This window comes from Salmo salar, chromosome 23, assembly GCF_965601325.2.
Source record: "Salmo salar chromosome 23, fSalSal1, whole genome shotgun sequence".
Taxonomy (NCBI): domain Eukaryota; kingdom Metazoa; phylum Chordata; class Actinopteri; order Salmoniformes; family Salmonidae; genus Salmo; species Salmo salar.
The window spans coordinates 53,515,356-53,573,766 of record NC_138313.1 but is presented as its reverse complement, the minus strand read 5'-3'; the positions used below and the strand labels follow the sequence as shown (position 1 = coordinate 53,573,766).

Here is a 58,411-nt window from a genome sequence, read left to right as displayed (position 1 = left end):
GGGTGTAGTGCTAGCCTGTAGAGGGTAGGGGTCTGTAGAGGGTAGGGGTCTGTAGAGGGTAGGGGTGTAGTGCTAGCCTGTAGAGGGTAGGGGTCTGTAGTGCTAGCCTGTAGAGGGTAGGGGTCTGTAGAGGGTAGGGGTCTGTAGAGGGTAGGGATGTAGTGCTAGCCTGTAGAGGGTAGGGGTCTGTAGAGGGTAGGGGTCTGTAGTGCTAGCCTGTAGAGGGTAGGGGTCTGTAGAGGGTAGGGGTCTGTAGTGCTAGCCTGTAGAGGGTAGGGGTCTGTAGTGCTAGCCTGTAGAGGGTAGGGGTCTGTAGTGCTAGCCTGTAGAGGGTAGGGGTCTGTAGAGGGTAGGGGTCTGTAGAGGGTAGGGGTGTAGTGCTAGCCTGTAGAGGGTAGGGGTCTGTAGAGGGTAGGGGTCTGTAGAGGGTAGGGGTCTGTAGAGGGTAGGGGTCTGTAGTGCTAGCCTGTAGAGGGTAGGGGTGTAGTGCTAGCCTGTAGAGGGTAGGGGTGTAGTGCTAGCCTGTAGAGGGTAGGGGTGTAGTGCTAGCCTGTAGAGGGTAGGGGTCTGTAGAGGGTAGGGGTGTAGTGCTAGCCTGTAGAGGGTAGGGGTCTGTAGAGGGTAGGGGTCTGTAGTGCTAGCCTGTAGAGGGTAGGGGTCTGTAGAGGGTAGGGGTGTAGTGCTAGCCTGTAGAGGGTAGGGGTGTAGTGCTAGCCTGTAGAGGGTAGGGGTCTGTAGTGCTAGCCTGTAGAGGGTAGGGGTCTGTAGAGGGTAGGGGTGTAGTGCTAGCCTGTAGAGGGTAGGGGTCTGTAGTGCTAGCCTGTAGAGGGTAGGGGTCTGTAGTGCTAGCCTGTAGAGGGTAGGGGTCTGTAGAGGGTAGGGGTGTAGTGCTAGCCTGTAGAGGGTAGGGGTCTGTAGAGGGTAGGGGTCTGTAGTGCTAGCCTGTAGAGGGTAGGGGTCTGTAGTGCTAGCCTGTAGAGGGTAGGGGTCTGTAGAGGGTAGGGGTGTAGTGCTAGCCTGTAGAGGGTAGGGGTCTGTAGTGCTAGCCTGTAGAGGGTAGGGGTCTGTAGAGGGTAGGGGTGTAGTGCTAGCCTGTAGAGGGTAGGGGTCTGTAGAGGGTAGGGGTGTAGTGCTAGCCTGTAGAGGGTAGGGGTCTGTACAGGGTAGGGGTGTAGTGCTAGCCTGTACCCTCTGTAGGTAAACTCTTAGAAAAAAGGGTTTCAAAAAAATCCCCATAGGAGAACCCTGTTGATTCCAGGTAGAATCCTATTGGTTCCAGGTAGAACCCTATTGGTTCCAGGTAGAATCCTATTGGTTCCAGGTAAAACCCTATTGGTTCCAGGTAGAACCCTATTGGTTCCAGGTAAAACCTTCTGTGGAAAGGGTTCTACCTGGAACCAATAGGGTTCTACCTGGAACCAATAGGGTTTTACCTGGAACCAATAGGGTTCTACCTGGAACCAATAGGGTTCTACCTGGAACCAATAGGGTTCTACTATGGGGACAGCCGGTTGTAGATACCACCTTTTTTTCTAAGAGTGTAGTATTGGCTAGACTCAATGGGGTAGGAGGCTTTTCATTGGCTAGACTAGACCCAATGGGATAGGAGGCTTTACATTGGCTAGACTAGACTAGACTCAAGGGGGTAGGAGGCTTTTCATTGGCTAGACTAGACCCAATGGGATAGGAGGCTTTACATTGGCTAGACTAGACTAGACTCGACTCAAGGGGGTAGGAGGCTTTTCATTGGCTAGACTAGACCCAATGGGGTAGGAGGCTTTTCATTGGCTAGACTAGACTAGACTCAATGGGGTAGGAGGCTTTTCATTGGCTAGACTAGACTAGACTCAATGGGGTAGGAGGCTTTTCATTGGCTAGACTAGACCCAAGGGGGTAGGAGGCTTTTCATTGGCTAGACTAGACTAGACCCAAGGGGGTAGGAGGCTTTTCATTGGCTAGACTAGACTAGACCCAAGGGGGTAGGAGGCTTTACATTGGCTAGACTAGACCCAAGGGGGTAGGAGGCTTTACATTGGCTAGACTAGACCCAAGGGGGTAGGAGGCTTTTCATTGGCTAGACTAGACCCAAGGGGGTAGGAGGCTTTTCATTGGCTAGACTAGACCCAAGGGTAGTTATGTCTCCTCTAGGTGTCACTATGCAGCACTGTCTGCAACGTGACGCTGAGCACGGCAAGGTTCTGGCACTGGGTCACGCATTCGGATATAAAAACAACATCATTTAATACAAATACATGAAGCCATGACATCGTTTCATGTAAGTAACACATATCACACAAACACACTTCACAATCAATGTTGCCTGTTGTAAATGGCATTTTTAAACAGAGTACTGCTTCGGTGCACATTTTTAAACAGAGTACTGCTTCGGTGCACATTTTTAAACAGAGTACTGCTTCGGTGCACATTTTTAAACAGAGTACTGCTTCGGTGCACATTTTTAAACAGAGTACTGCTTCGGTGCACATTTTTAAACAGAGTACTGCTTTGGCTGGTTCTTGAGGCTCAGAGATCTCTCTGTCTGTGAGATGACATGTGTTGCTCTGTTGTTCAGCAGTCTGCATTCATGAAGGACGTCTGTAGGGAGATTAACAACAACAAACAAAAAAAAAAATCTGTCGTTAAGTTACATTTTCTCCAAGATTGTCAAACCCTAAAAATCAGGCATTAGAAAAATGGGAAGCGAGTCAAATTTACAGTATTGTATTAGTCCACATTACAGTCCATTTAAAGGGATACTTCAGGATGTTGGCAATGAGGCCGTTCGTCTATAGAGGCAGATGAACTGGTGAAGTAGTTTAGCGAGCCAATGCTAGTTAGCTACTTCCTTCGAACTGCAAGCAGAGACATACAAATGGTTTCCATGAGTTCATTTGACTCTGGGGAAGTAGACAAAAAGGGCCTCATTGACAAAAATCCTGAAGTATCCATTAAAACATTGACATTTTATTCATTTAGCAGACACTCTTATCCAGAGTGAGTGCATACATTTTCATAATAACAATAGTATGGATGAATTCTTACCATTGAACTGTTTGTAGGCCTCGTCTAGAATGGCGTTATTGGATCGCTTGATCTCCCAGAAGTCGTTGTCGACCCAGGGCTTACAGCCAGGCAGCTCTGGTAACTGGCCATTCCTATAGAAACCAGCTGAACAGGGACAAACACTATTTTACCGTTTTCAAATATACAGGGCCTTCAGAAAGGATTCACACCCCCTTGACTTTTTCCACGTTTTGTTGTGTTACAGCCTGATTTTTTTTTAAATATGTTTAATATGATTTATGAATGACTACCTCATCTCTGTACCCCACACACACACAATTATCTGTTAAGGTCCCTCAGTCGAGCAGTGAATTACAAACACAAAATACCAGGGAGGTTTTCCAATGCCTCGCAAATAAGGGCTCCTATTGGTAGATGGGTAAAAAAAAAAAAAAGCAGACTTGAATATCCCTTTGAGCATGGTGAAGTTATTAATTACACTTTGGATGGTGTATCAATACACCCAGTCACTACAAAGATACAGGAGTCCTTCCTAACTCAGTTGCCAGAGAGGAAGGAAACTGCTCAGGGATTTCACCATGAGGCCAATGGAGATTTTAAAACAGTTACAGAGTTTAACGACTGTGATAGGAGAAAACTGAGGATGGATCAACAACATTGTAGTTACTCCACAATACTAACCTAAATGACAGAGTGAAAAGAAGGAAGCCTGTACAGAATAAAAAATATTCCAAAACATGCTTCCTGTTTGCAACAAGGCACTAAAGTAATACTGCAAAAAATGTGTCAAAGCAATTTACTTTTTGTTCTGAATACAGTGTTATGTTTGGGGCAAATCCAATAGTTTACTGAGTACCACTCCTCATATTTCCAAGCATAGTGGTGGCTAAATCATGTTATGGGTATGCTTGTCATCATTAAGAACTGGGGAGTTTTTCAGGATAAGAAAGAAACTGAATAGAGCTAAGCACAGGCAAAATACTAGAGTAAAACCTTGTTCAGCATGTCCCAGACACTGGGAGATTAATTCACATTTCAGCAGGACAATAACCTAAAACACAAGGCCAAATATACACTGGAGTTGCTTCCCAAGAAGACAGTGAATGTTCCTGAGTGGCCGAGTTACAGTTTTGACTTCAATCTGCTTGAAAATCTATAGCAAGACTTGACAGAGCTTGAAGAATTGTCAAAAATATTGTACAATCCAGGTGTGCAATGCTCTTAGAGACTTACCCAGAAACACTCACAGCTGTAATCGCTCTTAGAGACTTACCCAGAAACACTCACAGCTGTAATCGCTCTTAGAGACTTACCCAGAAACACTCACAGCTGTAATCGCTCTTAGAGACTTACCCAGAAACACTCACAGCTGTAATCGCTCTTAGAGACTTACCCAGAAACACTCACAGCTGTAATCGCTCTTAGAGACTTACCCAGAAACACTCACAGCTGTAATCGCTCTTAGAGACTTACCCAGAAACACTCACAGCTGTAATCGCTCTTAGAGACTTACCCAGAAACACTCACAGCTGTAATCGCTCTTAGAGACTTACCCAGAAACACTCACAGCTGTAATCGCTCTTAGAGACTTACCCAGAAACACTCACAGCTGTAATCGCTCTTAGAGACTTACCCAGAAACACTCACAGCTGTAATCGCTCTTAGAGACTTACCCAGAAACACTCACAGCTGTAATCACTGCCAAAGGTGATTCTAACATGTATTGACACAAGGGTGTGAATACTTACGTAAATGAGATATTTAATGTATTTTATTTTCAATACATTTGCTAAAATTGTATTCTGTGAAGATGGGTGAGAAAAAAAAGTATATTTAAATAAACTTTGAATTCAGGCTGTAACAACAAAATGTGGAATAAGTCGAGGGGTACGAGTACTTCCTGAATGCAGCGTAACTTCAGCAAGGAGCATATGTTCAAATCAAATCAAATGTATTTATATAGCCCTTCGTACATCAGCTGATATTCTCAAAGTGCTGTACAGAAATCCAGCCTAAAACCCCCAAACAGCAAGCAAAGCATGTGAAAGAAGCACGGTGGCTAGGAAAAACTCCCTAGGAAAAACTCCCTAGAAAGGCCAAAAACTCCATTTCAATATTTTAGTTGTTTTATTACTTTAACCTTTATTTAACTAGGCAAGTCAGTTTTAAGAACAAATTGTTATTTACAATGACGGCCTACCAAAAGGCAAAAAGGCCTCCTGCGGGGACGGGGATTAAACATAAAAATATAGGACAAAACACACATTACGACGAGACACCACAACACTACATAAAGAGAGACCTAAGACAACAACACAGCATGGTAGCAACACAACATGACAACACAGCATGGTAGAAACACAACATGACAACACAGCATGGTAGAAACACAACATGACAACACAGCATGGCAGCAACACAACATGACAACACAGCATGGTAGAAACACAACATGACAACACAGCGTGGTAGAAGCACAACATGACAACACAGCATGGTAGAAACACAACATGACAACACAGCATGGTAGAAACACAACATGACAACACAGCGTGGTAGGAGCACAACATGACAACACAGCATGGTAGCAGCACAACATGACAACACAGCATGGTAGAAACACAACATGACAACACAGCATGGTAGAAACACAACATGACAACACAGCATGGTAGAAACACAACATGACAACACAGCGTGGTAGTAGCACAACATGACAACACAGCATGGTAGCAACACAACATGACAACACAGCATGGTAGCAGCACAACATGACAACACAGCATGGCAGCAGCACAACATGACAACACAGCATGGTAGGAGCACAACATGACAACATAGCGTGGTAGCAGCACAACATGACAACACAGCATGGTAGGAGCACAACATGACAACACAGCATGGTAGCAGAACAACATGACAACACAGCATGGCAGCAACACAACATGACAACACAGCATGGTAGCAACACAACAACACAGCATGGTAGCAACACAACATGACAACACAGCATGGCAGCAACACAACATGACAACACAGCATGGTAGCAACACAACATGACAACACAGCATGGTAGGAGCACAACATGACAACACAGCATGGTAGGAGCACAACATGACAACACAGCATGGTAGCAGCACAACATGACAACACAGCATGGCAGCAACACATGACAACATGACAACACAGCATGGCAGCAACACAACATGACAACACAGCATGGGAGCAACACAACAACACAGCATGGTAGCAACACAACATGACAACACAGCATGGCAGCAACACAACATGGTAGCAACACAACATGACAACACAGCATGGTAGCAACACAACATGACAACACAACATGGTAGCAACACAACATGACAACACAGCATGGTAGCAACACAACATGACAACACAACATGGTAGCAACACAACATGACAACACAGCATGGTAGCAACACAACACATGGTACAAACATTATTGGGCAAAGACAACAGCACAAAAGGCAAGAAGGTAGAGACAACAATACATTTGGCTTCTCAAAAGTGTAATCTCAGATCGAGTCAAAGAGATGCAAATATACAATGACCTTCTTCTCTGTTCTGAAAATGTCTAATAGTTTCAAGCTCATTGAAATAAATACCTTTGATAGTTTCATCAATGTCTTTGCATAATTTATATAAGTCACTCCCACGTCCAACCACTCTTTCACCTAAAACAGAGCATTGGACAGGATAGATCATTGTTACTTGACAAACAATATACTATAAAACCTCTAATGAAACCTGGAATGAATAGAAAACGTCTCACCGTCCAAAACTCTGATGTTTGGGAACATCTCCAGAAGAATGTTTCTGTAGGACGAGTTCTTACAAACTGAAAACCCAATCAGATGTCAGTATATAAACAGAACCAGATGATCAGTCTATAAACAGAACCAGATGATCAGTCTATAAACAGAACCAGATGATGTCAGTCTATAAACAGAACCAGATGATCAGTCTATAAACAGAACCAGATGATGCAGTCTATAAACAGAACCAGATGATGCAGTCTATAAACAGAACCAGATGATGCAGTCTATAAACAGAACCAGATGATCAGTCTATAAACAGAACCAGATGATGTCAGTCTATAAACAGAACCAGATGATCCGTCTATAAACAGAACCAGATGATGTCAGTCTATAAACAGAACCAGATGATGTCAGTCTATAAACAGAACCAGATGATGTCAGTCTATAAACAGAACCAGATGATGTCAGTCTATAAACAGAACCAGATGATCCGTCTATAAACAGAACCAGATGATGTCAGTCTAGAACCAGACGATGTCAGTCTATAAACAGAACCAGATAATGTTGTAGTAGTGCACTAGTTAATAGTTTCTAAAAAACATAAATGTAATGTAATGTAATGTAATGGGGCTCACCTGGGTTGGTGTAGTTATAGGTGTTGTCTTTCAGGCGAATATTCTCCAGCTTCCTCAACGACTGAAGGCAGTGGATGTTGTCGATACTTTTGATGAATAAAAACAAACAAAGTTTAATTTCCCCAAAAACCTCCAGACTGATCATTCTAAAGCGAGACCATTCACCATGCCATTCACCATCCCATTCACCATCCCATTCACCATGCCATTCACCATGCCATTCACCATGCCATTCACCATCCCATTCACCATGCCATTCACCATGCCATTCACCATCCCATTCACCATCCCATTCACCATCCCATTCACCATGCCATTCACCATCCCATTCACCATCCCATTCACCATCCCATTCACCATGCCATTCACCATCCCATTCACCATCCCATTCACCATGCCATTCACCATGCCATTCACCATCCCATTCACCATGCCATTCACCATCCCATTCACCATCCCATTCACCATGCCATTCACCATCCCATTCACCATGCCATTCACCATCCCATTCACCATGCCATTCACCATGCCATTCACCATGCCATTCACCATGCCATTCACCATGCCATTCACCATCCCATTCACCATGCCATTCACCATGCCATTCACCATGCCATTCACCATGCCATTCACCATCCCATTCACCATCCCATTCACCATGCCATTCACCATGCCATTCACCATCCCATTCACCATGCCATTCACCATCCCATTCACCATGCCATTCACCATGCCATTCACCATCCCATTCACCATCCCATTCACCATCCCATTCACCATCCCATTCACCATGCCATTCACCATCCCATTCACCATGCCATTCACCATGCCATTCACCATGCCATTCACCATCCCATTCACCATCCCATTCACCATGCCATTCACCATGCCATTCACCATCCCATTCACCATGCCATTCACCATGCCATTCACCATCCCATTCACCATGCCATTCACCATGCCATTCACCATCCCATTCACCATCCCATTCACCATGCCATTCACCATCCCATTCACCATCCCATTCACCATGCCATTCACCATGCCATTCACCATCCCATTCACCATGCCATTCACCATGCCATTCACCATGCCATTCACCATCCCATTCACCATCCCATTCACCATCCCATTCACCATGCCATTCACCATCCCATTCACCATCCCATTCACCATCCCATTCACCATGCCATTCACCATCCCATTCACCATCCCATTCACCATCCCATTCACCATCCCATTCACCATGCCATTCACCATCCCATTCACCATGCCATTCACCATCCCATTCACCATCCCATTCACCATCCCATTCACCATGCCATTCACCATGCCATTCACCATCCCATTCACCATCCCATTCACCATGCCATTCACCATGCCATTCACCATCCCATTCACCATGCCATTCACCATGCCATTCACCATGCCATTCACCATGCCATTCACCATCCCATTCACCATCCCATTCACCATGCCATTCACCATGCCATTCACCATCCCATTCACCATGCCATTCACCATGCCATTCACCATGCCATTCACCATCCCATTCACCATGCCATTCACCATCCCATTCACCATGCCATTGGACCTGTTATTAGACCTGTTATTGGACCTGTTATTAGACCTGTTATTAGACCTGTTATTATGTTATTAGACCTGTTATTAGACCTGTTATTAGACCTGTTATTAGACCTGTTATTAGACCTGTTATTGGACCTGTTATTGGACCTGTTATTATGTTATTAGACCTGTTATTGGACCTGTTATTAGACCTGTTATTAGACCTGTTATTAGACCTGTTATTAGACCTGTTATTAGACCTGTTATTGGACCTGTTATTGGACCTGTTATTGGACCTGTTATTAGACCTGTTATTGGACCTGTTATTAGACCTGTTATTGGACCTGTTATTAGACCTGTTATTAGACCTGTTATTGGACCTGTTATTGGACCTGTTATTGGACCTGTTATTGGACCTGTTATTAGACCTGTTATTGGACCTGTTATGGACCTGTTATTGGACCTGTTATTAGACCTGTTATTGGACCTGTTATTAGACCTGTTATTGGACCTGTTATTGGACCTGTTATTGGACCTGTTATTGGACCTGTTATTAGACCTGTTATTGGACCTGTTATTAGACCTGTTATTGGACCTGTTATTAGACCTGTTATTGGACCTGTTATTGGACCTGTTATTAGACCTGTTATTGGACCTGTTATTAGACCTGTTATTGGACCTGTTATTGGACCTGTTATTATGTTATTAGACCTGTTATTGGACCTGTTATTGGACCTGTTATTGGACCTGTTATTGGACCTGTTATTAGACCTGTTATTAGACCTGTTATTAGACCTGTTATTAGACCTGTTATTTGACCTGTTATTGGACCTGTTATTGGACCTGTTATTGGACCTGTTATTGGACCTGTTATTAGACCTGTTATTAGACCTGTTATTGGACCTGTTATTGGACCTGTTATTAGACCTGTTATTGGACCTGTTATTAGACCTGTTATTAGACCTGTTATTATGTTATTAGACCTGTTATTAGACCTGTTATTGGACCTGTTATTAGACCTGTTATTAGACCTGTTATTGGACCTGTTATTAGACCTGTTATTAGACCTGTTATTATGTTATTAGACCTGTTATTAGACCTGTTATTGGACCTGTTATTAGACCTGTTATTAGACCTGTTATTGGACCTGTTATTAGACCTGTTATTGGACCTGTTATTGGACCTGTTATTGGACCTGTTATTGGACCTGTTATTGGACCTGTTATTAGACCTGTTATTGGACCTGTTATTGGACCTGTTATTAGACCTGTTATTGGACCTGTTATTAGACCTGTTATTAGACCTGTTATTAGACCTGTTATTAGACCTGTTATTATGTTATTAGACCTGTTATTGGACCTGTTATGGACCTGTTATTGGACCTGTTATTAGACCTGTTATTAGACCTGTTATTAGACCTGTTATTATGTTATTAGACCTGTTATTGGACCTGTTATTGGACCTGTTATTAGACCTGTTATTGGACCTGTTATTATGTTATTAGACCTGTTATTAGACCTGTTATTAGACCTGTTATTAGACCTGTTATTATGTTATTAGACCTGTTATTGGACCTGTTATTAGACCTGTTATTAGACCTGTTATTATGTTATTAGACCTGTTATTAGACCTGTTATTGGACCTGTTATTAGACCTGTTATTAGACCTGTTATTAGACTTGTTATTATGTTATTAGACCTGTTATTAGACCTGTTATTAGACCTGTTATTAGACCTGTTATTGGACCTGTTATTGGACCTGTTATTGGACCTGTTATTGGACCTGTTATTAGACCTGTTATTGGACCTGTTATTAGACCTGTTATTATGTTATTAGACCTGTTATTAGACCTGTTATTGGACCTGTTATTAGACCTGTTATTAGACCTGTTATTAGACCTGTTATTATGTTATTAGACCTGTTATTAGACCTGTTATTAGACCTGTTATTAGACCTGTTATTAGACCTGTTATTAGACCTGTTATTAGACCTGTTATTATGTTATTAGACCTGTTATTGGACCTGTTATTAGACCTGTTATTAGACCTGTTATTGGACCTGTTATTGGACCTGTTATTGGACCTGTTATTATGTTATTGGACCTGTTATTAGACCTGTTATTAGACCTGTTATTGGACCTGTTATTGGACCTGTTATTGGACCTGTTATTGGACCTGTTATTAGACCTGTTATTATGTTATTAGACCTGTTATTGGACCTGTTATTAGACCTGTTATTAGACCTGTTATTAGACCTGTTATTGGACCTGTTATTAGACCTGTTATTAGACCTGTTATTAGACCTGTTATTAGACCTGTTATTAGACCTGTTATTAGACCTGTTATTATGTTATTAGACCTGTTATTGGACCTGTTATTAGACCTGTTATTGGACCTGTTATTGGACCTGTTATTGGACCTGTTATTAGACCTGTTATTGGACCTGTTATTGGACCTGTTATTGGACCTGTTATTAGACCTGTTATTAGACCTGTTATTAGACCTGTTATTGGACCTGTTATTGGACCTGTTATTGGACCTGTTATTAGACCTGTTATTAGACCTGTTATTGGACCTGTTATTAGACCTGTTATTGGACCTGTTATTAGACCTGTTATTGGACCTGTTATTGGACCTGTTATTGGACCTGTTATTAGACCTGTTATTAGACCTGTTATTGGACCTGTTATTAGACCTGTTATTAGACCTGTTATTAGACCTGTTATTGGACCTGTTATTATGTTATTAGACCTGTTATTAGACCTGTTATTGGACCTGTTATTAGACCTGTTATTGGACCTGTTATTGGACCTGTTATTAGACCTGTTATTGGACCTGTTATTAGACCTGTTATTGGACCTGTTATTAGACCTGTTATTATGTTATTAGACCTGTTATTAGACCTGTTATTGGACCTGTTATTAGACCTGTTATTGGACCTGTTATTAGACCTGTTATTGGACCTGTTATTGGACCTGTTATTAGACCTGTTATTGGACCTGTTATTGGACCTGTTATTATGTTATTAGACCTGTTATTGGACCTGTTATTGGACCTGTTATTGGACCTGTTATTAGACCTGTTATTAGACCTGTTATTAGACCTGTTATTGGACCTGTTATTGGACCTGTTATTGGACCTGTTATTATGTTATTAGACCTGTTATTGGACCTGTTATTAGACCTGTTATTGGACCTGTTATTGGACCTGTTATTGGACCTGTTATTGGACCTGTTATTGGACCTGTTATTGGACCTGTTATTAGACCTGTTATTGGACCTGTTATTAGACCTGTTATTGGACCTGTTATTAGACCTGTTATTGGACCTGTTATTGGACCTGTTATTGGACCTGTTATTGGACCTGTTATTGGACCTGTTATTGGACCTGTTATTAGACCTGTTATTGGACCTGTTATTAGACCTGTTATTGGACCTGTTATTGGACCTGTTATTAGACCTGTTATTGGACCTGTTATTGGACCTGTTATTGGACCTGTTATTATGTTATTAGACCTGTTATTGGACCTGTTATTGGACCTGTTATTAGACCTGTTATTAGACCTGTTATTGGACCTGTTATTGGACCTGTTATTGGACCTGTTATTAGACCTGTTATTGGACCTGTTATTAGACCTGTTATTGGACCTGGACCTGTTATTATGTTATTAGACCTGTTATTAGACCTGTTATTGGACCTGTTATTAGACCTGTTATTGGACCTGTTATTGGACCTGTTATTAGACCTGTTATTAGACCTGTTATTAGACCTGTTATTGGACCTGTTATTAGACCTGTTATTGGACCTGTTATTGGACCTGTTATTAGACCTGTTATTGGACCTGTTATTGGACCTGTTATTAGACCTGTTATTGGACCTGTTATTGGACCTGTTATTGGACCTGTTATCAGTACCTACACTGTTATCACAGTACTGTAACTAGTAAATACATATTTACCTGGATATGAGGTTCCCAGCCACATTTAGACTCTGTAAACTATCACAGCTGGAAATGTCTTCTGGAAGCAGACAGAACATAAAAACATTTAAAGCTGTAATCGTTAATGGAGAAACTGCCATGTTCGTTTGGGATATTACAACACCTCAGTTCGTCAACAAAAACAAAAACAAGAAAGGCGTTAGGACGACCAGTGGCTCCGTTTCCCCTAATGTGGATTTCATCTTTTAAAAGATGACCATCGTAGCGGACCACCAATCTCCACACCGTCACACTTGACTTGTACTACATCTGTATTATAATAGCACAATGGAAACAGTGAACGAATGGATCCCATGACAGTTTCACATGCAGTTGAGTCTTGTAATATTCTGTACCTAAGTTCGAGATCCTGTTGGCTGAAACATTGAGTATCTGTAGTAGTCTCAGAGAAGAGAGCGGAGCCAGGTTAGTGATCTTGTTACCGGACAGATCCAGTCTCTCCAGATTTATACAGTCCCCGATACAGCCTAGATCATAGATCCCTGGAGAACAGACAATCATAGGACACGCTCTCTTGTTACAAAACCTTCACAACCAGCCGATCCTGGAAAACACACCACCACCACACGTTAAACGAAAGGGCTTTACAATGAAGCTACAATATCAAGTTGGCAACAAACTCATGATGTGAAGCAGCCAAGATGAAGCTAGAGAGTCGAGACTTGTGTTATTCTAGAGAGAAAGAAGTACGACGACAACAAACTCTTCTAGCTAGATTACAAGGTGACAATGATGTAATCTGATTTTACCGAGACCTCGGAGCTTCAGGAACAGAATAGATTCTAGATCAAACTCTCCCGTCCGGGACTTCAGCAGCACAGCCGTCACCTTGGAGACCCTTTCGGTTTCTGGGGTATAAAGGAAGAGAAGAAGAACACTAGTTAACCCGTCTATTGTAGTCACGAGTGGAGGATATCAAATCAAATCCTATTTGTGACATGCCCCGAATACAACAGGTGTAGACCTTACAGTGAAATGCTTACTTTCAAGCCCTTAACTCTTATTTTTCTTAAAATTGCATTGTTGGTTAAGTAAAAAATTTGAAAATAAAAGTAAGAAATTATTCAACTGCAGCAGTAAAATAACAATAGCAAGGCTATATACAGGGGGTACCGGTACAGAGTCAATGTGGAGGCTATATACAGGGGGTACCGGTACAGAGTCAATGTGGAGGCTATATACAGGGGGTACCGGTACAGAGTCAATGTGGAGGCTATATACAGGGGGTACCGGTACAGAGTCAATGTGGAGACTATATACAGGGGGTACCGGTACAGAGTCAATGTGGAGGCTATATACAGGGGGTACCGGTACAAAGTCAATGTGGAGGCTATATACAGGGGGTACCGGTACAGAGTCAATGTGGAGGCTATATACAGGGGGTACCGGTACAGAGTCAATGTGGAGGCTATATACAGGGGGTACCGGTACAGAGTCAATGTGGAGACTATAAACAGGGGGCACCGGTACAGAGTCAATGTGGAGGCTATATACAGGGGGTACCGGTACAGAGTCAATGTGGAGGCTATATACAGGGGGTACCGGTACAGAGTCAATGTGGAGGCTATATGCAGGGGGTACCGGTACAGAGTCAATGTGGAGGCTATATACAGGGGGATACAGGGGGTACCGGTACAGAGTCAATGTGGAGGCTATATACAGGGGGTACCGGTACAGAGTCAATGTGGAGGCTATATACAGGGGGTACCGGTACAGAGTTAATGTGGAGGCTATATACAGGGGGTACCGGTACAGAGTCAATGTGGAGGCTATATACAGGGGGTACCGGTACAGAGTCAATGTGGAGGCTATATACAGGGGGTACCGGTACAGAGTCAATGTGGAGGCTATATACAGGGGGTACCGGTACAAAGTCAATGTGGAGGCTATATACAGGGGGTACCAGTACAGAGTCAATGTGGAGGCTATATACAGGGGGTACCGGTACAGAGTCAATGTGGAGGCTATATACAGGGGGTACCAGTACAGAGTCAATGTGGAGGCTATATACAGGGGGTACCGGTACAGAGTCAATGTGGAGGCTATATACAGGGGGTACCGGTACAGAGTCAATGTGGAGGCTATATACAGGGGGTACCGGTACAGAGTCAATGTGGAGGCTATATACAGGGGGTACCAGTACAGAGTCAATGTGGAGGCTATATACAGGGGGTACCAGTACAGAGTCAATGTGGAGGCTATATACAGGGGGGTACCGGTACAGAGTCAATGTGGAGGCTATATACAGGGGGTACCGGTACAGAGTCAATGTGGAGGCTATATACAGGGGGTACCAGTACAGAGTCAATGTGGAGGCTATATACAGGGGGTACCAGTACAGAGTCAATGTGGAGGCTATATACAGGGGGGTACCGGTACAGAGTCAATGTGGAGGCTATATACAGGGGGTACCGGTACAGAGTCAATGTGGAGGCTATATACAGGGGGTACCAGTACAGAGTCAATGTGGAGGCTATATACAGGGGGTACCGGTACAAAGTCAATGTGCTTGGGCACCGGTTAGTCGAGGTAATATGTACATGAAGGTAGAGTTATTAAAGTGACTATGCATAGATAATAAACAGAGTAGCAGCAGCGTCAAATATGAGGGAGGGGATGGGGCAATGCAAATACTCTGGGTAGCCATTTGATTAGCTGTTCAGGAGTCTTATGGATTGCAGGTAGAAGCTGTTTAGAAGCATCTTTAGACTTGGTGCTCCGGTACCGCTTGCCGTGCGGTAGCAGAGAGAACAGTCTGTGACTGGGGTGGTTCGAGTCTGACCATTTTTGTCCCTTCCTCTGACACCGCCTGGTATAGAGGTCCTGGATGGCAGGAAGCTTGGCCCCAGTGATGTACTGGGCCGTACGCACTACCCTCTGTAGTGCCTTGCGCTCGGAGGCCGAGCAGTTGCCGTACCAGGTAGTGATGCAACCAGTCAGGATGCTCTCGATGGTGCAGCTGTAAAACCTTTTGAGGATCTGAGGACCCATGCCAAATCTTTTTAGTTTCCTGTGGGGGAATAGGTTTTGTTGTACCCTCTTCACGACTGTCATTGTGTGCTTGGACCATGATAGTTTGTTGGTGATGTGGACACCAAGGAACTTGAAGCTCTCAACCCGCTCCACTACAGCCCCCGTCGATGAGAATGGGGGCGTGCTCGGTCCTCCTTTTCCTGTAGTCCGCAATCATCCCCTTTGTCTTGATCACGTAGAGAGAGAGGTTGTTGTCCTGACACCACACAGCCAGGTCTCTCTTGATGATGGTGTTGGGGTTGTGCCTGGCCATGCAGTCATGACTGAACAGGGAGTACAGGAGGGGACTGAGCACGCGCCACTGAGGGGCCCCGTGTTGAGGATCAGCATGGCGGATGTATTACCTACCCTCACCACCTGGGGGCCGGCCCCCAGCTGCAAAGGGAGTTGTTTAGTGCCAGGGTCCTTAGCTTACTGATGAGCTTTGAGGGCACTATGGTGTTTAACGCTGAGCTGTAGTCAATGAATAGCATTCTCACATAGGTGTTCCTTTTGTCCAGGTGGGAAAGGGCAGTGTGGAGTGCAATAGAGATTGCATCATCTGTGGATCTGTTAAGGAGGTATGCAAATTGGAGTGGGTCTAGGGTTTCTGGAAGAATGGTGTTGTGAGTCATGACCAGCCTTTCAAAGCACTTCATGGCTACAGATGTGAGTGCTACGGGTCTGTAGTCATTTAGACAGGTTACCTTAGTGTTCTTGGGCACAGGGACTATGGTGGACTGGATGTATCCAAATAAATGTCACTAGAAAACAGCTTAAACAAATGCAACTACTTTGCTGTTATTCTGGCTGCACTTTTTTGACGTGACTAAGTTAGCCATAGTTGGCTAGCTAGCAAGCAAGGGATAAGAATGTTGCCAGCGAGTATGGAACATTTAGAATGAACGACCTTCCGGCTTGTGTAGCAACCCTAGATTTGCGTCTGAACTATATCTTGTGGAAGGATGAAATAGTATAAATTAATTAATCAAATTAATGTTGAATGAAAATATGTAAATTATTATTGTAATATGTTGGTAACCCGTTGTATAAAAGTGATAATGCCCTCAAAGCCGAGGTTTGGAGGATATATAAGGACCATAAGGTGAATGCACCAATTTGTAAGTCGCTCTGGATAAGAGTGTCTGCTAAATGGCGTAAATGTAATATTGGCATGGTTTGCTGGCCCTCGACTTCGGCCTAATAACACCCGTGCCAATACATCTGCCAAACACCGGCTTCTTCAGCATTATCACTTAAGTAGAATACAGTACAATACAATACAGGAAAGGAAAGTACAGTATGTGCTGTAGTAAACTATACTCTATTGTAGTCTGCTCTGTACTGAACTGCACTATGATGTCCAAACTCGTGAAACATGAGGACAATGACATTCAAACTCATATTTATGCATTTTTGTGCAGTACAGATCAGGGACCCATGATGTAATTACATTACCAGGTGCAAATCCACTTCACTCAATAACCAAAAGAGATTTGTTCAAAACTCAAGGTGGCATGTCATAGCTGACACTCCATTCTTTCTGCAGACATCTTTCAATCTTAATTCAAAGCAGTTTTGGAAAACGTGTTGGCATAAAAACCTGGGGATTTTACCATAATTCTGTTATCAAAGTCTACATTTGCACAGTCCTTCCACTAAATTCGTTTTTGTAACGTTTTCAGTGGAAATGTTAAAGTAGTCCTTATGAATAGAGTTGTATGAAATCAATGGTTGTAAAACGTAATGTCGTTTCCAGCTCCAAATCAGTCCTGACTACTATTCTGTCTGGGGGAAAATAATTACATGATTTCATTGTAGCTTGCTGGTTACATGGCTAAGACTTAGCCTACACGGCTACCAAGCAAATACAGAGCAATTCATGAATTATGAATGAGTGACTGGACGAATAATGATACTGTATCAATGATGGCATAATAATCAACTAACCTTAAGGAAGAAAACGTTGTTTGCTATCCGTTATGGTTAAAAATAACGTTAATTGAGCTGGGTTTAATCAGGTGCAGTAGTATAACGTTAGCAAGTGGATGTCCAGGCAGCAGGCTACTGTTGCTCTGTTATTGTTAGCTAGTTAGCTAGCAACAAGCCATCCATCCATCTAGCTATGAACTTACCTTGATCTTTCATGTCTCTCTTTGAATCCATCCTTATATAGTTAGGTTAGTTAGTTCATGTACTGAACATAGAACTGGATAGTGATTTCTTTGGGAATTGTGAGTGAAATGGTCATCTGTTCTTGATTTTGCAGGACAGCTGACGACGGTAATGCTAGCCAGTGCAGGATTAGCTAGCTAGCACGGTGGCTAACATAATGCCTAGTTACACACTTGTTGGAAGAAAATGTTTTCCGCAAACGTTGCTACTCAGTTAAAACCGAAGCGAGCCACAATATACTATATTACTGTTATATTACCCTGACTCCCTCTGGTTATCCACTCCGACCAGAGCACAGGATAACTGTTGCATTTACGAATGCGCAACGCCCGTTCAATATGACCGGTGTCAGTAAACGTCGGCAAAAAAAATAAATATATATAAATAATTGCCTGCAGCACAAATACAGTCACCAATGCTCTACAAACCTAACTAACTCTGCTGGGTGAGTGAAATGGTCAGCGGGTTCAGAAGTATTCTGTCACTTGCAGTCCTGAAGCTCAGTTGGTAGCGCATGGTGTGTGCAACGCCAGGGTTGTTGGTTCGATTCCCACGGGGGGCCAGTACATAAAAAATTGTATGAAATCTATGTATTCACTACTGTAAGTCGCTCTGGATAAGAGCGTCTGCTAAACGACTAAAATGTAGAAATTTTAGACAATTAGCGTTAACTTGGACGCTGGGACCAAGCCTACTCCTCGGCCTGAACCCCGAGAGAAGAAACGCAGTGAATTTCCGAACGCACCTTTAAAGACGACACCCGGAAGTCACGCACAGTTTGTGTTTTCATATTTCTATGGCAACGTAGCTATCATATAAACAAATGTTTTGTTCAAAGCTGTCAATTCAAACGAGGCTACGTATCCTCTTTGAAATCTACTAATACTCGGGGAAAATACGATTTAGCCTTTCTGCAGATGAAACGGGAACAATATTTAGGTCTGAAAAAGGTATTCTTTGCAATCCAATGTTTGCGTGGGTGTTTGACAGAGGCGCCTGGTGGTAGCTACAAGTTATCGTTGGTGGACAGCAGCCGGTGCTGAGACTCTCTGGAGGCTTTTTAAAATTTGTTTTATTTCACCTTTATTTGACCAGGTAGGCCAGTTGAGAACAAGTTCTCATTTACAACTTCGACCTGGCCAAGTTAAAGCAAAGCAGTGCGACAAAAACAACAACACAGAAATACAAATAAACAAACGTACAGTCAATAACACAAAATAAAAGAAAAATATATTTACAGTGTGTGCAAATGTAGAAAAGTAGGGAGGTAGGAAATAAATAGGCCCTAGAGGCGAAATAATTACAATGTAGCATTAATACTGGAGTGATAGATGTGCAGATGATGATGTGCAAGTAGAGATACTGGGGTGCAAAAGAGCAAGAACGAAAATAACAATATGGGGATGAGGTAGTTGGGTGTGCTATTTACAGATGGGCTGTGTGCAGGTACAGTGATCAGTAAGCTGCTCAGACAGCTGATGCTTAAAGTTAGAGAGGGAGATATAAGACTCCAACTTCAGTGATTTTTGCAATTCGTTCCAGTCATTGGCAGCAGAGAACTGGAAGGAAAGGCGGCCAAAGGAAGTGTTGGCTTTGGGGATGACCAGTGCAAAGTACCTGCTGGAGCGCATGCTACAGGTGGGTGTTGTTATGGTGACCAGTGAACTGAGAAAAGGAGCAAGTGGGTTTGGCGACAGATATGTAGCGAGGGCCAGCCATCGAGAGCGTACAGGTCGCAATGGTGGGTAGTATATGGGGCTTTGGTGATAAAACAGATGGTACTGTGATAGACTACATCCAGTTTGCTGAGTAGAGTGTTGGAGGCTATTTTGTAAATGACATCGCCGAAGTCAAGAATGGGTAGGATAGTCAGTTTTACGAGGGTATGTTTGGCTGCATGAGTGAAGGAGGCTTTGTCGCGAAATAGGAAGCTGATTCTAGATTTAATTTTGGATTGGAGATGCTTAATGTGAGTCTGGATGGAGAGTTTACAGTCTAACCAGACACCTAGGTATTTGTAGTTGTCCACATATTCTAAGTCAGAATCGTCCAGAGTACTGATGCTGGACGGGCGGGTGGGTGCGGGCAGCAATCGTTTGAAGAGCATGCATTTAGTTTTACTAGCATTTAAAATCAGTTGGAGGCCACGGAAGGAGTGTTGTATGGCATTGAAGCTCGTTTGGAGGTTTGTTAACAAAGAAGGGCCAGATGTACACAGAATGGTGCCATCTGCTTAGAGGTGGATCAGAGAATCACCAGCAGCAAGAGTGACATCATTAATATATACAGAGAAAAAAGTCGGCCCGAGAATTGAACCCTGTGGCAACCCCATAGAGACTGCCAGAGGTCCGGACAACAGGCCCTCCGATTTGACACACTGAATTCTATCTGAGAGGTAGTTGGTGAACCAGGCGAGGCAGTCATTTGAGAAACCAAGGCTGTTGAGTCTGCCGATAAGAATGCTGTGATTGACAGAGTCGAAAGCCTTGGCCAGGTCGATGAATACAGCTGCACAGTACTGTCTTTTATCAATGGTGGTTATGATATCGTTTAGGACCTTGAGCGTGGCTGAGGTGCACCCATGACCAGCTCGAAAACCAGATTGCATAGTGGAGAAGGTACGGTGGGATTCGAAATGGTCGGTGATCTGTTTGTTAACATGGCTTTCGAAGATTTTAGAAAGGCAGGGCAAGATGGATATAGGTCTATAACAGTTTGGGTCTAGAGTGTCTCCAACTTTGAAGAGGGGGATGACCACGGCAGCTTTCCAATCTTTGTGGATCTCAGACAATACGAAAGAGATCCACAAAGATTGGAAAGCTGCTAGTAATAGGGGTTGCAATAATTTCGGCAAATCATTTTAGAAAGAGAGGGTCCAGATTGTCTAACCCAGCTGATTTGTAGGGGTCCAGATTTTGCAGCTCTTTCAGAACATCAGCTGACTGAATTTGGGTGAAGGAGAAATGGGGGAGGCTTGGGCAAGTTTCTGTGGGGAGTGCAGAGCTGTTGCCCGGAGTAGGGGTAGCCAGGTGGAAAGCATGGCCAGCCGTAGAAAAATGCTTGTTGAAATTAGCAATTATTGTAGATTTATCAGTGGTGAAAGTGTTTCCTAGCCTCAGTGCAGTGGGCAGCTGGGAGGAGGTGCTCTTATTCTCCATGGACTTTACAGTGTTCCAAAACTTTTTGGAATTAGTGCTACAAGATGCAAATTACTGTTTAAAAAAGATAGCCTTAGCTTTCCTAACTGACTGAGTATATTGGTTCCTGACTTCCCTGAAAAGTTGCATATCACGGGGGCTATTCGATGCTAATGCACAACACCACAGGATGTTTTGTGCTGGTCAAGGGCAGACAAGTCTGAGGTGAACCAACGACTACATCTGTTCTTAGTTCTACATTTTTTGAAAGGGGCATGCTTATTTAAGATGAGGAAAGCACTTATAAAGTGCAACCAGGCATCCTCTACTGACGGGATGAGGTCAACATCCTTCCAGGATACCCGGGCCAGGTCGATTAGAAAGGCCTGCTCGCTGAAGTGTTTTAGGGAACTTTTGTCAGTGATGAGAGGTGGTCGTTTGACCACGGACCCATTACGGACGTAGGCAATGAGGCAGTGATCGCTGAGATCCTGGTTGAAGAGAGCAGAGGTGTATTTAGAGGGCAAGTTGGTCAGTATGATATCTAAGAGGGTGCCCATGGTTACAGATTTAGGGTTGTACCTGGTAGGTTCCTTGATCATTTGTGTGAGATTGAGGGCATCTAGTTTAGATTGTAGGACGGCCGGGGTGTTAAGCATATCCCAGTTTAGGTCACCTAACTGTACAAATTCTGAAGCTAGATGCGGGGCAATCAATTCACATATGGTGTCCAGGGCACAGCTGGGGGCTGAGGGGGGTCTATAGCAGGCGGCAACGGTGAGAGACTTATTTCTGGAAAGGTGGATTTTTAAAAGTAGAAGCTCGAACTGTTTGGGCACAGACCTGGTTAGCATGACAGAACTCTGCAGGCTGTCTCTGCAGTAGATTGCAACTCCGCCCCCTTTGGCAGTTCTGTCTTGTCGGAAAATGTTGTAGTTGGGGATGGAAATTTCCTAAACCAGTATTCAAACACGGCTAGGACATCCGGGTTGGTGGAGTGTGCTAAAGCAGTGAATGAAATGCTTAGTTGGACTATCACTTGTTTTTCAACAGGACAATGACCCAACACACCTCCAGGCTGTGTAAGGGCTATTTGACCAAGATGGTGAGTGATGGAGTGCTGCGTCAGATGACCTGGCCTCCACAATAACCTGACCTCATCCCAATTATTCCAGGTGAAGCTGGTTGAGAGAATGCCAAGAGTGTGCAAAGCTGTCATCAAGGCAAAGGATGGCTACTTTGAGGATTCTCAAATATAAAATATATTTCGATTTGTTTAGCAATTTTTTTGGTTACTACATGATTCCATATGTGTTATTTTGTAGTTTTTTACAATGTAGAGAATAGTAATAATAAAGGTTAATGTGTAATTCAATCATTAAATGCTTAGTATATGACGTAATGGATCTATGCTCCCCCTTAATAAACAGGTTTTGATTCAACTCATAAATTATATCTGAATGTATCTATTTCCCCCCTTTATATCTGAATGTATCTATTTCCCCCCTTTATATCTGAATGTATCTATTTCCCCCCTTTATATCTGAATGTATCTATGTTCCCCCTTTATATCTGAATGTATCTATTTCCCACCTTTATATCTGAATGTATCTATTTCCCCCCTTTATATCTGAATGTATCTATGTTCCCCCCTTTATATCTGAATGTATCTATTTCCCCCCTTTATATCTGAATGTATCTATTTCCCCCCCTTTATATCTGAATGTATCTATGTTCCCCTTTATATCTGAATGTATCTATTTCCCCCCTTTATATCTGAATGTATCTATGCCCCCCCCTTTATATCTGAATGTATCTATTTCCCCCCTTTATATCTGAATGTATCTATTTCCCCCCTTTATATCTGAATGTATCTATGTGCCCCCCTTTATATCTGAATGTATCTATTTCCCCACTTTATATCTGAATGTATCTATTTCCCCCCTTTATATCTGAATGTATCTATGTTCCCCTTTATATCTGAATGTATCTATTTCCCCCCCTTTATATCTGAATGTATCTATTTCCCCCCCTTTATATCTGAATGTATCTATTTCCCCCCTTTATATCTGAATGTATCTATGTTCCCCCTTTATATCTGAATGTATATATTCCCCCCTTTATATCTGAATGTATCTATGTTCCCCCTTTATATCTGAATGTATCTATTTCCCCACTTTATATCTGAATGTATCTATGTTCCCCCCTTTATATCTGAATGTATCTATTTCCCCCCTTTATATCTGAATGTATCTATGTTCCCCCTTTATATCTGAATGTATCTATGTTCCCCCCTTTATATCTGAATGTATCTATGTTCCCCCCTTTATATCTGAATGTATCTATGTCCCCCCTTTATATCTGAATGTATCTATTCCCCCCTTTATATGTGAATGTATCTATTTCCCCCCTTTATATCTGAATGTATCTATTTCCCCCCTTTATATCTGAATGTATCTATTTCCCCCCTTTATATCTGAATGTATCTATGTTCCCCCCTTTATATCTGAATGTATCTATGTTCCCCCCTTTATATCTGAATGTATCTATGTTCCCCCCTTTATATCTGAATGTATCTATTTCCCCCCTTTATATCTGAATGTATCTATGTTCCCCCTTTATATCTGAATGTATCTATTTCCCCCCTTTATATCTTAATGTATCTATGTCCCCCCCTTTATATCTGAATGTATCTATTTCCCCCCTTTATATCTGAATGTATCTATGTTCCCCCCTTTATATCTGAATGTATCTATTCCCCCCTTTATATCTGAATGTATCTATTTCCCCCCCTTTATATCTGAATGTATCTATTTCCCCCCTTTATATCTGAATGTATCTATGTTCCCCCTTTATATCTGAATGTATATATTCCCCCCTTTATATCTGAATGTATCTATGTTCCCCCTTTATATCTGAATGTATCTATGTTCCCCCCTTTATATCTGAATGTATCTATGTTCCCCCCTTTATATCTGAATGTATCTATGTCCCCCCTTTATATCTGAATGTATCTATTCCCCCCTTTATATCTGAATGTATCTATTTCCCCCCTTCATATCTGAATGTATCTATTTCCCCCCTTTATATCTGAATGTATCTATTTCCCCCCTTTATATCTGAATGTATCTATGTTCCCCCCTTTATATCTGAATGTATCTATTTCCCCCCTTTATATCTGAATGTATCTATTTCCCCCCTTTATATCTGAATGTATCTATTTCCCCCCTTTATATCTTAATGTATCTATGTCCCCCCCTTTATATCTGAATGTATCTATTTCCCCCCCTTTATATCTGAATGTATCTATTTCCCCCCTTTATATCTGAATGTATCTATTTCCCCCCTTTATATCTTAATGTATCTATGTCCCCCCCTTTATATCTGAATGTATTCACATGAAAACAAAGGCAAATTATTATTCATTACTTTGTAGTTTATAAAAAGACCCAGCCACATTCGTGCAAAAGATAGAGTAGAGAAAATACATATTTTTAAATAAATAACATAAAAATAACTTTGATGTTTTCAACCTGCGTAGTGCCCAGCACTTTGATTGATTGTGAGACAGCGCATAAATGGCTCAAAGTTCAGTTTGAATGACACCCTGCAAAAGTATTCAGAAATACAATAATGTGTATAGTGTCCAGTGGTGTTGGGTTGATGGGATAGTTCACTGTCCAGTGGTGTTGGGTTGATGGGATAGTTCACTGTCCAGTGGTGTTGGGTTGATGGGATAGTTCACTGTCCAGTGGTGTTGGGTTGATGGGATAGTTCACTGTCCAGTGGTGTTGGGTTGATGGGATAGTTCACTGTCCAGTAGTGTTGGGTTGATGGGATAGTTCACTGTCCAGTGGTGTTGGGTTGATGGGATAGTTCACTGTGGTGTCCAGTGGTGTTGGGTTGATGGGATAGTTCACTGTGGTGTCCAGTGGTGTTGGGCTGATGGGATAGTTCACTGTGGTGTCCAGTGGTGTTGGGATGATGGGATAGTTCACTGTCCAGTGGTGTTGGGTTGATGAGATAGTTCACTGTGGTGTCCAGTAGTGTTGGGTTGATGGGATAGTTCACTGTCCAGTGGTGTTGGGTTGATGGGATCGTTCACTGTCCAGTAGTGTTGGGTTGATGGGATAGTTCACTGTGGTGTCCAGTGGTGTTGGGTTGATGGGATAGTTCACTGTGGTGTCCAGTGGTGTTGGGATGATGGGATAGTTCACTGTCCAGTAGTGTTGGGTTGATGGGATAGTTCACTGTGGTGTCCAGTGGTGTTGGGTTGATGGGATAGTTCACTGTCCAGTGGTGTTGGGTTGATGAGATAGTTCACTGTGGTGTCCAGTAGTGTTGGGTTGATGGGATAGTTCACTGTGGTGTCCAGTGGTGTTGGGTTGATGGGATAGTTCACTGTCCAGTGGTGTTGGGTTGATGGGATAGTTCACTGTCCAGTGGTGTTGGGTTGATGGGATAGTTCACTGTCCAGTGGTGTTGGGTTGATGGGATAGTTCACTGTCCAGTGGTGTTGGGTTGATGGGATCGTTCACTGTCCAGTGGTGTTGGGTTGATGGGATAGTTCACTGTCCAGTGGTGTTGGGTTGATGGGATAGTTCACTGTCCAGTGGTGTTGGGTTGATGGGATAGTTCACTGTCCAGTGGTGTTGGGTTGATGAGATAGTTCACTGTGGTGTCCAGTAGTGTTGGGTTGATGGGATAGTTCACTGTGGTGTCCAGTGGTGTTGGGTTGATGGGATAGTTCACTGTGGTGTCCAGTGGTGTTGGGTTGATGGGATAGTTCACTGTGGTGTCCAGTGGTGTTGGGTTGATGGGATAGTTCACTGTGGTGTCCAGTGGTGTTGGGTTGATGGGATAGTTCACTGTCCAGTGGTGTTGGGTTGATGGGATAGTTCACTGTCCAGTGGTGTTGGGTTGATGGGATAGTTCACTGTCCAGTGGTGTTGGGTTGATGGGATAGTTCACTGTCCAGTGGTGTTGGGTTGATGGGATAGTTCACTGTCCAGTAGTGTTGGGTTGATGGGATAGTTCACTGTCCAGTGGTGTTGGGTTGATGGGATAGTTCACTGTGGTGTCCAGTGGTGTTGGGTTGATGGGTTGCTTTTCTATTATTTCTTCTGTCTCTCAGGGAACAGCCATCTCCATTTCTGATTATACAGAAAGCAAAACAGTAAGTCATTATACAGCTGGAGGAACAGCCAGTCATTATACAGCTGGAGGAACAGCCAGTCATTATACAGTTGGAGGAACAGTCAGTCATTATACAGCTGGAGGAACAGCCAGTCATTATGCAGCTGGAGGAACAGTCAGTCATTATGCAGCTGGAGGAACAGCCAGTCATTATACAGCTGGAGGAACAGCCAGTCATTATACAGCTGGAGGAACAGTCAGTCATTATACAGCTGGAGGAACAGCCAGTCATTATGCAGCTGGAGGAACAGCCAGTTATTATGCAGCTGGAGGAACAGTCAGTCATTATGCAGCTGGAGGAACAGTCAGTTATTATGCAGCTGAGGAACAGTCAGTCATTATACAGCTGAAGGAACAGCCAGTCATTATACAGCTGGAGGAACAGTCAGTCATTATACAGCTGAGGAACAGTCAGTCATTATGCAGCTGGAGGAACAGCCAGTCATTATACAGCTGAGGAACAGTCAGTCATTATACAGCTGGAGGAACAGCCAGTCATTATACAGCTGGAGGAACAGCCAGTCCTTATGCAGCTGGAGGAACAGTCAGTCATTATGCAGCTGGAGGAACAGCCAGTCATTATACAGCTGAGGAACAGTCAGTCATTATGCAGCTGGAGGAACAGCCAGTCATTATACAGCTGGAGGAACAGTCAGTCATTATACAGCTGAGGAACAGTCAGTCAGTCAGTCATTATACAGCTGAGGAAAAGTCAGTCATTATGCAGCTGGAGGAAAAGTCAGTCATTATGCAGCTGGAGGAACAGCCAGTCATTATACAGTTGGAGGAACAGTCAGTCATTATACAGCTGGAGGAACAGCCAGTCATTATGCAGCTGGAGGAACAGTCAGTCATTATACAGCTGGAGGAACAGCCAGTCATTATGCAGCTGAGGAACAGCCAGTCATTATGCAGCTGGAGGAACAGTCAGTCATTATGCAGCTGGAGGAACAGCCAGTCATTATACAGCTGGAACATCAGACATCACATTCGAATCAGGTCCAGCAGTATATGACTGTCACTACCATGCTACCATTACCATGGACACGTCTGGATGCCGTACCCACCTTTATACCCCAAGAAGAGGTGATGTGTTTGGACTTCAGCTCCTCCACTGATTCGTAGGTATGGTTGTTAGCAGGGCTGGCTGATCCTTTCAGTCCTAACTCTGGTATCTGTTCATAAGGTCTGGCTGATCCTTTCAGTCCTAACTCTGGTATCTGTTCATAAGGTCTGGCTGATCCTTTCAGTCCTAACTCTGGTATGTGTTCATAAGGTCTGGCTGATCCTTTCAGTCCTAACTCTGGTATGTGTTCATAAGGTCTGGCTGATCCTTTCAGTCCTAACTCTGGTATCTGTTCATAAGGTCTGGCTGATCCTTTCAGTCCTAACTCTGGTATGTGTTCATAAGGTCTGGCTGATCCTTTCAGTCCTAACTCTGGTATGTGTTCATAAGGTCTGGCTGATCCTTTCAGTCCTAACTCTGGTATGTGTTCATAAGGTCTGGCTGATCCTTTCAGTCCTAACTCTGGTATGTGTTCATAAGGTCTGGCTGATCCTTTCAGTCCTAACTCTGGTATGTGTTCATAAGGTCTGGCTGATCCTTTCAGTCCTAACTCTGGTATGTGTTCATAAGGTCTGGCTGATCCTTTCAGTCCTAACTCTGGTATGTGTTCATAAGGTCTGGCTGATCCTTTCAGTCCTAACTCTGGTATGTGTTCATAAGGTCTGGCTGATCCTTTCAGTCCTAACTCTGGTATGTGTTCATAAGGTCTGGCTGATCCTTTCAGTCCTAACTCTGGTATGTGTTCATAAGGTCTGGCTGATCCTTTCAGTCCTAACTCTGGTATGTGTTCATAAGGTCTGGCTGATCCTTTCAGTCCTAACTCTGGTATGTGTTCATAAGGTCTGGCTGATCCTTTCAGTCCTAACTCTGGTATGTGTTCATAAGGTCTGGCTGATCCTTTCAGTCCTAACTCTGGTATGTGTTCATAAGGTCTGGCTGATCCTTTCAGTCCTAACTCTGGTATGTGTTCATAAGGTCTGGCTGATCCTTTCAGTCCTAACTCTGGTATGTGTTCATAAGGTCTGGCTGATCCTTTCAGTCCTAACTCTGGTATCTGTTCATAAGGTCTGGCTGATCCTTTCAGTCCTAACTCTGGTATGTGTTCATAAGGTCTGGCTGATCCTTTCAGTCCTAACTCTGGTATGTGTTCATAAGGTCTGGCTGATCCTTTCAGTCCTAACTCTGGTATCTGTTCATAAGGTCTGGCTGATCCTTTCAGTCCTAACTCTGGTATGTGTTCGTAGGTGTCGTCCAGTAGGAGCCGGAGGACCGGCTCACAAGGGACCTCGGCGTACAGACTGTTAGCTACCTCTTCCTCTTCCTGTGGTGATGATGTCATGGGTCCTTCCTGGTCCCTGGGTCTTCCTGCCAGTTGATACACGAGGGCAGGTATGGGGCTGTTACATAGATGTTCCAGACTGTGGCTGATTATGGGAGGTCTCTTGGAAGTATCCTTGTGGTACCTCTGGTCCAGAAGGGAAGGTCCGGATGGGTACCTCTGGTCCAGAAGGGAAGGTCCGGATGGGTAGCTCTGGTCCAGAAGGGAGGGGCTAGTGGTCCGTTTGGTGGGGTTGGGAGAGAGTCTTGGGGGGGTGAAAGAAGGTGGACTCAGCCTGTAGGAGTTATTGTCCCCCTCCTCTGAGTCAAGATCCAGGTCCAGGAGAGGCAGAGACTTGCTCTTGCAGTCCAGCAGGCTGAGTAGCTCTGAGTAGACTGTGCCTGGGCCTGGTCCAGGGGCTGAGGCAGGGCCTGGGGCTCCAGGTCTACCACTGGGGATGTCCCCCCTCTGAGAAGGAGTCTGATGTTGGGCTACAGGACCCAGGCCTTCAACCCTTCCTTCTGGAGCTTTGGGTAGACCCTCCAGGCTCCTGGGTTGGGGATTCATGGCCTTGTGCTTCTCCAGCTGAGCATACAACACCCTTCTCTGATCGCTACCCTGTTGGTCATCCAGTGAACTGCACTTCAAAGGACCGGCCCTTCTAGGCACAGGTGGTACTCTAGGTACAGTTGGCACTTCCTGGTTAGAGAGACATGAGGAAGTGATTTGGTTACACTCTGGTCAACTTTGAATCTTTATTTGCAATTGCCAGCAAGTAACCAAAACAAATCGTAACGCCTGAGTTTTACAAAGAGGCCCTTTGACTTGACATCTGTTAGTTGAATGTTCTACCAACCCTCTCTATAAAGCTGTAGTGTTGTACATTACAAGAAACCAGATGAAATAGGCAAACTCACAATCCTATTACAGCGGGTTGCCTTACAATCGTTTCGTCGAATAAGCGTATTATTTGTACACGTACCTCTGGTTTCCTGCTGCTTTTGGGAGGCAGTGTGGGAGGAAGAGGAAGAGGAGGATGCTCGCCGGCGTTGTCACTAGAACTAGCCCTGGTCCAGTCACCCTGCCGGTCACTCTGTGAATCCCACAGGCTCCTCACAGCTCTCACACTGACCACCGGCTTCTCTCTGAGGTCAACTTTGATGATGTCATAGACTTCTCCTCTGGAAGACTGAATGAGTATGACATCATCAGTTTTACTAACAGGCACAGTGCACACCACCATTATAGCTGACAAGATGTATTTTACTGATATACTGTATTCTGTAAACACCACCATTATAGCTGACAAGATGTATTTGACTGATATACTGTATTCTGTAAACACCACCATTATAACTGACAAGATGTATTTACTGATATACTGTATTCTGTAAACACCACCATTATAACTGACAAGATGTATTTACTGATATACTGTATTCTGTAAACACCACCATTATAACTGACAAGACACCTATTTGAACCAGTTAGACACACACTATCTTACAAAATGCCTTCTTGAATACCTTCTTGAATTCAAATGATAACATAACGATTGTGTAGCTTGGTCCCAGATCTGTGAAGTTGGCAAGACAGCACAAATAGACCAGGCTAGAGACAAAGTCTCTCTTCACCTCTAGACAGAAGCAGATCAGGTACTCTCTGAAGGTTTAGGGTTAAACAATTGGTCTGGGCCAGTCTCTCTTCACCTCTAGACAGGAGCAGGTCAGGTACTCTCTGAAGGTTTAGGGTTAAACAATTGGTCTGGGCCAGTCTCTCCTCACCTCTAGACAGGAGCAGGTCAGGTACTCTCTGAAGGTTTAGGGTTAAACAATTGGTCTGGGCCAGTCTCTCCTCACCTCTAGACAGGAGCAGGTCAGGTACTCTCTGAAGGTTTAGGGTTAAACAATTGGTCTGGGCCAGTCTCTCCTCACCTCTAGACAGGAGCAGGTCAGGTACTCTCTGAAGGGCTCTATAGGGCTGATCTTGTAGTGTTCAATCAGTTCTCCCAGGGTCTCATGCTCCTCTGTGTCTCCAGACACTATGAACTGGCCTGCCTTACTCTGGTTGATTACAAAGTGTCTGCATCGATCACGTCCTCTGGAAGACAATAATAACACTGGTAAGTCCAGGGTATGCTGCTGTGTTCTACTGTGGTCCACTGTTATCTCCATTGTTATCTCTGCTGTTATCTATGTTATCTCCACTGTTTTCTACGTTATCTCCATTGTTATCTCCACTGTTATATGTGTTATCACCATTGTTATCTCTGCTGTTATCTATGTTATTGCCACAGTTATCTCCACTGTTATCTATGTTATCTCCACTGTTTTCTACGTTATCTCCACTGTTATATATGTTATCGTCACTGTTATCTCCACTCTTATCTATGTTATCTCCACAGCTATCTATGTTATCTCCACTGTTATCTATGTTATCTCCACTGTTATCTATGTTATCTCCACTGTTTTCTACGTTATCTCCACTGTTATCTATGTTATCTCCACTGTTATCTATGTTATCTCCACTGTTTTCTACGTTATCTCCACTGTTATATATGTTATCGTCACTGTTATCTCCACTCTTATCTATGTTATCTCCACAGCTATCTATGTTACCTTGACTGTTATCTATGTTATCTCCACTGTTATCTATACTGTATATCTCCCTCACTAACTTCAAGCATCGGCTGTCAGAGCAGCTTACCGATCTCTACAGCTGTACACAGCCCATCTGTAAACAGCCCATCCAATCAACTACCTACCTCATCCCCATATTTTAATTTTTTATTGTTTTTCCGCTCTTTTGCACACCAGTATTTCTACTTCCACATCCTCATCTGCACATCTATCACTCCAGTGTTAATTGCTAAATTGTAATTACTTCGACACTACGGCCAATCAAATCAAATCAAATCAAATGTATTTATATAGCCCTTCGTACATCAGCTGATATCTCAAAGTGCTGTACAGAAACCCAGCCTAACCTCCCTAATCTTACTTCATTTGCACACACTGTATATAGACTTTTCTATTGTGTTATTGACTGTATGTTTGTTAATCCCATGTGTAACTCTGTGTTGTTGTTTTTGTCGCACTGCTTTGCTTTATTCTTGGCCAGGTTTCAGTTGTAAATGAGAACTTGTTCTCAACTGGCCTACCTCGTTAAATAAAATGTAAAACAAATGTCTCCACTGTTATCTCTACTGTTATCTATGGTATCTACACGGTTATCTCCACTGTTATCACCACTTTTATCTATGTTATCTCTGCTGTTATATCCACAGTTATCTATGTTATCTCCTCTGTTGTCTATGTTATCTCCACAGTTATCTATGTTATCTCCTCTGTTGTCTATGTTATATCCACAGTTATCTATGTTATCTCCTCTGTTGTCTATGTTATCTCCTCTGTTGTCTATGTTATCTCCTCTGTTGTCTATGTTATCTCCTCTGTTGTCTATGTTATCTCCTCTGTTGTCTATGTTATCTCCTCTGTTGTCTATGTTATATCCACAGTTATCTATGTTATCTCCTCTGTTGTCTATGTTATCTCCTCTGTTGTCTATGTTATCTCCTCTGTTGTCTATGTTATCTCCACAGTTATCTATGCTATTTTACATTTACATTTACGTCATTTAGCAGACGCTCTTATCCAGAGCGACTTACAAATTGGTGCATTCACCTTATGATATCCAGTGGAACAACCACTTTACAATAGTGCATCTATATCTTTTAAGGGGGGGAGGGGGGGGGGGGTTAGAAGGATTACTTTATCCTATCCCAGGTATTCCTTAAAGAGGTGGGGTTTCAGGTGTCTCCGGAAGGTGGTGATTGACTCCGCTGTCCTGGCGTCGTGAGGGAGCTTGTTCCACCATAGGGGTGCCAGAGCAGCGAACAGTTTTGACTGGGCTGAGCGGGAACTGTGCTTCCGCAGAGGTAGGGAGGCCAGCAGGCCAGAGGTGGATGACAGTGGATATATGACAGTGGATATATCTCCACTGTTATATCCACTGTTATCGCCACTGTTATCTATGTCATCTCCACTGTTATCCATGCTATCTCCACTCTTATCTCCACTCTTATCTATTATCTCCACAGCTATCTGTTATCTCAACTGTTATATATGTTATCTTCACTGTTATCTATATTGTTATCTATGTTATCTCCACTGTCATATATTTTATCTCCACCATTATCTCTACTGTTAACTACGTTATCTCCACTGTTATCTATATTATCTCCACTGGTGTGCGACTTTCCAAAGTTATCTATGTTATCTCCTCTGTTATCTATATTATCTCCACTGTTATCTCCACTGTTATCTATGTTATCTCTACTGTTATATATTTTATCTCCACTGTTATCTCTACTGTTATCTCAACTGTTATCTCCACTGTTATCTATGTTATCTCCACTGTTATATATGTTATCTCCACTGTTATCTATACTGTTATATATGTCATCTCCACTGGTATCTATGTTATCGTCACTGTTATCTCCACAGCTATCTATGTTATCTTGACTGTTATCTATGTTATCTCCACTGTCATATATTTTATCTCCACTGTTATCTCCACTATTACCTATGCTATCTCCAGTGTTATGTCCACTTTTTATATGTTTTCTCCATTGTTATCTCTACTGTTATCTATGGTATCTCCACGGTTATCTCCACTGTTATTCCACATTTTATATATGTTATCTCCACTATTATCTATGTTATCTCCACTGTTATATCCACTGTTAACTACATTATCTCCACTGTTATCTATGTTATCTCCACAGGTGTGCTATCTCAACTCTTATCTATGTTATCTCCTCTGTTATCTATGTTATCTGCACTGTTATATGTATTATCTCCACTGGTATCTCCACTATTATCTATGCTATCTCCACTGTTATCACCCCTTTATCTCCACTGTTATCTATATTATCTCCACTGGTATCGATGTTATCGCCACTTGTATGTTATCTCCACTGTTATCTATACTGTTATCTATGTTATCTCCCCTAATATCTATGTTATCTCCACTGTTATCTCCACTGTTGTCTCTACGGTTATATATTTCTCTCCACTGTTACCTATGTTATCTCCACTGGTATGTTATAGCCACTGTTTTCTATGTTATATTCACTGTTATTTGTGTTATCTCCGATGTTATCTATGTTATCTCAACAGTTATCTATGTTATCTCTACAGTTATCTATGTTATCTCCACTTGTATCTCCACTGTTATCACCACTATTATCTCCACTGTTGTCTCCACTGTATCTATGTTATCTATGTTATCACCACAGTTATCTATGTTATCGCCACAGTTATCTATGTAATATCCACTGTTATCTCCACTGTTATCTATGTTATCTCCACTGTTATCTATGTTATCTCCACTGTTAAATAAAGGTTAAATAAATATATTTAAAAAATATCTCCACTGTTATCTTTACTGTTATCTATATTATTTCCACTGTTATCTATGTTATCTCCACTGTTATCTCCGCTTTAATTTATTTTCATCTCCGCTGTTATCTATGTTGTCTTCACTGTTATCTATTTTATCTCCACTGGTACCTTTGTTATCTCCATTTTTATCTCCACTGTTATCTATGTTATCTCCACTGTTATCTCCATTGTTATTGCCACTGTTATCTCCACTGTTATCTTCACTGTTATCGCCACTGTTATCTCTGTTATCTAGGATAGAAGAACAACAACCAGAACGGACCTGTATGACAGGATGTATCCCGTGGCTTTGTCACTCAGTCGGATCAGGAAACAGCCCAGTTCCTTGTCTCTCAGCATCTCCTCAGCATCTCTACAGAACCATTAAAAAGCATTAAAAAGCAATATCAACCAATGCAAAAAATACCCCTCAACCCTCATAAAGGTATTGTTGATATGTTATATGGAGGTGTTATTGATATGGGAGGAGTTATTGATATGGGAGGTATTATTGATATGGGAGGTATTATTGATATGGGAGGTATTATTGATATGGGAGGTATTATTGATATGTTATAGGGAGGTATTATTGATATGGAAGGTGTTATTGATATGTTATAGGGAGGTATTATTGATATGGGAGGTATTATTGATATGGGAGGTATTATTGATATGGGAGGTATTATTGATATGGGAGGTGTTATTGATATGTTATAGGGAGGTATTATTGATATGGGAGGTATTATTGATATGGGAGGTGTTATTGATATGTTATATGGAGGTATTATTGATATGGGAGGTATTATTGATATGGGAGGTATTATTGATATGGGAGGTATTGTTGATATGGGAGGTATTATTGATATGGGAGGTATTATTGATATGGGAGGTATTATTGATATGGGAGGTATTATTGATATGGGAGGTAATATTGATATGGGAGGTATTATTGATATGGGAGGCATTATTGATATGGGAGGTAATATTGATATGTTATAGGGAGGTAATATTGATATGGGAGGTATTATTGATATGTTATAGGGAGGTATTATTGATATGGGAGGTATTATTGATATGGGTGGTATTAATGATATGGGAGGTATTATTGATATGGGAGGTATTATTGATATGGGAGGTATTATTGATATGGGAGGTATTATTGATATGTTATAGGGAGGTATTATTGATATGGGAGGTATTATTGATATGGGAGGTATTATTGATATGGGAGGTATTATTGATATGTTATTGGGAGGTATTATTGATATGTTTTTGGGAGGTATTATTGATATGGGAGGTATATTGATATGGGAGGTATTATTGATATGGGAGGTATTATTGATATGGGAGGTATTATTGATATGTTATAGGGAGGTATTATTGATATGTTATAGGGAGGTATTATTGATATAGGGAGGTATTATTGATATGGGAGGTATTATTGATATGAGAGGTATTATTGATATGGGAGGTATTATTGATATGTTATAGGGAGGTATTATTGATATGGGAGGTATTATTGATATGTTATAGGGAGGTATTATTGATATGGGAGGTATTATTGATATGGGAGGTATTATTGATATGGGAGGTATTATTGATATGGGAGGTATTATTGATATGTTTGATATTATTGATATGTTATAGGGAGGTATTATTGATATGGGAGGTATTATTGATATGGGAGGTGTTATTGATATGTTATATGGAGGTATTATTGATATGGGAGGTATTATTGATATGGGAGGTATTATTGATATGGGAGTGTTATTGATATGGGAGGTATTATTGATATGGGAGGTATTATTGATATGGGAGGTATTATTGATATGGGAGATATTGTTGATATGGGAGGTATTATTGATATGGGAGGTATTATTGATATGGGAGGTATTATTGATATGGGAGGTATTATTGATATGGGAGGTAATATTGATATGGGAGGTATTATTGATATGGGAGGCATTATTGATATGGGAGGTAATATTGATATGTTATAGGGAGGTAATATTGATATGGGAGGTATTATTGATATGTTATAGGGAGGTATTATTGATATGGGAGGTAATATTGATATGGGAGGTATTATTGATATGGGAGGTATTATTGATATGGGAGGTATTATTGATATGTTATAGGGAGGTATTATTGATATGGGAGGTATTATTGATATGGGAGGTGTTATTGATATGGGAGGTATTATTGATATGTTATAGGGAGGTATTATTGATATGGGAGGTATTATTGATATGGGAGGTATTATTGATATGGGAGGTATTATTGATATGGGAGGTATTATTGATATGGGAGGTATTATTGATATGGGAGGTGTTATTGATATGGGAGGTATTATTGATATGTTATAGGGAGGTATTATTGATATGGGAGGTATTATTGATATGGGAGGTATTATTGATATGGGAGGTATTATTGATATGGGAGGTATTATTGATATGGGAGGTATTATTTATATGGGAGGTATTATTGATATGGGAGGTGTTATTGATATGGGAGGTATTATTGATATGGGAGGTATTATTGATATGGGAGGTATTATTGATATGTTATAGGGAGGTATTATTGATATGGGAGGTATTATTGATATGGGAGGTATTGTTGATATGTTATAGGGAGGTATTATTGATATGGGAGGTATTATTGATATGGGAGGTATTATTGATATGTTATAGGGAGGTATTATTGATATGGGAGGTATTATTGATATGGGAGGTATTATTGATATGTTATAGGGAGGTATTATTGATATGGGAGGTATTATTGATATGGGAGGTATTATTGATATGGGAGGTATTATTGATATGGGAGATGTTATTGATATGGGAGGTATTATTGATATGTTATATGGAGGTATTATTGATATGGGAGGTATTATTGATATGGGAGGTGTTATTGATATGGGAGGTATTATTGATATGTTATAGGGAGGTGTTATTGATATGGGAGGTATTATTGATATGGGAGGTATTATTGATATGGGAGGTATTATTGATATGGGAGATATTATTGATATGGGAGGTGTTATTGATATGGGAGGTATTGTTGATATGGGAGGTATTATTGATATGTTATTGGGAGGTATTATTGATATGGGAGGTATTATTGATATGGGAGGTATTATTGATATGTTATAGGGAGGTATTATTGATATGTTATATGGAGGTATTATTGATATGGGAGGTATTATTGATATGTTATAGGGAGGTATTATTGATATGTTATATGGAGGTATTATTGATATGGGAGGTATTATTGATATGTTATAGGGAGGTAATATTGATATGGGAGGTATTATTGATATGTTATAGGGAGGTATTATTGATATGGGAGTTATTATTGATATGGGAGGTATTATTGATATGGGAGGTATTATTGATATGTTATTGGGAGGTATTATTGATATGGGAGGTATTATTGATATGGGAGGTGTTATTGATATGGGAGGTATTATTGATATGTTATAGGGAGGTATTATTGATATGGGAGGTATTATTGATATGGGAGGTATTATTGATATGGGAGGTATTATTGATATGGGAGGTATTATTGATATGGGAGGTATTATTTATATGGGAGGTATTATTGATATGGGAGGTGTTATTGATATGGGAGGTATTATTGATATGGGAGGTATTATTGATATGGGAGGTATTATTGATATGTTATAGGGAGGTATTATTGATATGGGAGGTATTATTGATATGGGAGGTATTGTTGATATGTTATAGGGAGGTATTATTGATATGGGAGGTATTATTGATATGGGAGGTATTATTGATATGTTATAGGGAGGTATTATTGATATGGGAGGTATTATTGATATGGGAGGTATTATTGATATGTTATAGGGAGGTATTATTGATATGGGAGGTATTATTGATATGGGAGGTATTATTGATATGGGAGGTATTATTGATATGGGAGATGTTATTGATATGGGAGGTATTATTGATATGTTATATGGAGGTATTATTGATATGGGAGGTATTATTGATATGGGAGGTGTTATTGATATGGGAGGTATTATTGATATGTTATAGGGAGGTGTTATTGATATGGGAGGTATTATTGATATGGGAGGTATTATTGATATGGGAGGTATTATTGATATGGGAGATATTATTGATATGGGAGGTGTTATTGATATGGGAGGTATTGTTGATATGGGAGGTATTATTGATATGTTATTGGGAGGTATTATTGATATGGGAGGTATTATTGATATGGGAGGTATTATTGATATGTTATAGGGAGGTATTATTGATATGTTATATGGAGGTATTATTGATATGGGAGGTATTATTGATATGTTATAGGGAGGTATTATTGATATGTTATATGGAGGTATTATTGATATGGGAGGTATTATTGATATGTTATAGGGAGGTAATATTGATATGGGAGGTATTATTGATATGTTATAGGGAGGTATTATTGATATGGGAGTTATTATTGATATGGGAGGTATTATTGATATGGGAGGTATTATTGATATGTTATTGGGAGGTATTATTGATATGGGAGGTATTATTGATATGGGAGGTGTTATTGATATGGGAGGTATTATTGATATGGGAGGTATTATTGATATGGGAGGTATTGTTGATATGGGAGGTATTATTGATATGGGAGGTATTATTGATATGGGAGGTAATATTGATATGGGAGGTATTATTGATATGTTATAGGGAGGTATTATTGATATGGGAGGTATTATTGATATGGGAGGTATTATTGATATGGGAGGTATTATTGATATGGGAGGTATTATTGATATGTTATAGGGAGGTATTATTGATATGGGAGGTGTTATTGATATGGGAGGTATTATTGATATGGGAGGTGTTATTGATATGGGAGGTATTATTGATATGGGAGGTATTATTGATATGGGAGGTATTGTTGATATGGGAGGTATTATTGATATGGGCGGTATTATTGATATGGGAGGTATTATTGATATGGGAGGTATTGTTGATATGGGAGGTATTATTGATATGGGAGGTATTATTGATATGGGAGGTATTATTGATATGGGAGGTATTATTGATATGGGAGGTATTATTGATATGTTATTGGGAGGTATTATTGATATGGGAGGTATTATTGATATGGGAGGTGTTATTGATATGGGAGGTATTATTGATATGGGAGGTGTTATTGATATGGGAGGTATTATTGATATGGGAGGTATTATTGATATGGGAGGTATTGTTGATATGGGAGGTATTATTGATATGGGAGGTATTGTTGATATGGGAGGTAATATTGATATGTTATAGGGAGGTATTATTGATATGGGAGGTATTATTGATATGGGAGGTATTATTGATATGTTATAGGGAGGTATTATTGATATGGGAGGTATTATTGATATGGGAGGTATTATCAATATCTACATTTCACAAACACAATTACTAAAATAATCACAAACAGAAGGTAGCGATAATTCCAGAAAAACACTGGAAAGGAAATTAATGCACCTTGGCTCATTTAATAGAGTTCAAAGTTCGTTATTCCAAATTAAAATATAAATCATAAATCCTTGCAGGTGCTTGAAAAGGAATCATTCTGTGAGTCACCACCCTAAAAACACCTATCGTCGTGCTGGCATGCATTACACTGCACTGCACAAAACAGACATGATTTGCCAATCAATCTCCAATCCAATCAATCTCTCAATAGACCTGTATGTAGAAGTACTTACCTTCTGGTGATGAATCCTTGGAACCAGGAGGGGAAATTTCCTTCATGGAGGATGAGAGAAGCTTGAGTCTCCTCGAACCACTTCAGGGCCATCTCTCTGTGCCTGCACCCTGTCCCCAGACTCCCCTCTGTCCCCTGGTCCTGGTGGGACAGCACCGCCGGCAGGCTCTGGTCCATCCTGACCCGGTCCTGTCCACACCAAACCAAGCAGGACAGCAGTCAGCACAGATGAGAACAATGAGCAGAGATAACCTAATCCTAACCCAAGCATAGACCTAATGTTAACCTAATCCTAACCCAAGCATAGACCTAATGTTAACCTAATCCTAACCCAAGCATAGACCTAATGTTAACCTAATCCTAACCCAAGCATAGACCTAATGTTAACCTAATCCTAACCCAAGCATAGACCTAATGTTAACCTAATCCTAAACCAAGCATAGACCTAATGTTAACCTAATCCTAAACCAAGCATAGACCTAATGTTAGCCTAATCCTAACCCAAGCATAGACCTAATGTTAACCTAATCCTAACCCAAGCATAGACCTAATGTTAACCTAATCCTAACCCAAGCATAGACCTAATGTTAACCTAATCCTAACCCAAGCATAGACCTAATGTTAACCTAATCCTAACCCAAGCATAGACCTAATGTTAGCCTAATCCTAACCCAAGCATAGACCTAATGTTAACCTAATCCTAACCCAAGCATAGACCTAATGTTAACCTAATCCTAACCCAAGCATAGACCTAATGTTAACCTAATCCTAACCCAAGCATAGACCTAATGTTAGCCTAATCCTAACCCAAGCATAGACCTAATGTTAACCTAATCCTAACCCAAGCATAGACCTAATGTTAACCTAATCCTAACCCAAGCATAGACCTAATGTTAACCTAATCCTAACCCAAGCATAGACCTAATGTTAACCTAATCCTAACCCAAGCATAGACCTAATGTTAGCCTAATCCTAACCCAAGCATAGACCTAATGTTAACCTAATCCTAACCCAAGCATAGACCTAATGTTAACCTAATCCTAACCCAAGCATAGACCTAATGTTAACCTAATCCTAACCCAAGCATAGACCTAATGTTAGCCTAATCCTAACCCAAGCATAGACCTAATGTTAACCTAATCCTAACCCAAGCATAGACCTAATGTTAACCTAATCCTAACCCAAGCATAGACCTAATGTTAGCCTAATCCTAACCCAAGCATAGACCTAATGTTAACCTAATCCTAACCCAAGCATAGACCTAATGTTAACCTAATCCTAACCCAAGCATAGACCTAATGTTAACCTAATCCTAACCCAAGCATAGACCTAATGTTAACCTAATCCTAACCCAAGCATAGACCTAATGTTAGCCTAATCCTAACCCAAGCATAGACCTAATGTTAACCTAATCCTAACCCAAGCATAGACCTAATGTTAACCTAATCCTAACCCAAGCATAGACCTAATGTTAACCTAATCCTAACCCAAGCATAGACCTAATGTTAGCCTAATCCTAACCCAAGCATAGACCTAATGTTAACCTAATCCTAACCCAAGCATAGACGTAATGTTAGCCTAATCCTAACCCAAGCATAGACCTAATGTTAACCTAATCCTAACCCAAGCATAGACCTAATGTTAACCTAATCCTAACCCAAGCATAGACCTAATGTTAACCTAATCCTAACCCAAGCATAGACCTAATGTTAACCTAATCCTAACCCAAGCATAGACCTAATGTTAGCCTAATCCTAACCCAAGCATAGACCTAATGTTAACCTAATCCTAACCCAAGCATAGACCTAATGTTAACCTAATCCTAACCCAAGCATAGACCTAATGTTAACCTAATCCTAACCCAAGCATAGACCTAATGTTAGCCTAATCCTAACCCAAGCATAGACCTAATGTTAACCTAATCCTAACCCAAGCATAGACCTAATGTTAACCTAATCCTAACCCAAGCATAGACCTAATGTTAACCTAATCCTAACCCAAGCATAGACCTAATGTTAGCCTAATCCTAACCCAAGCATAGACCTAATGTTAGCCTAATCCTAACCCAAGCATAGACCTAATGTTAACCTAATCCTAACCAGTGGAAGTGTCAGTGCAGTGAGGCTGCAGTTTGAAGGGCGGCAGACTGATTTGCCTATTTTCCGTTAGACGTAACCCTGAGAGCGAGGCCAGCTGAAAGTGTCCATTGTTCCAGTTTATCTTCCCTGGTTACTGTATTACTCTCACTGCCTGTTAATACTGGTCAGGATCAGGATGTTAAGATAACCCACTGCCTGTTAATACTGGTCAGGATCAGGACGTTAAGATAACCCACTGCCTGTTAATACTGGTCAGGATCAGGATGTTAAGATAACCCACTGCCTGTTAATACTGGTCAGGATCAGGACGTTAAGATAACCCACTGCCTGTTAATACTGGTCAGGATCAGGACGTTAAGATAACCCACTGCCTGTTAATACTGGTCAGGATCAGGACGTTAAGATAACCCACTGCCTGTTAATACTGGTACTAACTAACTAACTAACTAACTAACTAACTAACTAACTAACTAACTAACTAACTAACTAACTAACTAACTAACTAACTAACTAACTAACTAACCAACTAGCTACCTAACTAACTAACTAACTAACTAACTAACTAACTAACTAACTAACTAACTAACCAACTAGCCACCTAACTAACTAACCAACTAACCAACTAACCAACCAACTAACCAACCAACTAACTAACCAACTAACCAACTAACCAACTAACCAACCAACTAACCAACTAACCAACTAACTAACCAACTAACCAACCAACTAACCAACTAACTAACTAACTAACCAACTAGCTACCTAACTAACTAACCAACTAGCTACCTAACTAACTAACCAACTAGCCACCTAACTAACCAACTAGCCACCTAACTAACTAACCAACTAACCAACTAACCAACTAACTAACTAACTAACTAACTAACTAACTAACTAACCATTTAACATCTCTGTATTACTATTTAACATCTCTGTATTACTGTTAACATCTCTGTATTACTGTTAACATCTCTGTATTACTGTTAACATCTCTGTATTACTGTTAACATCTCTGTATTACTGTTAACATCTCTGTATTACTGTTAACATCTCTGTATTACTGTTAACATCTCTGTATTACTGTTAACATCTCTGTATTACTGTTAACATCTCTGTATTACTGTTAACATCTCTGTATTACTGTTAACATCTCTGTATTACTGTTAACATCTCTGTATTACTGTTAACATCTCTGTATTACTGTTAACATCTCTGTATTACTGTTAACATCTCTGTATTACTGTTAACATCTCTGTATTACTGTTAACATCTCTGTATTACTGTTAACATCTCTGTATTACTGTTAACATCTCTGTATTGACTGAAAAAAGTGCATTCACGTTATCAAAGTTATGTGACTCATGCGCCACAGAGATGAGAGACTGTTCAAGAGTTTTATCATCAGATCTTGACTATACTGTATGTTATGTACCTTGAGGCAGGTCCTGAAACGGTTTCTCTGTCAGGTACCAAGGAGGGTAGCAGGGCTGAGACAGGGTCTGGTCCAGCTGGTTCTCTGTCCGGTACCAAGGAGGGTAGCAGGGCTGAGACAGGGTCTGGTCCAGCTGGTTCTCTGTCCGGTACCAAGGAGGGTAGCAGGACTGAGACAGGGTCTGGTCCAGCTGGTTCTCTGTCAGGTACCAAGGAGGGTAGCAGGACTGAGACAGGGTCTGGTCCAGCTGGTTCTCTGTCCGGTACCAAGGAGGGTAGCAGGGCTGAGACAGGGTCTGGTCCAGCTGGTTCTCTGTCCGGTACCAAGGAGGGTAGCAGGGCTGAGACAGGTCGTTCTGAGACCTGAGGTGTCTAGAGAGCAGACAGCAATTCCATGAGGTCCCTGTTCAAACAACGTGAAAAATACAGGTCAACTGTAAGAAAAGTTTAATGATTGACAGGTTGTTATAACCGACGGTGTAATAACATCCAATAAGATAACAGAAACACATTCAAAAAAAGGGCAGAAAGAGCTTGAGTCCAGAAAGGTGGAGATCCTGTAGCCGTACCTGTATCTGATCTCTACAACGTGGTGGTGGTGTGATCCAAGAGTCACCTCAGTCGGTAAAAGTTCACCCTCGTCTACGAATTTAGGATCTCTGAGGAAGGCGAGTACTGTACTGATATACATACCACATCTACTCTACCCTTCCGTGGGTTAGGAAAGTGCAATGGTAGAATCGACTATACTGTTGAAATTTGCATCAGAGAGAGAGAGAGAGAGAGAAGGGCCTCCACCAAGCAACAGTTTCCTGAAGATGAGTGGAAAGTGAACCTGGGGTTTAGAAACTGTGGTTTCTGAGCCGCTGTATTTCGGTATCCCCTAGGCGACAGGAGATGTTTTTTTTTAACCCACATAACTAGAATTAGATTCGATATCGACTCACAGAGAAAGTCTGTTTAGTGTTAACTGGGGGGAGACTGACTTCCTAAACACATTTTCAGTAAACTGTCTGACTTGGAATTTTCAGAGCTTGTGAATCATGGAACAGATTAGCATTGGCACAGTAAAACCCATTTATCCTTACCAGAACCAGCCAGCCGAGGTCAAACGGACCTTAATATGGGGCTTGAAGAGTATATGAACAATCAACATGAGAATATGGTTTACAGCCCGTTCCCCTGCTGATCTGATCTGATCTGATCTGGGGTCAGTAGCAGTGTGAGCAGCCTGTTCCCCTGCTGATCTGATCTGATCTGGGGTCAGTAGTGTAGTAGCTGCCTGTTCCCCTGCTGATCTGATCTGATCTGGGGTCAGTAGCAGTGTGAGCAGCCTGTTCCCCTGCTGATCTGATCTGATCTGGGGTCAGTAGTGTAGTAGCTGCCTGTTCCCCTGCTGATCTGATCTGATCTGATCTGGGGTCAGTAGTAGTGTGAGCAGCCTGTTCCCCTGCTGATCTGATCTGATCTGATCTGATCTGGGGTCAGTAGTAGTGTGAGCAGCCTGTTCCCCTGCTGATCTGATCTGATCTGATCTGATCTGGGGTCAGTAGTAGTGTGAGCAGCCTGTTCCCCTGCCTATGAAGGGCTGATCTGATCTGATCTGATCTGGGGTCAGTAGCAGTGTGAGCAGCCTGTTCCCCTGCTGATCTGATCTGATCTGGGGTCAGTAGCAGTGTGAGTAGCCTGTTCCCCTGCTGATCTGATCTGATCTGGGGTCAGTAGTATGAGTGGGGTTAGGGAATGATTATCGGCTGGGTTCAAGAAGGTAAATGGAAAGTAAACACGTGGAGGAGAAACTGTGGTGTCTGAGCCACTGTATCTGAGTGTTACTAGGCAACAGGAAATGGTGTTACCCATAGAGAGAGTGTTATTATCTGAGTGTTACTAGGCGACAGGAAATGGTGTTACCCATAGAGAGAGTGTTATTCGATTCGGTGAGTTTATCAGTCAGTGCTCAGGATTTCAGATGTAGCCGCAGGGTACTGTGAAATTCTTATGCTTCGAGCTCCAACAGTGTAGATCAAAAAACACAGCTTTGCAGTGTAGTCGCGTGTGGCTGTAATGTCTGTCGGGAGAGAGAGAGTAGACCAAGGCACAGCGGAGTTAGTGTTCATCATGATTTTAATGGACGAAAGAACACTATACACAAAAACGAGAAAACTGACAGCCAAACAGTACAAAAGCAAAGCAAAGTAAACACAGCTCTTGCAGCACTGGAAAAATTCAATTGCGGCCTCCATTTGAGTCCGTCGAGCCAGCTAAGCTAGCTGGGCTTTCATATCTCTCCCCCTATGTGGAATCTGGCAGGATCCCGGGACAGACAGCAGCGCTCACAGCAATTTTGTCCCTGGGTGATGACACAGCTTTGAGGGTTTGTCCCTGGGTGATGACACAGCTTTGAGGGTTTGGCCCTGGGTGATGACACAGCTTTGAGGGGTTTGTCCCTGGGTGATGACACAGCTTTGAAGGGTTTGCCCCTGGGTGATGACACAGCTTTGAAGGGTTTGCCCCTGGGTGATGACACGGCTTTGAAGGGTTTGTCCCTGGGTGATGACACGGCTTTGAAGGGTTTGTCCCTGGGTGATGACACAGCTTTGAAGGGTCACAGCTTTGAAGGTTTCATTCAAATCGAATCAGAACTGTCTGAGATATCACGCGTGATGAACGAAAGTACGAAGGTACTAAAAGGGACAGTTTGAAATGTACAGGGGTGTGGAGGCTGGTTGTCTAACTTTATGTCTTCGCTTTGGGGAGGGTTGAGTCTTTTCTTATTGGTCACAGGGGAGGGTTGAGTCTTTTCTTATTGGTCACAGGGGAGGGTTGAGTCTTTTCTTATTGGTCACAGGGGAGGGTTGAGTCTTTTCTTATTGGTCACAGGGGAGGGTTGAGTCTTTTCTTATTGGTCACAGGGGAGAGTTGAGTCATTTCTTATTGGTCACAGGGGAGGGTTGAGTCATTTCTTATTGGTCACAGGGGGAGGGTTGAGTCATTTCTTATTGGTCACAGGGGAGGGTTGAGTCATTTCTTATTGGTCACAGGGGGAGGGTTGAGTCATTTCTTATTGGTCACAGGGGAGGGTTGAGTCATTTCTTATTGGTCACAGGGGAGGGTTGAGTCATTTCTTATTGGTCACAGGGGAGGGTTGAGTCATTTCTTATTGGTCACAGGGGGAGGGTTGAGTCATTTCTTATTGGTCACAGGGGAGGGTTGAGTCATTTCTTATTGGTCACAGGGGAGTTGAGTCATTTCTTATTGGTCACAGGGGAGGGTTGAGTCATTTCTTATTGGTCACAGGGGAGGGTTGAGTCATTTCTTATTGGTCACAGGGGAGGGTTGAGTCATTTCTTATTGGTCACAGGGGAGGGTTGAGTCATTTCTTATTGGTCACAGGGGAGGGTTGAGTCATTTCTTATTGGTCACAGGGGAGGGTTGAGTCATTTCTTATTGGTCACAGGGGAGGGTTGAGTCATTTCTTATTGGTCACAGGGGAGGGTTGAGTCATTTCTTATTGGTCACAGGGGAGTTGAGTCATTTCTTATTGGTCACAGGGGAGGGTTGAGTCATTTCTTATTGGTCACAGGGGAGGGTTGAGTCATTTCTTATTGGTCACAGGGGAGGGTTGAGTCATTTCTTATTGGTCACAGGGGAGGGTTGAGTCATTTCTTATTGGTCACAGGGGAGGGTTGAGTCATTTCTTATTGGTCACAGGGGAGGGTTGAGTCATTTCTTATTGGTCACAGGGGAGGGTTGAGTCATTTCTTATTGGTCACAGGGGAGGGTTGAGTCATTTCTTATTGGTCACAGGGGAGGGTTGAGTCATTTCTTATTGGTCACAGGGGAGGGTTGAGTCATTTCTTATTGGTCACAGGGGAGGGTTGAGTCATTTCTTATTGGTCACAGGGGAGGGTTGAGTCATTTCTTATTGGTCACAGGGGAGGGTTGAGTCATTTCTTATTGGTCACAGGGGAGGGTTGAGTCATTTCTTATTGGTCACAGGGGAGGGTTGAGTCATTTCTTATTGGTCACAGGGGAGGGTGATGTGTTTGTTTCCTGGTTTACATTTCCTCTTCTGCAGGTTTTACGATATAATTTCTTCCATATAGTCACATGTCCTCATCTGTTTGCATGCTTATCAAGGTACTTTCTGTTTTGGTACTTCCCTTATGCACTATGTACTTTCTGCATGCTCACTATCAAATCAATCCTGCCCTCTATTCATAGTGACAGTAGTTGTAGATGGATCGCTTTTCCACATCTGCAACAGGGTAGACCACTTTCCTGAAGCCTCATGGGAGGAATCTTATTCATATTTGTCATAATTTCATAATTAAAAAACGTTTTTTTTCTTTAAACACTGATGTCAAACGGATTAGTTATCCTGATTTAGCATACTGCAGTAAAATGATAGCTAGCAGTCATACTCATACCACACATCCAATCATTTACATCTGCACCAATATAACTCCACAAGAACATGTAGGAAGAGCTGTTTTTAAGGGGAGAGGTCAGGTGATAGACAGGGGAGAGGTCAGATGATAGGCAGGGGAGAGGTCAGGCAGGGGAGAGGTCAGGTGATAGACAGGGAAGAGGTCAGGTGATAGACAGGGGAGAGGTCAGGCAGGGGAGAGGTCAGATGATAGGCAGGGGAGAGGTCAGGTGATAGACAGGATAGACAGGGGAGAGGTCAGGTGATAGGCAGGGGAGAGGTCAGGCAGGGGAGAGGTCAGGTGATAGACAGGGAAGAGGTCAGGTGATAGACAGGGGAGAGGTCAGGTGATAGACAGGGGAGAGGTCAGGCAGGGGAGAGGTCAGGTGATAGACAGGGGAGAGGTCAGGTGATAGACAGGATAGACAGGGGAGAGGTCAGGTGATAGGCAGGGGAGAGGTCAGGCAGGGGAGAGGTCAGATGATAGACAGGGAAGAGGTCAGGTGATAGACAGGGGAGAGGTCAGGTGATAGACAGGGGAGAGGTCAGGCAGGGGAGAGGTCAGATGATAGACAGGGAAGAGGTCAGGCAGGGGAGAGGTCAGGCAGGGGAGAGGTCAGGTGATAGACAGGGGAGAGGTCAGGCAGGGGAGAGGTCAGGCAGGGGAGAGGTCAGGCAGGGGAGAGGTCAGGCAGGGGAGAGGTCAGGCAGGGGAGAGGTCAGGTGATAGACAGGGAAGAGGTCAGGCAGGGGAGAGGTCAGGCAGGGGAGAGGTCAGGCAGGGGAGAGGTCAGGTGAGAGGTCAGGTGATAGACAGGGGAGAGGTCAGGGGAGAGGTCAGGTGATAGACAGGGGAGAGGTCAGGTGATAGACAGCATAGACAGGGGAGAGGTCAGGCAGGGGAGAGGTCAGGCAGGGGAGAGGTCAGGTGATAGGCAGGGGAGAGGTCAGGTGATAGGCAGGGGAGAGGTCAGGTGATAGGCAGGGGAGAGGTCAGGTGATAGGCAGGGGAGAGGTCAGGTGATAGACAGGGGAGAGGTCAGGTGATAGACAGGGGAGAGGTCAGGCAGGGGAGACGTCAGGTGATAGACAGGGGAGAGGTCAGGTGATAGACAGGGTAAAGGTCGGGGTGATTGACAGGGTAAAGGTCAGGTGATTGACAGGGTAAAGGTCAGGTGATAGGCAGGGTAAAGGTCAGGTGATTGACAGGGTAAAGGTCAGGTGGTAGACAGGGTATAAAGGTTAGATGATAGACAGGGGAGAGGTCAGGTGATAGACAGGGTAAAGGTCAGGTGATAGGCAGGGTAAAGGTCAGGTGATAGGCAGGGTAAAGGTCAGGTGATAGACAGGGGAGAGGTCAGGTGATTGGCAGGGTAAAGGTTAGGTGATAGACAGGGGAGAGGTCAGGTGATAGGCAGGGGAGATATCAGGTGATAGACAGGGTAAAGGTCAGGTGATAGGCAGGGTAAAGGTCAGGTGATAGACAGGGGAGAGGTCAGGTGATTGGCAGGGGAGAGGTCAGGTGATAGGCAGGGTAAAGGTTAGGTGATAGACAGGGGAGAGGTCAGGTGATAGGCAGGGGAGATATCAGGTGATAGACAGGGTAAAGGTCAGGTGATAGGCAGGGTAAAGGTCAGGTGATAGACAGGGGAGAGGTCAGGTGATTGGCAGGGGAGAGGTCAGGTGATAGGCAGGGGAGAGGTCAGGTGATAGGCAGGGGAGATATCAGGTGATTGGCAGGGTAAAGGTCAGGTGATAGGCAGGGTAAAGGTCAGGTGATAGGCAGGGGAGAGGTCAGGTGATAGGCAGGGGAGAGGTCAGGTGATTGGCAGGGGAGAGGTCAGGTGATAGGCAGGGGAGATATCAGGTGATTGGCAGGGTAAAGGTCAGGTGATAGGCAGGGTAAAGGTCAGGTGATAGGCAGGGGAGAGGTCAGGTGATAGGCAGGGGAGAGGTCAGGTGATAGGCAGGGGAGATATCAGGTGATTGGCAGGGTAAAGGTCAGGTGATAGGCAGGGTAAAGGTCAGGTGATAGGCAGGGGAGAGGTCAGGTGATAGGCAGGGGAGAGGTCAGGTGATAGGCAGGGGAGAGGTCAGGTGATAGGCAGGGGAGATATCAGGTGATTGGCAGGGTAAAGGTCAGGTGATAGGCAGGGGAGAGGTCAGGTGATTGACAGGGTAAAGGTCAGGTGATTGGCAGGGTAAAGGTTAGATAATATTGCTCTAATTGAGACTATACATGTGTAATGTACTAGATAACAGATAACCACTCCCCTAAAACTAAACTAATGCAAATAACTGATGAATAATTTAATTCATGTGAAACTATAATTTTTAAACAAATACTTTTGACAAATGGAATGATATCCTTTGCCATTGTAGCAGTTGGGGTTTGGTTAAATCGCGGTGAATCGAATCATTGTGTTGGGTATTGGCACAGAAACATCTTGGTGGAAAATCATTGCATATATTTTAGATAATTAATATATAATTCATGTGGAAAATCTGATTTTCCCCTAGCTGATCATTGTCTGCAGCCGGTAGGGAGAGTGACCTGGTAGGGAGAGTGAGCTGGTAGGGAGAGAGAGCTGGTAGAGAGAGTGAGCTGGTAGAGAGAGAGAGCTGGTAGAGAGAGTGAGCTGGTAGGAATAGTGAGCTGGTAGAGAGAGTGAGCTGGTAGAGAGAGTGAGCTGGTAGAGAGAGTGAGCTGGTAGAGAGAGAGAGCTGGTAGAGAGAGTGAGCTGGTAGGGAGAGAGAGCTGGTAGAGAGAGTGAGCTGGTAGAGAGAGAGAGCTGGTAGAGAGAGTGAGCTGGTAGGGAGAGAGAGCTGGTAGAGAGAGTGAGCTGGTAGGGAGAGAGAGCTGGTAGAGAGAGTGAGCTGGTAGAGAGAGAGAGCTGGTAGAGAGAGTGAGCTGGTAGGAATAGTGAGCTGGTAGAGAGAGTGAGCTGGTAGAGAGAGTGAGCTGGTAGGGAGAGAGAGCTGGTAGAGAGAGTGAGCTGGTAGAGAGAGTGAGCTGGTAGGGAGAGAGAGCTGGTAGAGAGAGTGAGCTGGTAGAGAGAGTGAGCTGGTAGAGAGAGTGAGCTGGTAGAGAGAGTGACCTGGTAGGGAGAGAGAGCTGGTAGGGAGAGAGAGCTGGTAGAGAGAGTGAGCTGGTAGAGAGAGAGAGCTGGTAGAGAGAGTGAGCTGGTAGGAATAGTGAGCTGGTAGAGAGAGTGAGCTGGTAGAGAGAGTGAGCTGGTAGGGAGAGAGAGCTGGTAGAGAGAGTGAGCTGGTAGAGAGAGTGAGCTGGTAGGGAGAGAGAGCTGGTAGAGAGAGTGAGCTGGTAGAGAGAGTGAGCTGGTAGAGAGAGTGAGCTGGTAGAGAGAGAGAGCTGGTAGGGAGAGTGAGCTGGTAGAGAGAGTGACCAGGTAGAGAGAGTGAGCTGGTAGAGAGAGAGAGCTGGTAGAGAGAGTGAGCTGGTAGAGAGAGTGAGCTGGTAGAGAGAGTGACCTGGTACAGAGAGTGAGCTGGTAGAGAGAGTGAGCTGGTAGGGAGAGAGAGCTGGTAGAGAGAGTGAGCTGGTAGAGAGAGAGAGCTGGTAGAGAGAGTGAGCTGGTAGGGAGAGTGAGCTGGTAGAGAGAGTGACCAGGTAGAGAGAGTGAGCTGGTAGAGAGAGAGAGCTGGTAGAGAGAGTGAGCTGGTAGAGAGAGTGAGCTGGTAGGGAGAGAGAGCTGGTAGAGAGAGTGAGCTGGTAGAGAGAGTGAGCTGGTAGAGAGAGAGAGCTGGTAGAGAGAGTGAGCTGGTAGAGAGAGTGAGCTGGTAGAGAGAGTGAGCTGGTAGAGAGAGTGACCTGGTACAGAGAGTGAGCTGGTAGAGAGAGTGAGCTGGTAGGGAGAGAGAGCTGGTAGAGAGAGTGAGCTGGTAGAGAGAGAGAGCTGGTAGAGAGAGTGAGCTGGTAGGGAGAGTGAGCTGGTAGAGAGAGTGACCAGGTAGAGAGAGTGAGCTGGTAGAGAGAGAGAGCTGGTAGAGAGAGTGAGCTGGTAGAGAGAGTGAGCTGGTAGGGAGAGAGAGCTGGTAGAGAGAGTGAGCTGGTAGAGAGAGTGAGCTGGTAGAGAGAGAGAGCTGGTAGAGAGAGTGAGCTGGTAGAGAGAGAGAGCTGGTAGAGAGAGTGAGCTGGTAGGGAGAGTGAGCTGGTAGAGAGAGTGACCAGGTAGAGAGAGTGAGCTGGTAGAGAGAGAGAGCTGGTAGAGAGAGTGAGCTGGTAGAGAGAGTGAGCTGGTAGAGAGAGTGAGCTGGTAGAGAGAGTGACCTGGTACAGAGAGAGAGCTGGTAGAGAGAGTTAGCCGGTATGGAGAGTGAGTTAAGAAAATATTTACTGAATAAACTAAAGTAAAAAATATATAATAATAATATTCAAATCAACCAAAAAGTAACTCAAGAAATGTACATAACAATAACGAGGCTTTATGCAGAGGGTACCGGTACTGAGTCAATGTGGAGGCTATATACAGGGGGTACCGGTACAGAGTCAATGTGGAGGCTATATACAGGGGGTACCAGTACAGAGTCAATGTGGAGGCTATATACAGGGGGTACCGGTACAGAGTCAATGTGGAGGCTATATACAGGGGGTACCGGTACAGAGTCAATGTGGAGGCTATATACAGGGGGTACCGGTACAGAGTCAATGTGGAGGCTATATACAGGGGGTACCGGTACAGAGTCAATGTGGAGGCTATATACAGGGTGCCGGTACTGAGTCAATGTGGAGGCTATATACAGGGGGTACCGGTACAGAGTCAATGTGGAGGCTATATACAGGGGGTACCAGTACAGAGTCAATGTGGAGGCTATATACAGGGGGTACCGGTACAGAGTCAATGTGGAGGCTATATACAGGGGGTACCGGTACAGAGTCAATGTGGAGGCTATATACAGGGGGTACCGGTACAGAGTCAATGTGGAGGCTATATACAGGGGGTACCGGTACAGAGTCAATGTGGAGGCTATATACAGGGGGTACCGGTACAGAGTCAATGTGGAGGCTATATACAGGGGGTACCGGTACAGAGTCAATGTGGAGGCTATATACAGGGGGTACCGGTACAGAGTCAATGTGGAGGCTATATACAGGGGGTACCGGTACAGAGTCAATGTGGAGGCTATATACAGGGGGTACCGGTACAGAGTCAATGTGGAGGCTATATACAGGGGGTACCGGTACAGAGTCAATGTGGAGGCTATATACAGGGGGTACCGGTACAGAGTCAATGTGGAGGCTATATACAGGGGGTACCGGTACAGAGTCAATGTGGAGGCTATATACAGGGGGTACCGGTACAGAGTCAATGTGGAGGCTATATACAGGGGGTACCGGTACAGAGTCAATGTGGAGGCTATAAACAGGGGGTACCGGTACAGAGTCAATGTGGAGGCTATATACAGGGGGTACCGGTACAGAGTCAATGTGGAGGCTTTAAACAGGGGGTACCGGTATAGAGTCAATGTGGAGGCTATATACAGGGGGTACCGGTACAGAGTCAATGTGGAGGCTATATACAGGGGGTACCGGTACAGAGTCAATGTGGAGGCTATATACAGGGTGTTACGGTACAGAGTCAATGTGGAGGCTATATACAGGGGGTACCGGTACAGAGTCAATGTGGAGGCTATATACAGGGGGTACCGGTACAGAGTCAATGTGGAGGCTATATACAGGGGGGTACCGGTACAGAGTCAATGTGGAGGCTATATACAGGGGGGTACCGGTACAGAGTCAATGTGGAGACTATATACAGGGGGTACCGGTACAGAGTCAATGTGGAGGCTATATACAGGGGGTACCGGTACAGAGTCAATGTGGAGGCTATATACAGGGGGTACCGGTACAGAGACAATGTGGAGGCTATATACAGGGGGTACCGGTACAGAGTCAATGTGGAGGCTATATACAGGGGGTACCGGTACAGAGTCAATGTGGAGGCTATATACAGGTGGTACCGGTACAGAGTCAATGTGGAGGCTATATACAGGGTGTTACGGTACAGAGTCAATGTGGAGGCTATATACAGGGTGTTACGGTACAGAGTCAATGTGGAGGCTATATACAGGGGGTACCGGTACAGAGTCAATGTGGAGGCTATATACAGGGGGTACCGGTACAGAGTCAATGTGGAGGCTATATACAGGGGGTACCGGTACAGAGTCAATGTGGAGGCTATATCCAGGGGGTACCGGTACAGAGTCAATGTGGAGGCTATATACAGGGGGTACCGGTACAGAGTCAATGTGGAGGCTATATACAGGGGGGTACCGGTACAGAGTCAATGTGGAGACTATATACAGGGGGTACCGGTACAGAGTCAATGTGGAGGCTATATACAGGGGGTACCGGTACAGAGTCAATGTGGAGGCTATATACAGGGGGTACCGGTACAGAGTCAATGTGGAGGCTATATACAGGGGGTACCGGTACAGAGTCAATGTGGAGGCTATATACAGGGGGTACCGGTACAGAGTCAATGTGGAGGCTATAAACAGGGGGTACTGGTACAGAGTCAATGTGGAGGCTATATACAGGGGGTACCGGTACAGAGTCAATGTGGAGGCTTTAAACAGGGGGTACCGGTATAGAGTCAATGTGGAGGCTATATACAGGGGGTACCGGTACAGAGTCAATGTGGAGGCTATATACAGGGGGTACCGGTACAGAGTCAATGTGGAGGCTATATACAGGGGGTACCGGTACAGAGTCAATGTGCGGGGGTACAGGTTAGTCGAGGCTTAGATAGTAAACAGCGAGTAGCAGCAGTGTAAAAACAAAATGGGGGAGTGTCAATGTAAATGTAAAATTCTACTTTAGGCTGAAACTGCAGTGAAATGTCATTAGTTTAATTGTTAGAGCGTTGGACTAGTAACCGAAAGGTTGCAAGATTAAATCCCTGAGTCTGACAAGGTAAAAATCTGTCGTTCTGCCCCCTGAACAAGGCAGTTAACCCAAATCAAATCAAATCAAATGTATTTATATAGCCCTTCGTACATCAGCTGATATCTCAAAGTGCTGTACAGAAACCCAGCCTAAAACCCCAAACAGCAAGCAATGCATGTGAAAGAAGCACGGTGGCTAGGAAAAACTCCCTAGGAAAAACTCCCTAGAAAGGCCAAAAACCTAGGAAGAAACCTAGAGAGGAACCAGGCTATGAGGGGTGGCCAGTCCTCTTCTGGCTGGGCAGGGTGGATATTACAACAGAACATGGTCGAGATGTTAAAATGTTCATAAATGACCAGCATGGTCAAATAATAATAATCATAGTAGTTGTCGAGGGTGCAACAAGCACGTCCGGTGAACAGGTCAGGGTTCCATAGCCGCAGGCAGAACAGTTGAAACTGGAGCAGCAGCACGGCCAGGTGGACTGGGGACAGCAAGGAGTCATCATACCAGGTAGTCCTGAGGCATGGTCCTAGGGCTCAGGTCCTCCGAGAGAAAGACAGAAAGAGAGAAAGAGAGAATTAGAGAGAGCATATTTAAACCCACTGTTCCCTGGTAGGCCATCATTGAAAATAAGAATTTGTTCTTAACTGACTTTCCAAGTTAAATAAAGGTAAAATAATAAAATAAAAATTACAGTTGGCTACCAACATCTCTTCAGAAAGGAATTTAGGAATGTTTGTTTCCACCTTGTGGTCGGATACTTTACTGTTCTAACTCATTCCCTCTAAAACTACAACTACCATCATCACCAGAATCCCCCAGAGTCCAAGCAGTCATGCGGATGGGAACAGAACCATGCCAGAGAAGAAGAGGCCAAGCGAGAGCGATAACTCGGCCCAAATCCCCCAGAGTCCAAGCAGTCATGCGGATGGGAACAGAACCATGTCAGAGAAGAAGAGGCCAAGCGAGAGCGATAACTCGGCCCAAATTATGTCTTCTCCAGTAGGTGGCGTTTTTGGTTTTTGTTGGTCACCAAGCTAGGAGTTTTTGTATGGAGGTCAATGAGAGAGTGTCGAATTTTGTTAAAAAAAAAAAAAATGTAATGGTTTATTTGCCTACGGGTGGATGATTTGATGGAATAGACGTTTCTTAATGCGTCGGTTGTTACGAGTGTAGTTGATAAAAGTAGAACACGTTGTGTTCACGCATATCTGCCCTCTTATTGGCTAGAATGGTTCCGCTCCGTGAAATCAGCGACATTAAGCGACATTAACGTGACCGTCCAAATCGCCCGGAAAAAAGCTTCAAAATAATAGTCGTCCCTTTTCATGACTACAAGATCCCAAATCGAGGTATAGTTTGCATGTTTCAAGATCCGTTCTATTTCTCTCTATTTCAGAAGAGATTGAGGTTTATTGTCGACTTCTAGCGGTTATTTGTAAATAGGTACTAGGTGGGTAAATGAAATGGAAAATACCATCAGAACATGTCCCAAAAAACGTAATTAACGTTATTAATGAGTTGAAAAGGTAATTAATTATTGAAAGTTTAATATTCCTCATTAAATCATATCTGGAATAATATTTTGATTTTCATTCCACTAGATGTCCTCTATGCTGCTCCTAGTAGTCAGCTTGAGGATTCAGAAACAAAATAGTTTATGCTCTTTTAAACAGTAATATGATAATACAGCTATTACTGTGCGTTGGTAGATCTGCTGTACATTGTTAAAAACAGTTATGTCACACTCCTATAAACTGTTATTATCACTGTTATTGACTTCTATAGACACCTATTACATTATAGTTGTTAGTACATTGTTAAGACAACAGACCTACACTGTGAAAGTCTTTAGCTTTTTAAATTAATATTTGTGTGGAAAGTTTCCATTAGTTGGAAAGACAGCACATGTTTGTGTTTAATTATTACCTGAAGTAAATAAGGGAAGGGTTCAGTCTGTATTAACCGGTGATCTACTGTAATTACAGGTTATAAATAAGGGAAGGGTTCAGTCTGTATTAACCGGTGATCTACTGTAATTACAGGTTATAAATAAGGGAAGGGTTCAGTCTGTATTAACCGGTGATCTACTGTAATTACAGGTTATAAATAAGGGAAGGGTTCAGTCTGTATTAACCGGTGATCTACTGTAATTACAGGTTATAAATAAGGGAAGGGTTCAGTCTGTATTAACCGGTGATCTACTGTAATTACAGGTTATAAATAAGGGAAGGGTTCAGTCTGTATTAACCGGTGATCTACTGTAATTACAGGTTATAAATAAGGGAAGGGTTCAGTCTGTATTAACCGGTGATCTACTGTAATTACAGGTTATAAATAAGGGAAGGGTTCAGTCTGTATTAACCGGTGATCTACTGTAATTACAGGTTATAAATAAGGGAAGGGTTCAGTCTGTATTAACCGGTGATCTACTGTAATTACAGGTTATAAATAAGGGAAGGGTTCAGTCTGTATTAACCGGTGATCTACTGTAATTACAGGTTATAAATAAGGGAAGGGTTCAGTCTGTATTAACCGGTGATCTACTGTAATTACAGGTTATAAATAAGGGAAGGGTTCAGTCTGTATTAACCGGTGATCTACTGTAATTACAGGTTATAAATAAGGAAAGGATTCAGTCTGTATTAACCGGTGATCTACTGTAATTACAGGTTATAAATAAGGGAAGGGTTCAGTCTGTATTAACCAGTGATCTACTGTAATTACAGGTTATAAATAAGGGAAGGGTTCAGTCTGTATTAACCAGTGATCTACTGTAATTACAGGTTATAAATAAGGGAAGGGTTCAGTCTGTATTAACCGGTGATCTACTGTAATTACAGGTTATAAATAAGGAAAGGATTCAGTCTGTATTAACCAGTGATCTACTGTAATTACAGGTTATAATGTAAAGATAAAATAAAATAATGACAAGCAAATCTTGGTATTTTTGAATTCAGGATTTATTCAGAGAATAATACATTTATTCTATTCATTTATTCAAGAGAATAATTAAGAATAATTAATTTATTCTATTCATTTATTCAAGAATGAATTCATAAAGAGTTAATTTATTCAGGGTAGCTTGGTTATCATGGCTACATGTGACAGCATGGAGATCCTCTCTGGGACCAGAACTGACGCAGAGACACAGAGACACAGAGACACAGAGACACAGAGAGACAGAGACACAGAGAGACACAGAGAGACACAGAGAGACACAGAGACACAGAGACACAGAGACACAGAGAGACACAGAGACACAGAGACACAGAGAGACACAGAGACACAGAGACACATAGACACAGAGACACAGAGACACAGAGACACAGAGAGACACAGAGACACAGAGAGACACAGAGACACAGAGACACAGAGAGACAGAGACACAGAGACACAGAGACAGAGACACAGAGACACACAGACACAGAGACACAGAGACACAGAGACACAGAGAGACAGAG

The 58,411-nt window shown here is 42.9% G+C and overlaps 2 protein-coding genes across 4 annotated transcripts; both read right to left on the bottom strand.

Moving 5' to 3' along the window:
• Positions 1–2,333: 2,333 nt before the first annotated feature.
• On the bottom strand, positions 2,334–18,537 carry lrrc61 (leucine rich repeat containing 61). 3 transcript variants are annotated; one of them, XM_014170452.3, is made up of 9 exons: positions 18,154–18,537; positions 13,756–13,854; positions 13,342–13,488; positions 12,965–13,025; positions 7,442–7,527; positions 6,821–6,886; positions 6,654–6,722; positions 3,043–3,168; positions 2,334–2,595 (listed from the first exon to the last, which is right to left on the bottom strand). In XM_014170452.3, exons 1-9 carry the CDS (start codon positions 18,182–18,184, stop codon positions 2,489–2,491), a joined length of 792 nt encoding a protein of 263 aa, XP_014025927.1. In that variant the 5' UTR covers positions 18,185–18,537; the 3' UTR covers positions 2,334–2,488. The 3 variants fall into 3 exon arrangements, with proteins under 3 accessions (XP_014025927.1, XP_014025928.1, XP_014025929.1); XM_014170453.3 differs by having other exon boundaries at positions 12,965–13,022; XM_014170454.3 differs by having other exon boundaries at positions 13,762–13,854.
• A 6,208-nt stretch (positions 18,538–24,745) lies between these two features.
• On the bottom strand, positions 24,746–44,421 carry LOC106594822 (uncharacterized). Its single transcript, XM_082968235.1, has 8 exons — positions 44,178–44,421; positions 43,610–44,011; positions 40,080–40,267; positions 34,638–34,727; positions 30,845–31,010; positions 29,893–30,099; positions 27,594–29,609; positions 24,746–26,483 (listed from the first exon to the last, which is right to left on the bottom strand). The coding sequence occupies exons 3-8, from the start codon at positions 40,253–40,255 to the stop codon at positions 26,445–26,447; spliced, it is 2,694 nt and encodes an 897-aa protein (XP_082824361.1). The 5' UTR covers positions 40,256–40,267; positions 43,610–44,011; positions 44,178–44,421; the 3' UTR covers positions 24,746–26,444.
• Between the last annotated feature and the right edge of the window lie 13,990 nt (positions 44,422–58,411).

Excerpts from the sequence above, each read along its gene's own strand:
- lrrc61 (XM_014170452.3), bottom strand. The coding sequence starts at position 18,184 with ATGGATTCAAAGAGAGACATGAAAGATCAAG. Across the intron at positions 13,026-13,341 it reads CAACAGGATCTCGAACTTAG|AAGACATTTCCAGCTGTGAT; the intron begins GTACAGAATATT and ends GTCTGCTTCCAG. Across the intron at positions 2,596-3,042 it reads GGCCTACAAACAGTTCAATG|ACGTCCTTCATGAATGCAGA; the intron begins GTAAGAATTCAT and ends ATCTCCCTACAG.
- LOC106594822 (XM_082968235.1), bottom strand. The coding sequence starts at position 40,255 with ATGGACCAGAGCCTGCCGGCGGTGCTGTCCCACCAGGACCAGGGGACA. Across the intron at positions 34,728-40,079 it reads CAAGGATTCATCACCAGAAG|AGATGCTGAGGAGATGCTGA; the intron begins GTAAGTACTTCT and ends ATGGTTCTGTAG. Across the intron at positions 31,011-34,637 it reads GGATACATCCTGTCATACAG|AGGACGTGATCGATGCAGAC; the intron begins GTCCGTTCTGGT and ends ATTGTCTTCCAG.